This window comes from Salmo salar, unplaced genomic scaffold, assembly GCF_965601325.2.
Source record: "Salmo salar unplaced genomic scaffold, fSalSal1 ptg000408l, whole genome shotgun sequence".
Taxonomy (NCBI): domain Eukaryota; kingdom Metazoa; phylum Chordata; class Actinopteri; order Salmoniformes; family Salmonidae; genus Salmo; species Salmo salar.
The window spans coordinates 1,241,091-1,313,179 of record NW_027675377.1 but is presented as its reverse complement, the minus strand read 5'-3'; the positions used below and the strand labels follow the sequence as shown (position 1 = coordinate 1,313,179).

At 41.6% G+C, this 72,089-nt stretch overlaps 1 protein-coding gene and 1 long non-coding RNA gene across 2 annotated transcripts; both read right to left on the bottom strand.

The window, feature by feature from the left end:
- Positions 1 to 5,677: 5,677 nt before the first annotated feature.
- LOC123741778 (uncharacterized) lies at positions 5,678 to 15,291 on the bottom strand. The gene is made up of 2 exons (XR_006769360.2): positions 14,141 to 15,291; positions 5,678 to 6,456 (listed from the first exon to the last, which is right to left on the bottom strand). It is a non-coding gene; the product is annotated as an uncharacterized LOC123741778 (long non-coding RNA).
- A 2,841-nt stretch (positions 15,292 to 18,132) lies between these two features.
- LOC145875969 (NLR family CARD domain-containing protein 3-like) lies at positions 18,133 to 53,230 on the bottom strand. The gene is made up of 12 exons (XM_082971739.1): positions 53,094 to 53,230; positions 51,819 to 51,962; positions 44,440 to 44,556; positions 42,702 to 42,755; positions 30,817 to 31,052; positions 28,877 to 30,665; positions 28,502 to 28,675; positions 26,625 to 26,798; positions 20,373 to 20,546; positions 19,122 to 19,295; positions 18,745 to 18,791; positions 18,133 to 18,356 (listed from the first exon to the last, which is right to left on the bottom strand). Exons 2-12 carry the CDS (start codon positions 51,944 to 51,946, stop codon positions 18,133 to 18,135), a joined length of 3,291 nt encoding a protein of 1,096 aa, XP_082827865.1. The 5' UTR covers positions 51,947 to 51,962; positions 53,094 to 53,230.
- Positions 53,231 to 72,089: the final 18,859 nt, after the last annotated feature.

The window sequence follows — 72,089 nt, the reverse complement described above, 5'->3', positions numbered from 1 at the left end:
CATTTCCCTTGGCGTGTGTACCTACTACGTACACAGGCGCACACGTGCAATGGAAGACCTAATGAGGTCTTATACTAGGATCACCCGTGGGACGGAAGCGATCCCGATTTTTGGAAAGTTGGCAATGGACCCGGAAACCCTCTTACAGGGCCCAGTCCCAGCCTCCTCTCCCGAACTCGCTAGGTCAGCCCAGTAATGTCCCTGATGTAAGCTTTGGCCTTCAGGGGCCAAGTTTTTCCAAGTGCCTTAACTACCCACCTGCAAGTAGGATCACCCTAGACATGACATTAGAGACAATGCCATGATAGAGCTATTTAGCCTAGACCTTGGACATATATAGAACATAGTCCATATTAGATGATTAAGGTGTGGTAGACATATTTTGTATACTTTTATGTTTTTATTCCAATTTTTCGTTTCATTACCTTTGACACTTAGGAAGCCTTAGAGCCAAGACGCCGCTCGTTTGGGGAGGAAATGTAATGATGTATTGCCTGAGTGTTGTGCATTATTAACGTCTGCCAAGTTACTGCCTAGGTCCACTAGCCGGGATAACCGGACGACGGGCCGGAACACAGAGCCACTGCCAGACCTCCTGGGTCCATTCTGGTGGTGATCCACAGCTTGCGGAAAGCCTACCAGGGTGAACCACCAAAGGGGGGGGGGGCTGCTCTGATGATCCACAGACCAGGACATCCGATGGTCATTCTTATGGTGGGTTGCAACATGCAGAATCATTCCAAGTTGAACCTACCAGAGGGGGACTGTCATGACTGTCCTGATCAGGTCAGGGTACAGGAGACCACCACCCTACAGATTATCTCCCAAACCCCCAACAGAGGAGGAGAGATCTAGGGGTCTGAAGATGTGGGGGTTTTATGACCCCTCACGCCCATAATAAACCTTAGGCCACAGAGAAATTCCTTTGTCCTCACAATGGAAAACTGGCCTCAGAACATTAAACATGCAATAAAGGGACTTTGGAACAATGGTTTCCGTCAGCCACAATGGTGGTCAGGACGAGAGGTGCAATATGAAAATGTATGTAACTTTTGTATTGTTATTAAAGGTTAAGAGATTACGTTATTATGAAAACATTGTACCTTTAAGAGTTTTCCCAGTATATGCCTGATGTTTATACATTGTACGTTGTGTGGAAAATATCCAAAACAAAGAGAATGTTTTGGTAAAGATGAGATGTGAAGGTAGTGTCTAAAATAGGATTTTAGTCAAATCTAGGCCTTGCCCCTTAACTTGGTCCGCCCAGAGAATTGCCCTAAAGGCGGTTACGCCCACTTCTGACCTGAGGGTATAAGACAGGAGAGTGAAGAATTAACATATCAGACTAATTGACCCCAAGCTGCAGCGAAGGTCTAACAAAGTCAACGAACCCCAAAACGAAACACAAGGTTGAAGACAAAGAAATCTTTTCTACACGAGCTACGGACGAGTAGCTGTGTCTAAGCGGGTGAATTCAAGCCGAACCACCCAGCCTCCACTCTCCATTGAATCGTGGTATCTACACCGTTCGAGTCCGAAGTTGTGAGCTCTGAGCTACAGAGCTGTCTGTCCTCAGAAGACCCCTTTCAGATCAAGGGCGAGGGATCAGACCACTTAGCCAAGAAGGACACTGACATCGTGAGGACAACCAGAGAGTTGCGCCGGAGAAGTGCGTCATTGAGAAGCCTAAACGACACACGCGGAGCTTCCCACCTGAGACCTCCAACACGTAATTACATCATTATATTCTGACCCATAAGAGCGGCAGTTCGGGGCAAGGCTAGGTTTAAATAAGCATAGCTGACAAATGAACCCAAATGTATATTTCTCTCGTGTACTTCCTTTGTTTCTCTCTCTTTTAAATCCCCATTTTGGGTAACACGCGCCATAGTGTGTTGGCCCGTTATACTAAGTCCTAATCAATAGCTAGACTGTGTTTTGTGTATGTGTATTTTTATCATCATTTTAGCTTGCTAGTAAATAAATAATCAACTAAGATTGGTGTGGTAAACTCATTGGTGAAGCCCGGGTCCGTGCAGATTCCCGGATTATGCGACGTTCAGAATGAGACTGTAGAGGAAATTGATTAATTTAGCGACTGTTGTAAAATCGATATTCTGATATCCTTTGAGTTAATTTGGGAAATAGAAACTCAATCAAAATAATTTTCCCATGGTGCCCCAGGTTGATGAGTTAATAATTGCTTGATTCATTGCTTAATTCATTTAATCACGCAATTATGAACCGTTAATCATTCGATGAGCAACAGTCGTCACATTAACTAATACAACGTCACGACACCTGTCTTACTTTCTGTCATGTTGAGATTGGTTTCCCTGTCTTACTTTCTGTCATGTTGAGATGGGTTAGTTCTTCTTGAGAGAACTAACCCAAAATTAGTCCAACTAACCCAAAATTAGTCGAAAGGCTAAGGGATTCTCTAAATAGCTCAGTCTTATCACTCAATATGAGTCAAAATCTGTCACTTCCAGGAGTGCTCATTTTGTCAAAAATGAAAAAACGAAAAAAATAACAACTCACAGCTGTGTTAACCTGTTGGGGCTAGGGGGCAGTATTTGCACGGCTGGATAAAAAAATGTACCCGATTTAATCTGGTTACTAATCCTACCCAGTAACTAGAATATGCATATACTTATTATATATGGATAGAAAACACCCTAAAGTTTCTAAAACTGTTTGAATGGTGTCTGTGAGTATAACATAACTCATTTGGCAGGCAAAACCCTGAGACATTTTCTGACAGGAAGTGGATACCTGATGTGTTGTATTACCTTTAAACCTATGCCATTGAAAAACACAGGGGCTGAGGAATATTTTGGCACTTCCTATTGCTTCCACTAGATGTCACCAGCCTTTACAAAGTGTTTTGAGTCTTCTGGAGGGAGATCTGACCGAACAAGAGCCATGGAACGATGATGGCCCATTAGACACCTGGCGTGCGAGTTCATGTTGGGTACCCTCGTTCCAATACGTTATAAAAGAGAATGCATTCGTCCACCTTGAATATTATTCATGTTCTGGTTAAAAAAGGCCCTAATGATTTATGCTATACAACGTTTGACATGTTTGAACGAACGTAAATATATTTTTCCCCCTCGTTCATGAAGTGAAGTCCGGCGGGCTTAGATCATGTGCTAACAAGACGGAGATTTTTGGACATAAATGATGAGCTTTTTTGAACAAAACTACATTCGTTATGGACCTGTGATACCTGGAAGTGACATCTGATGAAGAGAATCAAAGGTAATGGATTATTTACATAGTATTTTCGATTTTAGATCTCCCCAACATGGCGGCTAGTCTGTATCGCAACGCTTATTTTTCTGGGCGCAGTGCTCAGATTATTGCAAAGTGTGATTTCCCAGTAAGGTTATTTTTAAATCTGGAGAGTTGATTGCGTTCAAGAGATGTAAATCTATAATTCTTTAAATGACAATATAATATTTTACCAATGTTTTCTAATTTTAATTATTTAATTTGTGGTGCTGACTTGAATGCCGGTTATTGGAGGGAAACGATTTCCTGAACATCAACGCCACAGTAAAACGCTGTTTTTGGATATAAATATGAACTTGATAGAACTAAAAATGCATGCATTGTCTAACACAATGTCCTAGGAGTGTCATCTGTTGGAGATTGTAAAAGGTTAGTGCATAATTTTAGCTGATTTATGGTTTTGGTGACGCCTGTCTTTGAATTGGCACAACATTACACACAACTCTTGTAAATGTACTGTCCTAACATACTCTAAATTTATGCTTTCGCCGTAAAACCTTTTTGAAATCGTAAAACGTGGTTAGATTAAGGAGATGTTTATCTTTCAAAGGGTGTAAAATAGTTGTATGTTTGAAAAATTTGAATTTTGACATTTATTTGGATTCAAATTTGCCGCTCTTGAAATGCACCTGCTGTTGATGGAGTGCACCACGGGTGGCACGCTAGCGTCCCACCTAGCCCATAGAGGTTAATGGAGCCAAAGGTCTAACGTTAAATTATAAACCTGATGAACTGGGAACCAGATCTCTCTGATCTGATTAACTGTCTGTTAATGAAGCCTAAGGTCTAACGTTAACTTACACAGCGACTCAACTTCCATAAAAGTTGTTCAGGAAAACTAAACCTGATGCTAAACCTGAAAACTTACTTGGACATGGACTGTTTCCTCACCTTATTCTCCTTGTGGTTATCCATGGTTGTTGGTTATTTACCAGGTAACAACAAGTGAAAATGAAACAAGGACTGAAGCACTCCTTATTTTAGTCAACTAGCGACTGAATAAAAATGGTGTTTCTTTGAAAAGATGGGCGTGTCTGATATGAAACATACATACAAGGGGAAAGAATCCACAGAGTCTGATATGAAACATACATACAAGGGTAAAGGATCCACAGACACAGAGTCTGATATGAAACATACATACAAGGGGAAAGGATCCACAGACACAGAGTCTGATATGAAACATACATACAAGGGGAAAGGATCCACAGAGTCTGATATGAAACATACATACAAGGGGAAAGGATCCACAGAGGCTGATATGAAACATACATACAAGGGGAAAGGATCCACAGACACAGAGGCTGATATGAAACATACATACAAGGGGAAAGGATCCACAGAGTCTGATATGAAACATACATACAAGGGGAAAGAATCCACAGACACAGAGTCTGATATGAAACATACAAGGGGAAAGGATCCACAGAGTCTGATATGAAACATACATACAAGGGGAAAGGATCCACAGAGGCTGATATGAAACATACATACAAGGGGAAAGGATCCACAGAGGCTGATATGAAACATACATACAAGGGGAAAGAATCCACAGACACAGAGTCTGATATGAAACATACAAGGGGAAAGGATCCACAGAGTCTGATATGAAACATACATACAAGGGGAAAGGATCCACAGAGGCTGATATGAAACATACATACAAGGGGAAAGGATCCACAGAGGCTGATATGAAACATACATACAAGGGGAAAGAATCCACAGACACAGAGTCTGATATGAAACATACAAGGGGAAAGGATCCACAGAGTCTGATATGAAACATACAAGGGGAAAGGATCCACAGACACAGAGTCTGATATGAAACATACAAGGGGAAAGGATCCACAGAGGCTGATATGAAACATACAAGGGGAAAGAATCCACAGACACAGAGTCTGATATGAAACATACAAGGGGAAAGGATCCACAGACACAGAGTCTGATTATCTTTCTGCACATCTCTTAATTTACAATGCTGGTTGCCATGGTTAACACAAACACAGGACATTAAATTCTACCTGAATTGACTCAGAATAGTAACATAAGTGTAGTCCTACAGTGAGGTCACAGAGAGGTCAAACAGGTGTGTGTGTTAGTCAGATTACCCAGTGTCCACAGCAACACTATTGATGATTCTCTACTCCCAGTGTAGTGGTGTACTATGGTCTTAGTCCTCCCCTCATTACCATTATTTACCATTACGTCTCTATGAAAAGTCATCTGACCATAGAGTCTTGAAGTGTTAATACTTTCTGGGTCTTGTCAGAGCCTGCTGGACATTAAAACTGGTTCTTCCCTTATTGAAATGGTGAATAAAGAAACATACAGCTTTCATTTTGTCACGGCTGTCTGAAGGATTGGACCAAAATGCAGCGTGTTCGAAGTTCCACATATTTATTTATTCCGTATAACTAAATGCTATACACTAAATACTAGAAATACAACAAACAAAAAAAAACTTGACGCAGAGAGGAAAACACACTACTCAAAATGAATCACCCACAAAAACAGGTGGGACAAACATCAACTTAAATATGACCTCCAATTAGAGGTAGCGAGGATCAGCTGTCTCCAATTGGAGATCAACCCAAACAACACCAACATAGAAATACAAAACTAGAAACTGAACATAGAAATACAAAAACAGACAAACACCCCCTGTCATGTCCTGACCTACTCTACCATAGAAAATAACAACTTACTATGGTCAGGACGTGACACATTTTCAATGAAGACAAAATGAAGAAAAGTTAAGAGAGTTAATGTACGATTTAAGACGGCCTGTATCTCTGTATTACAGCAAGTCAAATAAAGATGAGTGGAAACAGGAAGTGTGACTTCTTTCCCTAATGTGGACATTGGAGACATGCCTCTGATCATTCTCCTGTATAGATACTGTTCCTGTTATAGTGGAGACACGACCCTGATCATTCTCCTGTATAGATACTGTTCCTGTAATAGTGGAGACATGACTCTGATCATTCTGCTGTATAGATACTGTTCCTGTAATAGTGGAGACATGACTCTGATCATTCTCCTGTATACATACTGTTCCTGTAATAGTGGAGACATGACTCTGATCATTCTACTGTATAGATACTGTTACTGTAATAGTGGAGACATGACTCTGATCATTCTCCTGTATAGATACTGTTCCTGTTGTCACGTCCTGACCAGTATAAGGGTTAATTGTTATGGTAGTTTGGTCAGGACGTGGCAGAGGGTATTTGTTTTATGTGGTTCGGGGTGGTGTTTTTGTAGAAGGGCGTTTGACTTATTATTTCCGGGTTTTGGTTTATGTTCTATGTTTATGTATTTCTATGTTTAGTCTAGTGAGTGTATTTCTATGTTAGGTTAATGGGGGTTTGGGACTCTCAATTGGAGGCAGGTGCTTCCTCGTTGCCTCTGATTGAGAGTCCTATATATGGGTAATTGTTTGGTGTAGGTTTTGTGGGAGATTGTTTCTTGTCTAACGTGTGTGAGCCTGAGAAGACTGTTCGTTGATTGTGAGTTCGTTTTGTTATTTTGGTGTTCATTTTGAGTCTAATAAAAGTTCAAGATGAGCAACCACATACCTGCTGCATTTTGGTCCTCCTTTCCCGACGAGAACTGTGACAGAATCTCCCACCAAATATAGACCAAGCAGCAGAGTAAGGAGCAAGGGGAATTCAATTTGGACTGGCGGGAGAAATGGAGGTGGTCGGAGATGAAGATGTGCATTTCCAGGGCTATGGAGGGGTTAACCTCTATGGGCTAGGTGGGACGCTAGCGTGCCACCCGTGGTGCACTCCATCAACAGCAGGTGCATTTCAAGAGCGGCAAATTTGAATCCAAATAAATGTCAAAATTCAAATTTTTCAAACATACAACTATTTTACACCCTTTGAAAGATAAACATCTCCTTAACCTGTTAGGGCTAGGGGGCAGCATTTGCACGTCTGGATAAAAAAAATGTACCCGATTTAATCTGGTTACTAATCCTACCCAGTAACTAGAATATGCATATACTTATTATATATGGATAGAAAACACTCTAAAGTTTCTAAAACTGTTTGAATGGTGTCTGTGAGTATAACAGAACTCATTTGGCAGGCAAAACCCTGAGACATTTTCTGACAGGAAGTGGAGACCTGATGTGTTGTATTGACTTTAAACCTATCCCATTGAAAAACACAGGGGCTGAGGAATATTTTGGCACTTCCTATTGCTTCCACTAGATGTCACCAGCCTTTACAAAGTGTTTTGAGTCTTCTGGAGGGAGATCTGACCGAACAAGAGCCATGGAACGATGATGTCCCATTAGACACCTGGCGCGCGAGTTCATGTTGGGTACCCTCGTTCCAATACGTTATAAAAGAGTATGCATTCGTCCACCTTGAATATTATTCATGTTCTGGTTAACCTCTTGGGGCTAGGTGGGACGCTAGCGTGCCACCCGTGGTGCACTCCATCAACAGCAGGTGCATTTCAAGAGCGGCAAATTTGAATCCAAATAAATGTCAAAATTCAAATTTTTCAAAAATACAACTATGTTACACCATTTGAAAGATAAACATCTCCTTAATCTAACCACGTTTTACGATTTCAAAAAGGTTTTACGGTGAAAGCATAAATTTAGAGTATGTTAGGACAGTACATTTACAAGAGTTGTGTGTAATGTTTTGTCAAGTCAAAGACAGGGTCACCAAAACCATAAAACCAGCTAAAATGATGCACTAACCTTTTACAATCTCCATCAGATGACACTCCTAGGACATTATGTTAGACAATGCATGCATTTTTAGTTCTATCAAGTTCATATTTATATACAAAAACAGCGTTTTACTATGGCATTGATGTTGAGGAAATCGTTTCCCTCCAATAACCGGCAGTCAAGTCAGCGTCAGAAATTAAATAATTAAAATTAGAAAACATTGGTAAAATATTATATTGTCATTTAAAGAATTATAGATTTACATCTCTTGAACGCAATCAACTTGCCAGATTTAAAAATAACCTTACTGGGAAATCACACTTTGCAATAATCTGAGCACTGCGCCCAGAAAAATACGCGTTGCGATACAGACTAGACGTCATGTTGGGGAGATCTAAAATCGAAAATACTATGTAAATAATCCATTACCTTTGATTCTCTTCATCAGATGTCACTTCCAGGTATCACAGGTCCATAACGAATGTAGTTTTGTTCAAAAAAGCTCATCATTTATGTCCAAAAATCTCCGTCTCGTTAGCACATGATGTAAGCCAGCCGGACTTCTCGTCATGAACGAGGGGAAAAAATATATTTCCGTTCGTTCAAACATGTCAAACGTTGTATAGCATAAATCATTAGGGCCTTTTTTAACCAGAACATGAATAATATTCAAGGTGGACGAATGCATACTCTTTTATAACGTATTGGAACGAGGGTACCCAACATGAAGTAGCGCGCCAGGTGTCTAATGGGACATCACCGTTCCATGGCTCTTGTTCGGTCAGATCTCCCTCCAGAAGACTCAAAACACTTTGTAAAGGCTGGTGACATCTAGTGGAAGCAATAGGAAGTGCCAAAATATTCCTAAACCCCTGTGTTTTTCAATGGGATAGGTTTAAAGTCAATACAACACATCAGGTATCCACTTCCTGTCAGAAAATGTCTCAGGGTTTTGCCTGCCAAATGAGTTCTGTTATACTCACAGACACCATTCAAACAGTTTTGGAAACTTTAGAGTGTTTTCTATCCATATATAATAAGTATATGCATATTCTAGTTACTGGGTAGGATTAGTAACCAGATTAAATCGGGTACATTTTTTTTATCCAGACGTGCAAATGCTGCCCCCTAGACCCAACAGGTTAAAAAAGGCCCTAATGATTTATGCTATACAACGTTTGACATGTTTGAACGAACGTAAATATATTTTTTCCCCTCGTTCATGACGAGAAGTCCGGCTGGCTTAGATCATGTGCTAACAAGACGGAGATTTTTGGACATAAATGATGAGCTTTTTTGAACAAAACTACATTCGTTATGGACCTGTGATACCTGGAAGTGACATCTGATGAAGAGAATCAAAGGTAATGGATTATTTACATAGTATTTTCGATTTTAGATCTCCCCAACATGACGTCTAGTCTGTATCGCAACGCGTATTTTTCTGGGCGCAGTGCTCAGATTATTGCAAAGTGTGATTTCCCAGTAAGGTTATTTTTAAATCTGGCAAGTTGATTGCGTTCAAGAGATGTAAATCTATAATTCTTTAAATGACAATATAATATTTTACCAATGTTTTCTAATTTTAATTATTTAATTTGTGACGCTGACTTGACTGCCGGTTATTGGAGGGAAACGATTTCCTCAACATCAATGCCATAGTAAAACGCTGTTTTTGGATATAAATATGAACTTGATAGAACTAAAAATGCATGCATTGTCTAACATAATGTCCTAGGAGTGTCCTCTGATGGAGATTGTAAAAGGTTAGTGCATCATTTTAGCTGGTTTTATGGTTTTGGTGACCCTGTCTTTGACTTGACAAAACATTACACACAACTCTTGTAAATGTACTGTCCTAACATACTCTAAATTTATGCTTTCGCCGTAAAACCTTTTTGAAATCGTAAAACGTGGTTAGATTAAGGAGATGTTTATCTTTCAAATGGTGTAAAATAGTTGTATTTTTGAAAAATTAGAATTTTGACATTTATTTGGATTCAAATTTGCCGCTCTTGAAATGCACCTGCTGTTGATGGAGTGCACCACGGGTGGCACGCTAGCGTCCCACCTAGCCCATAGAGGTTAATCTAACCACGTTTTACGATTTCAAAAAGGTTTTACGGCGAAAGCATAAATTTAGAGTATGTTAGGACAGTACATTTACAAGAGTTGTGTGTAATGTTTTGTCAAGTCAAAGACAGGGTCACCAAAACCATAAAACCAGCTAAAATGATGCACTAACCTTTTACAATCTCCATCAGATGACACTCCTAGGACATTATGTTAGACAATGCATGCATTTTTAGTTCTATCAAGTTCATATTTATATCCAAAAACAGCGTTTTACTATGGCATTGATGTTGAGGAAATCGTTTCCCTCCAATAACCGGCAGTCAAGTCAGCGTCACAAATTAAATAATTAAAATTAGAAAACATTGGTAAAATATTATATTGTCATTTAAAGAATTATAGATTTACATCTCTTGAACGCAATCAACTTGCCAGATTTAAAAATAACCTTACTGGGAAATCACACTTTGCAATAATCTGAGCACTGCGCCCAGAAAAATACGCGTTGCGATACAGACTAGACGTCATGTTGGGGAGATCTAAAATCGAAAATACTATGTAAATAATCCATTACCTTTGATTCTCTTCATCAGATGTCACTTCCAGGTATCACAGGTCCATAACGAATGTAGTTTTGTTCAAAAAAGCTCATCATTTATGTCCAAAAATCTCCGACTTGTTAGCACATGATCTAAGCCAGCCGGACTTCTCGTCATGAACGAGGGGAAAAAATATATTTACGTTCGTTCAAACATGTCAAACGTTGTATAGCATAAATCATTAGGGCCTTTTTTAACCAGAACATGAATAATATTCAAGGTGGACGAATGCATACTCTTTTATAACGTATTGGAACGAGGGTACCCAACATGAACTCGCGCGCCAGGTGTCTAATGGGACATCATCGTTCCATGGCTCTTGTTCGGTCAGATCTCCCTCCAGAAGACTCAAAACACTTTGTAAAGGCTGGTGACATCTAGTGGAAGCAATAGGAAGTGCCAAAATATTCCTCAGCCCCTGTGTTTTTCAATGGGATAGGTTTAAAGTCAATACAACACATCAGGTATCCACTTCCTGTCAGAAAATGTCTCAGGGTTTTGCCTGCCAAATGAGTTCTGTTATACTCACAGACACCATTCAAACAGTTTTAGAAATGTAGGGTGTTTTCTATCCATATGTAATAAGTATATGCATATTCTAGTTACTGGGTAGGATTAGTAACCAGATTAAATCGGGTACATTTTTTTATCCAGACGTGCAAATGCTGCCCCCTAGCCCTAACAGGTTAAGTAAACCCGAGAGGCAGCCCCAATAATTTTTTTGGGGGGGGCACAAGGGCAGTTTTTCGGGGCGAGGATGGAGCCCCAGGCCAGCTCTCCGCACTAGCCTGGAGGTGCGTGTTCCCAGTCTGGCACGTCCAGTACCAGCACCACGCACCAGGTTTCCAGTGCGTCAGCCCAGTCCGACGTCGCCAGAGCTGCCCGTCAGTCTGGCGTCGCCAGAGCTGCCCGTCAGTCAGGCGTCGCCAGAGCTGCCCGTCAGTCAGGCGTCGCCAGAGCTGCCCGTCAGTCAGGAGTCGCCAGAGCTGCCCGTCAGTCAGGAGTCGCCAGAGCTGCTCGTCAGTCAGGAGTCGCCAGAGCTGCCCGTCAGTCAGGAGTCGCCAGAGCGGCCCGACTGCCCGGAGATGCCAGAGCGGCCCGACTGCTCGGAGATGCCAGAGCGGCCCGACTGCCCGGAGATGCCAGGGCGGCCCGACTGCCCGGAGATGCCAGTGGCCCATCGGCCAGGATCAGCCAGAGTGGCCCATCTGCCCAGAGTCTGCCGATGACCAAAAACCAAGGGAGTCTAGCAGCAACCCTGAACTGAGTAAGCCTGACAATTCAGAACTTAAAGTGATTAACTGTTTAATTAATGAGTCTGCCTACAGGGTGGAGAGGAAGAGGTCTGCCCATGATCTGGAACAGGGGGAGTCTGCCTACGGCCCGAGGCTGATCGGGTCGGTGTGCATTTTGGAGGACAGTAGGCCGGAGCCTGAACCACCACCTGCTTAGGTGGGTTGGGGAGGGGGGGTGTAGCACAAGTGCCGTCGGTGACGGCAGCCACCCTCCCTTCCCTCCCTTTAGTTTAGGGGGATTTTTTTGTTGTTGTTGGGGTTTTGTTTATTCACGAGGTGCTTCCGGGGTCTGCACCTTTAGGGGGGGGTACTGTCACGTCCTGACCAGTATAAGGGTTAATTGTTATGGTAGTTTGGTCAGGACGTGGCAGAGGGTATTTGTTTTATGTGGTTCGGGGTGATGTTTTTGTAGAAGGGCGTTTGATTTATTATTTCCGGGTTTTGGTTTATGTTCTATATTTATGTATTTCTATGTTTAGTCTAGTGAGTGTATTTCTATGTTAGTTTAATGGGGGTTTGGGACTCTCAATTGGAGGCAGGTGCTTCCTCGTTGCCTCTGATTGAGAGTCCTATATCCTGTTAGGGCTAGGGGGCAGTATTGACACGGCTGGATAAAAAACATACCCGATTTAATCTGGTTACCACTCCTACCCAGTAACTAGAATATGCATATACTTATTACATATGGATAGAAAACACCCTAAATTTTCTAAAACTGTTTGAATGGTGTCTGTGAGTGTAACAGAACTCAAATGGCAGGTCAAAACCTGAGAGATTCCTTTACAGGAAGTGGCCTGTCTGACCATTTCTTGAACTTCTTTTCCATCTCTATCATTTACTAAGGATCTCTGCTCTAACGTGACACTTCCCACGTCGTCCATAGGCGCTCAGAGCCCGGGAAAAAAACAGAATGTCGTCATTCCAGCCCCAGGCTGAAACACATTATCGCCTTTCTCAAGTGGCCGATCAAGGGACCACTGGGCTTATATTACACTGGAATATTATCGCTTTTCTACGAGAAAAATGTCGTAAAAATTGATTTTAAACAGCGGTTGACATGCTTCGAAGTACGGTAATGGAATATTTAGAATTTTATTGTCACGAATTGCGCCATGCGCGCGACACTTCTTTACTATTTCGGATAGTGTCTGGAACGCACGAACAAAACGCCGCTATTCGGATATAACGATGGATTATTTTGGACCAAACCAACATTTGTTATTGAAGTAGCAGTCCTGGGTGTGCATTCTGACGAAGACAACAAAAGGTAATCAAACTTTTATAATAGTAAATATGATTATGGTGAGTGCTAAACTTGCCGGGTGGTCTAAATAGCGAGCCCGTGATGCCTGGGCTATGTACTTAGAATATTGCAAAATGTGCTTTCACCAAAAAGCTATTTTAAAATCGGACATATCGAGTGCATAGAGGAGGTCTGTATCTATAATTCTTAAAATAATTGTTGTGCTTTTTGTGAACGTTTATCGTGAGTAATTTAGTAAAATGTTAGCGAATTCCCCGGAAGTTTGCTGGGGGTATGCTAGTTCTGAACGTCACATGCTAATGTAAAAAGCTGGTTTTTTGATATAAATATGAACTTGATTGAACAAAACATGCATGTATTGTATAACATAATGTCCTAGGGTTGTCATCTGATGAAGATCATCAAAGGTGAGTGCTGCATTTAGCTGTCTTCTGGGTTTTGGTGACATTATATGCTGGCTTGAAAAATGGGTGTCTGATTATTTCTGGCTTGGTACTCTGCTGACATAATCTAATGTTTTGCTTTCGTTGTAAAGCCTTTTTGAAATCGGACAGTGTGGTTAGATTAACGAGAGTCTTGTCTTTAAATAGCTGTAAAATAGTCATATGTTTGAGAAATTGAAGTAATAGGATTTTTAACGTTTTGAAAATCGCGCCACAGGCTGCCAGTGGCTGTTACGTAGGTGGGACGAATTCGTCCCGCCTAGCCCAGAGAGGTTAAATGGGTAATTGTTTGGTGTAGGTTTTGTGGGAGATTGTTTCTTGTCTAACGTGTGTGAGCCTGAGAAGACTGTTCGTTGATCGTGAGTTCGTTTTGTTATTTTGGTGTTCATTTTGAGTCTAATAAAAGCTTCAAAGATGAGCAACCACATACCTGCTGCATTTTTGTCCTCCTTTCCCAACGACAACCGTGACACCTGTAATAGTGGAGACATGACTCTGATCATTCTCCTGTATGAAACTAATTCCTCCAGTCTATGGGTCTGGTCCCCTGGCCAGGATGGAAACTAATACCTCCAGTCTATGGGTCTGGTCCCCTGGCCAGGATGTAAACCAATACCTCCAGTCTATGGGTCTGGTCCCCTGGCCAGGATGGAAACTAATACCTCCAGTCTATGGGTCTGGTCCCCTGGCCAGGATGGAAACTAATACCTCCAGTCTATGGGTCTGGTCCCCTGGCCAGGATGGAAACTAATACCTCCAGTCTATGGGTCTGGTCCCCTGGCCAGGATGGAAACTAATACCTCCAGTCTATGGGTCTGGTCCCCTGGCCAGGATGGAAACTAATACCTCCAGTCTATGGGTCTGGTCCCCTGGCCAGGATGGAAACTAATACCCTCCAGTCTATGGGTCTGGTCCCCTGGCCAGGATGGAAACTAATACCTCCAGTCTATGGGTCTGGTCCCCTGGCCAGGATGGAAACTAATACCTCCAGTCTATGGGTCTGGTCCCCTGGACAGGATGGAAACTAATACCTCCAGTCTATGGGTCTGGTCCCCTGGCCAGAATGGAAACTAATACCTCCAGTCTATGGGTCTGGTCCACTGGCCAGGATGGAAACCAATACCTCCACTCTTTCAGGTTTTTGATGAGGTCACATGAAGAAGTACATGGTCCTAGCCTGCAAAGAGGACATCATCCAAGAGGTATTAGAAGTCTGTGATCAGAGTCATAGAAAAAAGAGGACAACATCCCAGAGGTATTAGAAGTAACTGTATTTATGATATATTTATTTATGGATCCCCATTAGCTACTGCAGGAGCTACTCTTCCTAGGGTTTGGCAACATTTTAAAACATTACAATACCTTCACAACATATTTCACAACACACAATGTGTGCCCTCAGGCCTCTACTCCACTACCACATACAGTTGAAGTCGGAAGTTTGCATACACTTCGGTTGGAGTCATTAAAACTCGTTTTTCAACCACTCCACAAATTTCTTGTTAACAAACTATAGTTTTGGCAAGTCGGTTAGGACATCTACTTTGTACATGACACAAGTCATTTTTCCAACAATTGTTTACAGACAGATTATTTCACTTATAATTCATTGTATCACAATTCCAGTGGGGTCAGAAGTTTACATACACTAAGTTGACTGTGCCTTTAAACAGCTTGGAAAACTCCAGAAAATGATGTCATGGCTATAGAAGCTTCTGATAGGCTAATTGACATAATTTGAGTCAAATGGAGGTGTATCTGTGGATATATTTCAAGGCCTACCTTCAAACTCAGTGCCTCTTTGCTTGACATCATGGGAAAATCAAAAGAAATCAGCCAAGACCTCAGAAAAAAATTGTAGACCTCCACAAGTCTGGTTCATCCTTGGGAGCAATTTCCAAACACTCTGAAGGTACCACGTTCATCTGTACAAACAATAGTATGCAAGTATAAACACCATGGGACCACGCAGCCATCATACCGCTCAGGAAGGAGACACGTTCTGTCTCCTAGAGATGAACGTACTTTGGTGCAAAAAGTGCAAATCAATCCCAGAACAACAGCAAAGGACATTGTGAAGATGCTGGAGGAAACAGGTACAAAAGTATCTATATCCACAGTAAAATGAGTCTAATATCGACATAACCTGAAAGGCCGCTCAGCAAGGAAGAAGCCACTCAGCAAGGAAGAAGCTCTAAAATTACCATAAAAAAGCCAGAGTACGGATTGCAACTGCACATGGGGACAAAGATCATACTTTTTGGAAAAATGTCCTCTGGTTTGATGAAACAAAGGACCATCATTATGTTTGGAGGAAAAAGGGCAAGGCTTGCAAGCCAAAGAACACCATCCCCAACCGTGAAGCACGGGGGTGGCAGCATCATGTTGTGGGGTGCTTTGCAGGAGGGACTGGTGCACTTCACAAAATAGATGGCATCATGAGGCAGGAAAATTATGTGGATATATTGAAGCAACATCTCAAGACATCAGTCAGGAAGTTAAAGCTTGGTCGCAAATGGGTCTTCCAAATGGACAATGACCCCAAGCATACTTCCAAAGTTTGACAACAAAGTCAAGGTATTGGAGCGACCCATCACAAAGCACTGACCTCAATTCTATAGAAAATTTGTGGTCAGAACTGAAAAAGTGTGTGCGAGCAAGGAGGCCTACAAACCTGACTCAGTTACACCAACTCTGTCAGGAGGAATGGGCCAAAATTCACCCAACTTATTGTGGGAAGCTTGATGAAGGCTACCCAAAATGTTTGACCCAAGTTAAAAATTTAAAGGCAATTCTACCAAATACTAATTGAGTGTATGTAAACTTCTGACCCACTGGGAATGTGATGAAAGAAATAAAAGCTTAAATAAATCCTTCTCTCTACCATTATTCTGACATTTCACATTCTTAAAATAAAGTGGTGATCCTAACTGACCTAAGACTAGGATTAAATGTGAGGAATTGTGAAAAGCTGAGTTTAAATGTATTTGGCTAAGGTGTATGTAAACTTCTGACTTCAACTGTATCTACAACACTAAATCCATGGGGTACGTGTGTGTTTACAGCATCATACAGTAGAAAAAACAGAATAATTAGTGAGTGTGTGTACAGCATCATACAGTAGTAGAAACAGAATAATTAGTGAGTGTGTGTACAGCATCATACAGTAGTAGTAACAGAATGATTAGTGAGTGTGTTTACAGCATCATACAGTAGTAGAAACAGAATAATTAGTGAGTGTGTGTACAGCATCATACAGTAGTAGTAACAGAATGATTAGTGAGTGTGTTTACAGCATCATACAGTAGTAGAAACAGAATTATTAGTGAGTGTGTGTGAGATAAAAGCTTCCTCCTTAACTGAATACGACCCATTTCTATGTACTGAACACAACCCCTATTACTGTACTGTCATATTGTGATCAGTATTAAAACATGTCCACCTCTCTTCTTCCATCTATTACTGTACTGTCATATTGTGATCAGTATTAAAACATGTCCACCTCTCTTCTTCCATCTATTACTGTACTGTCATATTGTGATCAGTATTAAAACATGTCCACCTCTCTTCTTCCATCTGGTTGATGACCCTTTATTAGTCACATCTGTCACATCATTTCATTCAGTTGAATTAAGTTTATACACAACCCAGATTGTTGTGTCAAGAATTTGACAAATAAACATTCTACAATATTTACAAACACTAAGAAGCAAAATAACAACCAGATCAGTGATGTGTAAATGAAACCAGTTTAACAACACAGTGGGGTGATTGATTATATTAACCTGTCTGGGAACCTGGGGACGCTACAATATTTACAAACCCAATAACAACCAGATCAGTGATGTGTAAATGAAACCAGTTTAACAACACAGTGGGGTGATTGATTATATTAACCTGTCTGGGAACCTGGGACGCTACAATATTTACAAACCCAATAATAACAACCAGATCAGTGATGTGTAAATGAAACCAGTTTAACAACACAGTGGGGTAATTCATTCTATTAATGACTATTCACTTAGGTGGTGTATAATCATGAATATTTAGATATAATAATAACCATTTTATCTCATGACTAGAGAGATATTCTACATTGTTGCTCCAGTGTGTCTTACTGAACATGACCCTGATTAGAGTGAAACATCATGTTGTGTTTGACACAGAGACACTGAGGTGTCATACCAAAAGCCTAAACCCTGGGTAGAGGGGCTCAGTGAATGTGGAGGTGAATGTGTATAGATGGGTCAGTGTGTCAGAGCGAGGGCTCTATAGAAGGACAGAGTGCCGGCTGGCCAGTCCAGATACACTCCTACTCTGTGGGAGCTGGAGGAGGGGACGTCTATGGTAGTGGGATTATTATTGTGCCAAACCGTGTAACTGTTGTCAGAGCAGTCCAGACTCCAGGACTTGTCATTGTATCCAAGACAACAGTCATTTAACCCCTCCTCTCCTGCTGATTCCTTTATATGTCACTCCTATGTAAGCCCCTCTCCCACTTCCACTCTACCTCCCAGTAACAGCGCCCAGTCAGACCCTCTCTACACAGCACCTGTTCACAGTCCTCAAATCTCTCTGGGTGATCAGGATACGGCTGCTCCTCTCTCCTACATGTCACCTTTCTGTTCTCCTCAGACAGAAAGAGGAGTCTGTTTACTGTGTTTGGGTCCAGTGTGAGATCACAGACATCTGATGGATGAAACCAGGTATATCACAAATCATCGTCATACTACATCAGAATGTTAATGTTTCTAGGTATTAAAAGAACAAAGGAAAGGTTATCTAAGATGGTTATCTAGATGAAGCCATATATTATACAGTATAGTATATGGAGCCATACATTATATAGTAAATGGAGCCATATATTATACAGTATATAATAGGGGTTAATGACTGTTGTCTTGGATAAAACACAAACACACAGCAACAATATAACCACAAACAGAGCGAAGTCTAATTAGTGTAACCACACATACATAGATCACTTAACAAGCTCTGAAAAATGATCTTTCTTTGAATCAACTTGAAATTAGACTGAGTAATAACAGGATAATTCTGAACATTAGTCAACACTCACATTTTCTAAGCCATGGTTTGATTGTTAACACTCCATCAGGTTTCACACTGTAAGGGGAGCAGGAGAACAGACAGTAAATGTACACACTGGTTCTCTCTCTCTCTCTCTCTTCTCTCTCTCTCTCTCTCTCTCTCTCTCTCTCTCTCTCTCTCTCTCTCACACACACACACACACACAGTCAGCATATCACATTTTCCATGTGGTGGTAAGTAAAATGTCTGGTTTACAGTACATTTAAATGAACATACAGTACCTAACCTGATAAACTATCAATTATGATACCTAACCTGTTAACTATAAATGATCATAACCAAACCCAAACGCAGAAAAATGTCTTACAGTATGTCACTCATCAACAGATCGACACATGTACATACTTGAGTTTCTCCAGTCTGCAGTGTGGATCCTCCAGTCCAGCAGAGAGCAGTCTGACTCCTGAGTCTCCTGGGTGATTGTAGCTCAGGTCCAGCTCTCTCAGGTGTGAGGGGTTTGACCTCAGAGCTGAGACCAGAGAAGCACAGCCTTCCTCTGTAACTAAACAGCCTGACAGCCTGCAAAGAGTACAATTATTTTGAAAAGAAAGAGTGGCAGCTGTATACTGTATATTTTGCAACTTTCAGAAATAGTTTCCTGTCCCCTGCCAAATCCATCCGTACATGGATTGATCTTCACAATATCTTATGTAGAGCTTGAGAACATTTTACACATTTTCAAAAAGTAAATGGCTTCATATACTACACTGTATAATGTATGGCTCCATACACTGTATAACGTATGGCTCCATATACTATACCGCTTAATGTATGGCTCCACTATACTATACTGTATAATGTATGTCTCCATATACTATATAATGTATGGGCTCCATATACTATACTGTATAATGTCTGGCTCCCATACACTATATAATGTATGGTTCCAATACACTATACTGTATAATGTATGGCTCCATATACTATATAATGTATGGCTCCATATAATATACTGTATAATGTATGGCTCCATATACTATACCTGTATTATGTATGGCTCCATATACTATATAATGTATGGCTTCATATACTATATAGTGTATGGCTCCATACACTATACTGTATAATGTATGGCTCCATATACTATACTATATAATGTATGGGCTCCATATAATATACTGTATAATGTATGGCTCCATATACTATACTGCATAATGTATGGCTCCATATACTATATAATGTATGGCTTCATATACTCTACTGAATAATGTATGGCTCCATATACTATATAATGTATGGCTTCATATACTCTACTGTATAATGTATGGCTCCATATACTATATAATGTATGGCTTCATATACTATACTGTATAATGTATGGCTCCATATACTATACTGCATAATGTATGGCTCCATATACTATACTGCATAATGTATGGCTCCATATACTATACTGCATAATGTATGGCTCCATATACTATACTGCATAATGTATGGCTCCATATACTTTACTGCATACTGTATGGCTCCATATACTGTCAGTCAAAGGTCAGATGGTGAGGTATCAAATTGTCATTGTATTGTGTATTTAGGCCCTTTCTTAACGTGGATCTGGTGAACAGTTATCACTTGTTGACCAACTACAGGAATACTGACCTCAGAGTCTTCAGTTTACAGTGGGGATTCCCCAGTCCAGCAGAGATCAGCTTCACTCCTGAATCCTTCAGGTCATTGTTACTCAGGTCCAGCTCTCTCAGGTGTGAGGGGTTTGACCTCAGAGCTGAGACCAGAGAAGCACAGCCTTCCTCTGTGACTCCACAGAGTGACAACCTGTAAAGAGTTTAACATGATATTAATCACACTGCAACTATTTGGCAGTGAATAGAGAGATTGGTAGCTATATATATTTATATTCAGTGGGGTCGTGAATTACTAATAAAGATGAGTAAAAAATACTATAAAATAAAAAACATACAAATACTGAACTACATAAACTACTTGACCAAAAGTATGTGGACACCTGCTCGTCAAACATCTCATTCTAAAGCATGGGCAATAATATGGAGTGCCCCCCCCCCCCCCTGCTGCTATAACAGCCTCCACTCTTCTGGGAAGGCTTTCCACTAGATGTTGGAACATGGCTGCGAGGACTTGCTTCCATTCAGCCACAAGAGCATTAGGGAGGTCGGGCACTGATGTTGGGTGATTAGGCCTGGCTCGCAGTTGACGTTCCAATTCATCCCAAAGGTGTTCAACGGGGTTGAGGTCAGGGCTCTGTGAAGGACAGTCAATTTCTTCCACACCAATCTCGACAAACAATTTCTGTGTGCACGGGGTCATTGTCGTACTGAAACAGGAAAGGGCCTTCCCCAAACTGTTGCCACAAAGTGGGAAGCACAGAATCGTCTAGAATGTCATTGTATACTTCAGCATTAAGATTTCCCTTCACTGGAACTAAGGGTCTAGCCTCAAACATGAAAAACAGTCCCAGACCATTGTTCCTCTTCCACCAAACTTTACAGATGTCATTGTCCATTCAGGGCGGGTAGCATTCTCCTGGCAACCACCAAAACCAGATTTGTCAGTCAGACTGCCAGATGGTGAAGCGTGATTCATCACTCCAGAGAATGCGTTTCCACTGCTCCAGAGTCCAATGCTGGCGAGCTTTACACCACTCCAGCCAACACGTGGCATTGTGCATGATGATCTTAGGCTTGTGTGCGGCTGCTTGGCCATGGAAACCCATTTCATAAAGCTCCTGACAAACAGTTCTTGTGCTGACGTTCCTTCCAGAGGAAGTTTGGAACTCGGTAGTGAGTGTTGCAACCGAGGACAGACGTTTTTAACATGCTATGCGCTTCAGCATTCGGCAGTTACGTTCTGTGAGCTTGTGTGGCCTACCACTTTGCGGCTGAGTCATTGTTGCATCTAGACGTTTCCACTTCACAACAACAGCACTTACAGTTGACCGGGGCAGCTTTCGCAGGGTAGAAATTTGACGAACGGACTTGTTGGAAAGGTGGCATCCTACGACGGTGCCATGTTGAAAATCACTGAGCTCTTCAGTAAGGCCATTCTACTGCCAATGTTTGTTTGTGGAGATTGCATGGCTGTGTGTTCGATTTTATACACCTGTCAGCAACGGGTGTGGCTGTAAAAGCCAAATCCACTAATTTGAAGTGGTGTCCATATACTTTTGTATATATAGTGTATATTGTATGCTACATATTTGTTTTACAAATGAGATTATTTTATACTAATACAGTTGCTCCGAGAAATATATTTAATTTAACAAGTAACAAAAAAAGATAGAGGTGAACGTTTTTGGATCCCCTGTTTTCATCCCACCAAAACAACTCTTACACTAAAAGGGCGTTATCATAATTTTAACAATTTCATCATTTCATTCCAACCTCATAGTGTGGAAATATATAGGAAATACAGGTAAATCATGTTTTTGACTGCATTGGGCCTTTAAAATGCATTCTCTCTACAAGCAATCTCTCATTCATATAAAATATTGTAATTGTCATGTAATCTAGTTTGTCTATATGTAAGAACAATCACAATGAACGGTTTAACTTAATAAAGGCATGTTTACTGCTAACTTGACATGGTTTCATATTACAAGAAACATATCAGAGAGGTGCCCACTGGCCCTCATTAGCATATGGCCAATCAGATAATGTTATGCAAATAACAAATAACACCAGAGTAATGATAATGAATACATGTACAGTGGAGCCCTGAATTATTGGATCCCTTGATAAAGACGAGCAAAAATTTTTACAAATAAATGATACAAATACTGAGCTTTTTAAAAATATATGTTACTTCATACTAATACAATTTGGTGTGATGGAGTTTTTCTTCCAAACGTCTCTGCCAATAACAGCTAGTTTTCAGTTTTTCCCTCCCCACTCAGACCACTCCCAGACAGTCCTAGCTAAATTATTCCTTGAGAAATTGCTCTTTGCGAACAAACAATTTTTTGTTTATTTTTACAATTTAAATTGAAAACAATCACAGTAAGGTACTTCTTACCCAGAGATTTGTATTTATTTATTTTTATTTAACCTGTGTTTAACTAGGTAAGTTAGTTAAGAACAAATTCTTATTTACAATGACGGCATAGGAACAGTGGGTTAACTGCCTTGTTCAGGGGCAGAACGGCAGATTTTTACCTTGTCAGCTCAGCGATTCGATCTATTGAGATAAAAATGGCTGCATTGGACCTTTAAAACGGTAGAGTTTAAGCACAGTCTACATATACTGAGGTGTCAGATTTACATTGTATTGAGTATAATACTGAGTTTGTTAACACTCAGATCAGGTGAACAGTTATCTCTTAATGACCAAACACAGGAACACTGATGTCATGACGTTGGCCTGTGGGTAAGGTTTATGACCCCCCCATAAATACCTTTCTCCCTTCCCTCTCTCTCTGACTCTACTGAAGGACTCTTGAATAGCCTTTGTTAAACATAGAGAGTCTGGGAACATCAAACAAGTGGGGAGAAAGGAACCATATTTCGACAATAGAACCAGTTGAAAATATGCGTTGGTACTTAACTTGTTATGGATAGGGGGCAGTATTTTCACGGCCGGATAAAAAAACGTACCCGATTTAATCTGGTTATTTCTCCTGCCCAGAAACTAGAATATGCATATAATTAGTAGCTTTGGATAGAAAACACTCCAAAGTTTCTAAAACTGTTTGAATGGTGTCTTTGAGTATAACAGAACTCAAATGGCAGGCCAAAACCTGAGAAGATTCTATACAGGAAGTACCCTGTCTGACCATTTCTTGGCCTTCTTTGTCATCTCTATCGAAAATAGAGGATCTCTGCTGTAACGTGACACTTTCTAAGGCTCCCATAGGCTCTCAGAAGGCACCAGAACGGGGAATGATGACTCTGCAGTCCCTGGGCGAAAACAGTAGCGCATTTGGATAGTGGTCGATCTGAGAACAATGAGACGGGTGCGCGTGCATGTGAAGAGTCCATTTTACATTTTCAGTGTTTGAACGAAAACAACGTCTCACGGTTGGAAAATTATCACTATTTTACTAGAAAAATCGCATAAAAATGTATTTTAAACAGCGTTTGACATGCTTCGAAGTACGGTAATGGAATATTTTAAAAAAAATTGTCACGATACGCGACGGCGCGTCACCCTTCAGATAGTGTCTTGAACGCAAGAACAAAACGCAGCTATTTGGATATAACTATGGATTATTTGCAACCAAAACAACATTTGTTGTTGAAGTAGAAGTCCTGGGAGTTCGTTCTGACAAAGAACAGCAAAGGTAATCCAATTTTTCTTATAGTAAATCTGAGTTTGGTGAGTGTCAAACTTGGTGGGTCTCAAAATAGCTAGCCTGTGATGGCCTGGCTATCTACTCAGAATATTGCAAAATGTGCTTTCACCGAAAAGCTATTTTAAAATGTGACATAGCGATTGCATAAAGGAGTTCTGTATATATAATTCTTTAAATAATTGTTATGTTTTTTGTGAACGTTTATCGTGAGTAATTTAGTAAATTCACCGGAAGTTTCGGTGGGTATGCTAGTTCTGAACGTCACATGCTAATGTAAAAAGCTGGTTTTTGATATAAATATGAACTTGATTGAACAAAACATGCATGTATTGTATAACATAATGTCCTAGGAGTGTCATCTGATGAAGATCATCAAAGGTTAGTGCTGCATTTAGCTGTGGTTTTGGTTTTTGTGACATTATATGCTAGCTTGAAAAATGGGTGTGTGATTATTTCTGGCTGGGTACTCCCCTGACATAATCTAATGTTTTGCTTTTGTTGTAAAGCCTTTTTGAAATCGGACAATGTGGTTAGATAAAGGAGAGTCTTGTCTTTAAAATGGTGTAAAATAGTCAGATATTCTAAGTACATAGCCCAGCCATCACGGGCTAGCTATTTAGACACCCAGCAAGTTTAGCCTTCACCAAAATCAGATTTACTATAACAAAAATGTTATTACCTTTGCTGTTCTTCGTCAGAATGCACTCCCAGGACTTCTACTTCAATAACAAATGTTGGTTTGGTCCCAAATAATCCATCGTTATATCCACACAGCGGCGTTTTGTTCGTGCGTTCTAGACACTATCCGAAATGGTAAATCAGGGTCGTGCGCATGGTGCATTTCGTGACAAAAAATGTCTAAATATTCCATTACCGTACTTCGAAGCATGTCAACCGCTATTTAAAATCAATTTTTATGCAATTTATCACGTAAAAAAGCGATAATATTCCGACCGGGAATCTGCGTTTCGGTAAATAGAGGGAAAAAAAGAAAGACGGGGGCGGCCAGTGCACGCGCCTAAGCCCACTGTCCCCTGATCGGCCGCTTGACAAAGGCGATAATGTGTTTCAGCCTGGGCCTGGAATGACGACATTCAGGTTTTTCCCGGGCTCTGAGAGCCTATGGGAGCCGTGGGAAGTGTCACGTTACCGCAGAGATCCTTTGTTTTGGAAAGAGATGTCAAAGAAAGCCAATAAATGGTCAGACAGGCCACTTCCTGTAAAGGAATCTCTCAGGTTTTTGCCTGCCATATGAGTTCTGTTATACTCACAGACACCATTCAAAGAGTTTTAGAAGTTTTAGGGTGTTTTCTATCCATATCTAATAAGTATATGCATATTCTAGTTACTTGGTAGGATTAGTAACCAGATTCAATCGGGTACGTTTTTTATCCGGCGGTGTAAATACTGCCCCCTAGCCCTAACAGGATAAACTGTATCTGGGAAAGTCTACACATTATAGATTCACATGGAATTGTTGTGCAATTTAAATTCATTTTAAATGAAACTATTTGTGAAAAGATTAAATGTAATTATAGCTTCCAAATGAGAGAATTGGGTTTTCATAAGGTTAGAGCCCTGCTCAATCAGTGGCCCGCCCCTGTGAAGAGACATGGATTATAAACTATGAAACACACCCTTCTCCCCCTCCACTATATAAGCCCTTGACGAAAATGTAACCTCCTGTTCCGAGGACGATAGGACGACGGTCCATACGTTAAAAAGGACTAACATGTCAACTACAGAACCAAGCCAACCTCAGCATGAGCTTTGGTTGTGAATGGTATGAACTTTGAACTCTTATTCACTAAATAAGTGAGACATCCTAGCCGTTGAGTCAGCAACAGCAGCTGTAAACGTGGGCTAGGAAAGGACGGACGACGTATCCATTCTAACACACAACGAAGATACTACAACGTATCCAATTTACCAAGAGACATTCCTCTGAGGACAGGAAGATCTCTGTTGGCCAACACGGCCAGCATCTACGACCAACCTACCGAAGCGCAGCTCAGAGTAAATGTTTATTGCATTTTCCTTTTCCAAATGGGCGGTAATTTAGAATGCATAAGATACTGTATTTACGATAGCATAGCTTCTCCCTTTGTTCCTCAGTCTTCCCGCTCTTTCATTCAAGCCCAATCCCCTCTCTTTGTGTAACCAGCCGTCATACAGGTTCCGTCCCCCAGGGAAGTTCTCTGTATGACATAATATGCATTCTGTGTATATGTAATTCTGTGTGATTAGTTAGGTATTTAGTAAATAAATAATTAAACCCAATTTTGTATTGCTGATTCAACTTGTTAGCCAGGGTTCGTGAAGATAACCAAGAATTTACAACTTTCAGATGAGACTGAAATAAGGTGACGATTAATATTGACTGCTATTGATGTAAAATATTACTAGGTCTTTAAGAGTTTATTCGGAAGATAACAGCTCTATAAACACTCTTTCGTGGTGCCCCAACTTTCTAGTTAATTACATTTACATGATTAGCTCAATCAGGTAATATTAATTGCAGAGAAAGGATTTTATAGAGTAGCATGTCATATCACTTAATCCGGCATAGCCAAAGACACGACACTGACCTGAGAGTCTCCAGTTTACAGTGGGGATTCCCTAGTCCTGCAGAGAGCAGCTCCACTCCTGAATCCTTCAGGTCATTGTTACTCAGATCCAGCTCTCTCAGATATGAGGAGTTTGAGCTGAGAACTGAGGCCAAAACTTCACAGGATGTGTCTGTGAGTTTACAACCAGTGAGTCTGCCAACACAGAGTTAATACCATGAGAGACAGGTTGTGTTATAATCCATGATGTAGTTGTAAAAAAGTGGTGGGTGTTGGGTAAACGCTGATTGCTGTTAACAGAGAATAAAGTAAAGCTGCCCATATACTTCAATACATTTTCCCACAAAAGATGCATAAATGCTCATGCAAAATGAAAAAGATGTGTAAACTGCATTTACTTGCGTTTACCCTCCACTGATTATAATGCTATGCTTAGCTTACACTATTACCCAGACACAACTAATGTGTACACTGTGCATACATGGCTCATTGTTTTCTCTAATTGTTTTTTATATAAACATTTCTTCAAGAGTTTTCAGCTGATAGAAAATCAAGTCAGCCAATAACCTTGTTTCTATCCAACCATTTGTATTCAAGTAAAGTACATTTCTGATAAAACAGTAATGAAATGCTAGATGGAAATAGCATCCCACTGGGTAAAAACTGATTGATCAATGGGATGACATTGAATCAACGTGGAAAACTGAATGGATTCGCAAAAAGTCATCAAAGTAAGGGCATTTTGTATTTTTTTAACCCAACGTTTAACCTAAATCCAATGACATGGTGACATTTGCTATTCATTTCATGTTGAATTTACGGTTAGTTGAGAATTCAGCTAAATGTAAATCAAAACTAGACATTGAACTGGCGCCAATGCCCAGTGGGATATTTGTCGTAAATTTTCCTAAATGTCGACAAAATAATTTACTCTAGACAGGGGTGGATAATGTTTGCCAGTAAAATAGCACATGGGACCAATGGCAGTGGACACGCTTTGTTGCGCAAATGTTGCTAGAATCAGGGGTGCAATTTTCACTGGGGACGGGGGGACATGTCCCACCCACATTCTGAAATTGCATTTTTGTACCCCCCCAGTTTTATCATTGGAATGGGGTTAAAAACGAGGCAACAGTGTGCTTTAGGACCATGTGGACGCCTCCGAGTTGTCGGGTAGGCTGTTTGGAGTGTTTATCCAACTGGATTATACCCCTCCCCCCACCACTTCCAAAACCAAAGTTGCGCCCCTGGCTAGAATAACCATCATGTCGAAATAAACTGCAGCCACATTAACTCACACTAGGACTTGGAAAATCATGCAGTTTATTAGGCTACAGATTAAATAAATTATGATTAACTTCACAGGTTTGTGAAAGTGCACAGTGATGAACTTGATCTTAAAAAATAATCTCATGAACCCTCTGCACTGTATCTGCCAGTCGTTGGCTAGAGTGCATGTGACCAGACAAGTGGGAAAATGTTCTGATATCGCTAGACTTTGTGGCAAAACCATCGACAGAATAAAACATTTCATAGAAACTCAAATAACTTCTGTTTTTTATTTGGTAAATGAAAAATTATAGGTGCATTTTTCTAGGGAAAGCAAATTGGTCGACTAGATTGTGAAGAAAATATTATTCCCAATAGTACCAAACTCTAAACTAAAGAGCTATCCCAGCAACCCCTGCTGTTTAAACCCAAAGCCACCTCACCCGCTATCCGCTAGTCATTAAATTAAGGTGACAAACTCTTATTAGAAACACATGGATTTGCTCACCAAATTAAAAACCGTAAGCTTCACTGTCTAAACACATATGGTGTGGACTATGTGTGCCTGGTAAACACATGTGGATCTGGTGAACAGTTATCACTTGTTGACCAACTACAGGAATACTGACCTCAGAGTCTCCAGTTTACAGTGGGGATTCCCCAGTCCAGCAGAGAGCAGCTTCACTCCTGAATCCTTCAGGTCATTGTTACTCAGATCCAGCTCTCTCAGATATGAGGAGTTTGAGCTGAGAACTATGGCCAAAACTTCACAGGTTGTGTCTGTGAGTTTACAGCCATTGAGTCTGTCAACATAGAATAAATACCATGAGAGACAGGTTGTAATAAAATGTTATGCTTAGCTTCCCCTGCTTACACTGTTACACCTGCCCGACTAATATGTCCCCAGTGCATTGCTTTCTGATCAGTTTGTATTATATTATGTTCAAGAGTTTCAGCTAATAAAAATACTGCTCTTCCCACATACAGTAAGTTTGAGTACTTACAGAGCCTTTCTGCGGCACCTCACAGCTGGGAGCAGTCTCCTACGACCCTCCTGTGTTGTCTTGTATTCTTTTAGGTCAAACACATCCATAACCTCCTCTGATATCTGCAGCATGTAGGCCAGCGCTGAACACTGAGCAAGTGTGAGGTTTATCGATCTTTTCTCTGACCTCAAGTACTCTTGGATTTCCTCCTGTACTGAATGGTCTTTCATCTCTATCAGACAGTGGAAGAGATTAATCCACCTCTCAGGGGAGATGTTCTTCCTCTGCATCACCTTAAGGGATCGGATTGTTTTCTGGACGCTCTCTGGACTGCTTTCTGTCTGTGTTACCAGACCTTGTAGGAGTTTCTGATTGGACTCCACTGACATGCCATGAAGGAAGCGAACAAAAAGGTCCAGGTGTCCATTCTTACTCTCCAAGGCTTTATCCACGGTACTCTTCAGCAGCTCATGCAAGGTTAGCTCTTCAGACTTTCTCTTGAAGAAGGGCTTCAGTGCATCCATGTTCTTGCTTGTGTAACAATGGTACATGTAGACAGCTGAGAGAAACTCCTGAATGCTTAGATGTACAAAGCAGTACACCACTCTCTGAAATAACACAGACTCTTCTTTAAAGATGTGTGTGCACACTCCTGAGTACAGTGATGCTTCTTTGACATCAATGCCGCAAATGTTCAGGTCTTCTTCATAGAACATGAGATTACCCTTCTCCAGATTTTCAAACGCCAGCCTCCCCAGCTTCAGAAGAATTTCCTTATCTGACTCCATGAGCTCCTCTTGTTCCATCTCATCTCTTCCATGATGCTTCTGGTTCTTCAGGCTGGTCTGAATGAGCACGAAGTGTGTGAACATCTCAGTCAGAGTCGTGGGCATCTCTATTCTTTTGTCTGTACTCAACATGTGTTCAAGGACTATTGCAGAAATCCAACAGAACACCGGCATGTGGCACATGATGTGGAGGCTCCTTGATGTCTTTATGTGTGAGATGATTCTGTTGGCCAGGTCCTCATCACTGAATCTCTTCCTGAAGTACTCCTCCTTCTGTGGGTCACTGAATCCTCGTACTTCTGTCACCTGGTCAACACACTGAGGGGGGATCTGATTGGTTGCTGCTGGTCGGGAGGTTATCCATAGGAGAGCAGAGGGAAGCAGATTCCCCTTGATGAGGTTTGTCAGCAGAACATCAACAGATGATGTCTGGGTGACATCAGACACCTTTTCATTGTGCTGGAAATCCAATGGAAGTCTGCTTTCATCCAAACCATCAAAGATGAACATAGCTTTACAGGCAGTGAGTTTCTTTGCATTGCCTATGTCTAGTTCTGTGTGGAAGTCATTTAAAAGTCTGAGAAGACTGTACTGACGATCTTTGATCAAGTTCAGCTCCCGGAAAGGAAGCACAAATATGATATCCACATCTTGGTTTGCCTTCCCTTCAGCCCAGTCTAGGATGAACTTCTGCACAGAGACTGTTTTTCCGATGCCAGCGATGCCCTTCGTCAGCACAGTTCTGATGCTTCTCTCTTGGCCAGGTAAGGGTTTAAAGATGTCATTGCAGTGGATTACTGTGTCATGTGAGGTTGGTGTCCTGGGTGCTGTCTCTAGCTGCCACACCTCATGTTCATTGTTAACCCCTTCACTCTCGCCTTCTGTGATGTAGAGCTCTGTGTAAATCCTGTTGAGGGGAGTTTGGTTCCCTGCTGTTTCGATGCCTTCTATTACACATTCATACCTCCTTATCAGACTGTCTTTATGATTTACTATAGCTTTCTGCAGGCTGTCATCCACTACAAGGGAAGAGGAAATAGGGTGTTATCAGACACATTCATTGACAGGATGAAATGTGGGCCTTCCACAACTACAGTAACTTATATTATTGTAGTTAACACTTAATCAAATTGAGGTATTGACTTAGCACAGGTCTGCAAGTGGTCTTACTTTTTTCAAAGCCTCTTGCATCATTGGGTTCCCTCAGGTGCTGTAGTACAGGAAGTGTTCTGGATCTCTTTCTACACTGAGGACAGTCATAGTCTCCTGAAGGAGCAGGTTTCTCCCAGTATCTGGTGATGCACTGTCTGCAGAACCTGTGTCCACAGGTGGTAGAGACTGGATCCCTCAGAACCTGCTGACACACTGCACACCTGGACTGATCCTCTAACATAGTAGACCATCCACTACAGAGATAAAGGAGAGAGTGTAGATGTTACTACTCATCCTCTAACAGAGTAGACCATCCCCTACAGAGATAAAGGAGAGAGAGATACTGATCCTCTAACAGAGTAGACCATCCACTACAGAGATAAAGGAGAGAGAGAGACTTCTAGATGTTACTACTGATCCTCTAACAGAGTAGACCATCCCCTACAGAGATAAAGGAGAGAGAGATACTGATCCTCTAACAGAGTAGACCATCCCCTACAGAGATAAAAGAGAGAGAGAGACTTCTAGATGTTACTACTGATCCTCTAACAGAGTAGACCATCCCCTACAGAGATAAAGGAGAGAGAGATACTGATCCTCTAACAGAGTAGACCATCCCCTACAGAGATAAAAGAGGGGGCAGTAATTCCTCTAATAAACTTAGTTCAAACAAACTACACATTACAAAACATATCTATATGACATCTTGAAGATTCTCCTCTTCACTATTAATATTATTCTGACTAGTGACAGGTCAAAGGTAACTGATCCACCACCATTGGAGTTGACAGGATGATCCATGGAGAAATCACTGTTCATAGACAGACAGACAGCTGGGAACAGTATACTGTGTTCATAGACAGACAGACAGCTGGGAACAGTATACTGTGTTCATAGACAGACAGCTGGGAACAGTATACTGTGTTCATAGACAGACAGCTGGGAACAGTATACTGTGTTCATAGACAGACAGCTGGGAACAGTATACTGTGTTCATAGACAGACAGACAGCTGGGAACAGTATACTGTGTTCATAGACAGACAGCTGGGAACAGTATACTGTGTTCATAGACAGACAGACAGCTGGGAACAGTATACTGTGTTCATAGACAGACAGCTGGGAACAGTATACTGTGTTCATAGACAGACAGCTGGGAACAGTATACTGTGTTCATAGACAGACAGACAGCTGGGAACAGTATACTGTGTTCATAGACAGACAGCTGGGAACAGTATACTGTGTTCATAGACAGACAGACAGCTGGGAACAGTATACTGTGTTCATAGACAGACAGCTGGGAACAGTATACTGTGTTCATAGACAGACAGACAGCTGGGAACAGTATACTCTGTTCATAGACAGACAGCTGGGAACAGTATACTGTGTTCATAGACAGACAGCTGGGAACAGTATACTGTGTTCATAGACAGACAGCTGGGAACAGTATACTGTGTTCATAGACAGACAGACAGCTGGGAACAGTATACTCTGTTCATAGACAGACAGACAGCTGGGAACAGTATACTGTGTTCATAGACAGACAGACAGCTGGGAACAGTATACTGTGTTCATAGACAGACAGCTGGGAACAGTATACTGTGTTCATAGACAGACAGCTGGGAACAGTATACTGTGTTCATAGACAGACAGCTGGGAACAGTATACTGTGTTCATAGACAGACAGACAGCTGGGAACAGTATACTGTGTTCATAGACAGACAGCTGGGAACAGTATACTGTGTTCATAGACAGACAGACAGCTGGGAACAGTATACTGTGTTCATAGACAGACAGACAGCTGGGAACAGTATACTGTGTTCATAGACAGACAGCTGGGAACAGTATACTCTGTTCATAGACAGACAGACAGCTGGGAACAGTATACTGTGTTCATAGACAGACAGCTGGGAACAGTATACTGTGTTCATAGACAGACAGACAGCTGGGAACAGTATACTGTGTTCATAGACAGACAGCTGGGAACAGTATACTGTGTTCATAGACAGACAGCTGGGAACAGTATACTGTGTTCATAGACAGACAGACAGCTGGGAACAGTATACTGTGTTCATAGACAGACAGACAGCTGGGAACAGTATACTGTGTTCATAGACAGACAGCTGGGAACAGTATACTGTGTTCATAGACAGACAGCTGGGAACAGTATACTGTGTTCATAGACAGACAGACAGCTGGGAACAGTATACTGTGTTCATAGACAGACAGACAGCTGGGAACAGTATACTGTGTTCATAGACAGACAGCTGGGAACAGTATACTGTGTTCATAGACAGACAGACAGCTGGGAACAGTATACTGTGTTCATAGACAGACAGCTGGGAACAGTATACTGTGTTCATAGACAGACAGACAGCTGGGAACAGTATACTGTGTTCATAGACAGACAGCTGGGAACAGTATACTGTGTTCATAGACAGACAGCTGGGAACAGTATACTGTGTTCATAGACAGACAGCTGGGAACAGTATACTGTGTTCATAGACAGACAGACAGCTGGGAACAGTATACTGTGTTCATAGACAGACAGACAGCTGGGAACAGTATACTGTGTTCATAGACAGACAGCTGGGAACAGTATACTGTGTTCATAGACAGACAGCTGGGAACAGTATACTGTGTTCATAGACAGACAGACAGCTGGGAACAGTATACTGTGTTCATAGACAGACAGCTGGGAACAGTATACTGTGTTCATAGACAGACAGACAGCTGGGAACAGTATACTGTGTTCATAGACAGACAGCTGGGAACAGTATACTGTGTTCATAGACAGACAGACAGCTGGGAACAGTATACTGTGTTCATAGACAGACAGCTGGGAACAGTATACTGTGTTCATAGACAGACAGACAGCTGGGAACAGTATACTGTGTTCATAGACAGACAGCTGGGAACAGTATACTGTGTTCATAGACAGACAGCTGGGAACAGTATACTGTGTTCATAGACAGACAGACAGCTGGGAACAGTATACTGTGTTCATAGACAGACAGCTGGGAACAGTATACTGTGTTCATAGACAGACAGACAGCTGGGAACAGTATACTGTGTTCATAGACAGACAGCTGGGAACAGTATACTGTGTTCATAGACAGACAGACAGCTGGGAACAGTATACTGTGTTCATAGACAGACAGACAGCTGGGAACAGTATACTGTGTTCATAGACAGACAGACAGCTGGGAACAGTATACTGTGTTCATAGACAGACAGACAGCTGGGAACAGTATACTGTGTTCATAGACAGACAGACAGCTGGGAACAGTATACTGTGTTCATAGACAGACAGCTGGGAACAGTATACTGTGTTCATAGACAGACAGCTGGGAACAGTATACTGTGTTCATAGACAGACAGACAGCTGGGAACAGTATACTGTGTTCATAGACAGACAGCTGGGAACAGTATACTGTGTTCATAGACAGACAGCTGGGAACAGTATACTGTGTTCATAGACAGACAGCTGGGAACAGTATACTGTGTTCATAGACAGACAGACAGCTGGGAACAGTATACTGTGTTCATAGACAGACAGACAGCTGGGAACAGTATACTGTGTTCATAGACAGACAGACAGCTGGGAACAGTATACTGTGTTCATAGACAGACAGACAGCTGGGAACAGTATACTGTGTTCATAGACAGACAGACAGCTGGGAACAGTATACTGTGTTCATAGACAGACAGCTGGGAACAGTATACTGTGTTCATAGACAGACAGCTGGGAACAGTATACTGTGTTCATAGACAGACAGACAGCTGGGAACAGTATACTGTGTTCATAGACAGACAGCTGGGAACAGTATACTGTGTTCATAGACAGACAGCTGGGAACAGTATACTGTGTTCATAGACAGACAGCTGGGAACAGTATACTGTGTTCATAGACAGACAGACAGCTGGGAACAGTATACTGTGTTCATAGACAGACAGCTGGGAACAGTATACTGTGTTCATAGACAGACAGACAGCTGGGAACAGTATACTGTGTTCATAGACAGACAGCTGGGAACAGTATACTGTGTTCATAGACAGACAGACAGCTGGGAACAGTATACTGTGTTCATAGACAGACAGCTGGGAACAGTATACTGTGTTCATAGACAGACAGCTGGGAACAGTATACTGTGTTCATAGACAGACAGACAGCTGGGAACAGTATACTGTGTTCATAGACAGACAGCTGGGAACAGTATACTGTGTTCATAGACAGACAGCTGGGAACAGTATACTGTGTTCATAGACAGACAGCTGGGAACAGTATACTGTGTTCATAGACAGACAGACAGCTGGGAACAGTATACTGTGTTCATAGACAGACAGCTGGGAACAGTATACTGTGTTCATAGACAGACAGACAGCTGGGAACAGTATACTGTGTTCATAGACAGACAGACAGCTGGGAACAGTATACTGTGTTCATAGACAGACAGCTGGGAACAGTATACTGTGTTCATAGACAGACAGCTGGGAACAGTATACTGTGTTCATAGACAGACAGCTGGGAACAGTATACTGTGTTCATAGACAGACAGACAGCTGGGAACAGTATACTGTGTTCATAGACAGACAGACAGCTGGGAACAGTATACTGTGTTCATAGACAGACAGCTGGGAACAGTATACTGTGTTCATAGACAGACAGCTGGGAACAGTATACTGTGTTCATAGACAGACAGCTGGGAACAGTATACTGTGTTCATAGACAGACAGCTGGGAACAGTATACTGTGTTCATAGACAGACAGCTGGGAACAGTATACTGTGTTCATAGACAGACAGCTGGGAACAGTATACTGTGTTCATAGACAGACAGCTGGGAACAGTATACTGTGTTCATAGACAGACAGACAGCTGGGAACAGTATACTCTGTTCATAGACAGACAGACAGCTGGGAACAGTATACTGTGTTCATAGACAGACAGCTGGGAACAGTATACTGTGTTCATAGACAGACAGACAGCTGGGAACAGTATACTGTGTTCATAGACAGACAGCTGGGAACAGTATACTGTGTTCATAGACAGACAGACAGCTGGGAACAGTATACTGTGTTCATAGACAGACAGCTGGGAACAGTATACTCTGTTCATAGACAGACAGACAGCTGGGAACAGTATACTGTGTTCATAGACAGACAGCTGGGAACAGTATACTGTGTTCATAGACAGACAGACAGCTGGGAACAGTATACTGTGTTCATAGACAGACAGCTGGGAACAGTATACTGTGTTCATAGACAGACAGCTGGGAACAGTATACTGTGTTCATAGACAGACAGCTGGGAACAGTATACTGTGTTCATAGACAGACAGACAGCTGGGAACAGTATACTGTGTTCATAGACAGACAGACAGCTGGGAACAGTATACTCTGTTCATAGACAGACAGACAGCTGGGAACAGTATACTGTGTTCATAGACAGACAGCTGGGAACAGTATACTGTGTTCATAGACAGACAGACAGCTGGGAACAGTATACTGTGTTCATAGACAGACAGACAGCTGGGAACAGTATACTGTGTTCATAGACAGACAGCTGGGAACAGTATACTGTGTTCATAGACAGACAGCTGGGAACAGTATACTGTGTTCATAGACAGACAGCTGGGAACAGTATACTGTGTTCATAGACAGACAGACAGCTGGGAACAGTATACTGTGTTCATAGACAGACAGACAGCTGGGAACAGTATACTGTGTTCATAGACAGACAGCTGGGAACAGTATACTGTGTTCATAGACAGACAGCTGGGAACAGTATACTGTGTTCATAGACAGACAGCTGGGAACAGTATACTGTGTTCATAGACAGACAGCTGGGAACAGTATACTGTGTTCATAGACAGACAGCTGGGAACAGTATACTGTGTTCATAGACAGACAGCTGGGAACAGTATACTGTGTTCATAGACAGACAGCTGGGAACAGTATACTGTGTTCATAGACAGACAGACAGCTGGGAACAGTATACTGTGTTCATAGACAGACAGACAGCTGGGAACAGTATACTGTGTTCATAGACAGACAGCTGGGAACAGTATACTGTGTTCATAGACAGACAGACAGCTGGGAACAGTATACTGTGTTCATAGACAGACAGCTGGGAACAGTATACTGTGTTCATAGACAGACAGACAGCTGGGAACAGTATACTGTGTTCATAGACAGACAGCTGGGAACAGTATACTGTGTTCATAGACAGACAGACAGCTGGGAACAGTATACTGTGTTCATAGACAGACAGCTGGGAACAGTATACTGTGTTCATAGACAGACAGACAGCTGGGAACAGTATACTGTGTTCATAGACAGACAGCTGGGAACAGTATACTGTGTTCATAGACAGACAGCTGGGAACAGTATACTGTGTTCATAGACAGACAGCTGGGAACAGTATACTGTGTTCATAGACAGACAGACAGCTGGGAACAGTATACTGTGTTCATAGACAGACAGACAGCTGGGAACAGTATACTGTGTTCATAGACAGACAGACAGCTGGGAACAGTATACTGTGTTCATAGACAGACAGCTGGGAACAGTATACTGTGTTCATAGACAGACAGCTGGGAACAGTATACTGTGTTCATAGACAGACAGCTGGGAACAGTATACTGTGTTCATAGACAGACAGACAGCTGGGAACAGTATACTGTGTTCATAGACAGACAGCTGGGAACAGTATACTGTGTTCATAGACAGACAGACAGCTGGGAACAGTATACTCTGTTCATAGACAGACAGACAGCTGGGAACAGTATACTGTGTTCATAGACAGACAGCTGGGAACAGTATACTGTGTTCATAGACAGACAGACAGCTGGGAACAGTATACTGTGTTCATAGACAGACAGCTGGGAACAGTATACTGTGTTCATAGACAGACAGACAGCTGGGAACAGTATACTGTGTTCATAGACAGACAGCTGGGAACAGTATACTGTGTTCATAGACAGACAGCTGGGAACAGTATACTGTGTTCATAGACAGACAGACAGCTGGGAACAGTATACTGTGTTCATAGACAGACAGACAGCTGGGAACAGTATACTGTGTTCATAGACAGACAGCTGGGAACAGTATACTGTGTTCATAGACAGACAGACAGCTGGGAACAGTATACTGTGTTCATAGACAGACAGCTGGGAACAGTATACTGTGTTCATAGACAGACAGACAGCTGGGAACAGTATACTGTGTTCATAGACAGACAGACAGCTGGGAACAGTATACTGTGTTCATAGACAGACAGACAGCTGGGAACAGTATACTGTGTTCATAGACAGACAGACAGCTGGGAACAGTATACTGTGTTCATAGACAGACAGCTGGGAACAGTATACTGTGTTCATAGACAGACAGCTGGGAACAGTATACTGTGTTCATAGACAGACAGCTGGGAACAGTATACTCTGTTCATAGACAGACAGACAGCTGGGAACAGTATACTGTGTTCATAGACAGACAGCTGGGAACAGTATACTGTGTTCATAGACAGACAGACAGCTGGGAACAGTATACTCTGTTCATAGACAGACAGACAGCTGGGAACAGTATACTGTGTTCATAGACAGACAGCTGGGAACAGTATACTGTGTTCATAGACAGACAGACAGCTGGGAACAGTATACTGTGTTCATAGACAGACAGCTGGGAACAGTATACTGTGTTCATAGACAGACAGACAGCTGGGAACAGTATACTGTGTTCATAGACAGACAGCTGGGAACAGTATACTGTGTTCATAGACAGACAGCTGGGAACAGTATACTGTGTTCATAGACAGACAGACAGCTGGGAACAGTATACTGTGTTCATAGACAGACAGACAGCTGGGAACAGTATACTGTGTTCATAGACAGACAGCTGGGAACAGTATACTGTGTTCATAGACAGACAGACAGCTGGGAACAGTATACTGTGTTCATAGACAGACAGCTGGGAACAGTATACTGTGTTCATAGACAGACAGACAGCTGGGAACAGTATACTGTGTTCATAGACAGACAGCTGGGAACAGTATACTGTGTTCATAGACAGACAGCTGGGAACAGTATACTGTGTTCATAGACAGACAGCTGGGAACAGTATACTGTGTTCATAGACAGACAGACAGCTGGGAACAGTATACTGTGTTCATAGACAGACAGACAGCTGGGAACAGTATACTGTGTTCATAGACAGACAGCTGGGAACAGTATACTGTGTTCATAGACAGACAGCTGGGAACAGTATACTGTGTTCATAGACAGACAGACAGCTGGGAACAGTATACTGTGTTCATAGACAGACAGCTGGGAACAGTATACTGTGTTCATAGACAGACAGACAGCTGGGAACAGTATACTGTGTTCATAGACAGACAGCTGGGAACAGTATACTGTGTTCATAGACAGACAGACAGCTGGGAACAGTATACTGTGTTCATAGACAGACAGCTGGGAACAGTATACTGTGTTCATAGACAGACAGACAGCTGGGAACAGTATACTGTGTTCATAGACAGACAGCTGGGAACAGTATACTGTGTTCATAGACAGACAGCTGGGAACAGTATACTGTGTTCATAGACAGACAGACAGCTGGGAACAGTATACTGTGTTCATAGACAGACAGCTGGGAACAGTATACTGTGTTCATAGACAGACAGACAGCTGGGAACAGTATACTGTGTTCATAGACAGACAGCTGGGAACAGTATACTGTGTTCATAGACAGACAGACAGCTGGGAACAGTATACTGTGTTCATAGACAGACAGACAGCTGGGAACAGTATACTGTGTTCATAGACAGACAGACAGCTGGGAACAGTATACTGTGTTCATAGACAGACAGACAGCTGGGAACAGTATACTGTGTTCATAGACAGACAGACAGCTGGGAACAGTATACTGTGTTCATAGACAGACAGCTGGGAACAGTATACTGTGTTCATAGACAGACAGCTGGGAACAGTATACTGTGTTCATAGACAGACAGACAGCTGGGAACAGTATACTGTGTTCATAGACAGACAGCTGGGAACAGTATACTGTGTTCATAGACAGACAGCTGGGAACAGTATACTGTGTTCATAGACAGACAGCTGGGAACAGTATACTGTGTTCATAGACAGACAGACAGCTGGGAACAGTATACTGTGTTCATAGACAGACAGACAGCTGGGAACAGTATACTGTGTTCATAGACAGACAGACAGCTGGGAACAGTATACTGTGTTCATAGACAGACAGACAGCTGGGAACAGTATACTGTGTTCATAGACAGACAGACAGCTGGGAACAGTATACTGTGTTCATAGACAGACAGCTGGGAACAGTATACTGTGTTCATAGACAGACAGCTGGGAACAGTATACTGTGTTCATAGACAGACAGACAGCTGGGAACAGTATACTCTGTTCATAGACAGACAGCTGGGAACAGTATACTGTGTTCATAGACAGACAGCTGGGAACAGTATACTGTGTTCATAGACAGACAGACAGCTGGGAACAGTATACTGTGTTCATAGACAGACAGCTGGGAACAGTATACTGTGTTCATAGACAGACAGCTGGGAACAGTATACTGTGTTCATAGACAGACAGACAGCTGGGAACAGTATACTGTGTTCATAGACAGACAGCTGGGAACAGTATACTGTGTTCATAGACAGAGTTTTGATGAAATCTATGGACAAAAAAATACCTCTATCTGATAATCACACTCTGCTATTTATTGCTGCCCAGAAGATATAACTAATGTGCATTGTGTACGAATAATGAAGCTCTGAGTAATAAACCTATTTGACACAGTTGGCTGGAAAGCCTCAATGCTTCAGGAAGTGTCACGACTTCTGCCGAAGTCGATGCCTCTCCTTGTTCGGCGGTCGACGTCGCCGGTCTTCTAGCCATCGCCGATCCATTTTTCATTTGTTTTGTCTCGTTTTCCCACACACCTGGTTCTCATTTCCCTCATTATGTGTTGTGTATTTAACCCTCTGTTTCCCCCATGTCTTTGTGTGGTATTGTTTATCTGTTCATGTACGTGCACGTTAGGCTGGTTGCGCTGGGTTATGTTCAACCCATATTTGTATTTTCCTGTTCGTTTGTGCCGTGTGCTTTTGGTTCGCCAAATAAAAGGCTCCGTTTTGCCACCAACTATCTGCTCTCCTGCGCCTGACTTCCTACAGCCCTTCACGCATACCTTGACAGGAAGCTTTGTTTCAACATCACTGCAGTGACCCCCAGCAGTTTGAGAGCTAGCACATCTGATTCATCTCGTCACGGCAGGTAGCCTAGAGTTAAGAGCATTGGGGCAGTAACTGAAAGGTCGCTGGTTTAAATCCCCGAGCTGACTAGATGACAAATCTTTTGATGTGCCCTTGAGCAATGCACTTAACCCTAGTTGCTATGGATCAGAGTGTCTGCTAAATGACTAAAATGTTACATTTAAACACGATAATAACACCTATGGAATGTTAACAATATATTATGGCTAACCAGAATGCAAAACAAATGTCAGGTTCTTCAAAATAATCTATAAAGAACCTTTGAGATTGACCTCCATAAAGGTTCTATAAAGAACCATAACAAAGGGATGTTTATAGAACTATCCTCCATAAAGGTTCTATAAAGAACCATAACAAAGGGATGTTTATAGAACTATCCTCCATAAAGGTTCTATAAAGAACCATAACAAAGGGATGTTTATAGAACTATCCTCCATAAAGGTTCTATAAAGAACCATAACAAAGGGATGTTTATAGAACTATCCTCCATAAAGGTTCTATAAAGAACCATAACAAAGGGATGTTTATAGAACTATCCTCCATAAAGGTTCTATAAAGAACCATAACAAAGGGATGTTTATAGAACTATCCTCCATAAAGGTTCTATAAAGAACCATAACAAAGGGATGTTTATAGCCACAAAAAGGGTTGTAACTTTAATTGTGTGATTGCAGTAATTACATTTATTGTGTAATTGCTGTATTCATTTTATTGTGTGATTGCTGTAATTACTTTTGTGTAACTGCTGTAATTACTTGTACTGTGTAATTGCTGTAAGTACTTTTATTGTCTAGAAGCTGATCCTTCATCAGTATTGTGAAATAATTATAATGTTAAGTAAAGATTTGAATGGAGAAAACTGATCTGAGAGCAGCGCTCCCTTTCTTTCCATCCTATCAGAATTGATACATGCTCCACCAGACGTGATACCTTGTAGTGCTGCTGATCCAGTTTCTACTGGTCTGACTGAGGATATGAACTCTGACCTGTCCACCAGACATGATAACTTGTAGTGCTGCTGATCCAGTTTCTACTGGTCTGACTGAGGATATGAACTCTGACCTGTTCACCAGATGTGATACCTTGTAGTGCTGCTGATCCAGTTTCTACTGGTCTGACTGAGGATATGAACTCTGACCTGTTCACCAGACGTGATACCTTGTTGTGCTGCTGATCCAGTTTCTACTGGTCTGACTGAGGATATGAACTCTGACTGAGGTTATCAGTATCGACACATGCTCCAACGACGCACATAGCGACCATTCTCTGTTTTAGGAAACTCATGTTATTTCTTCGGCCATTGTAGGAAAGATACATCTTTAAAACACCTGTAAGCCTAAATGCCATCACTTTCAGGAAACCGTCCCCAGAGAGACTTACAGTAAAGTTGCCGTATATTAATTTGATAATCTATTGTGTCAGAAATGTTCCTGCACAGCAGAAAATGCAAAATGGTAGTGTATTTGAGGTTTAAAAAGGCTTCTAAAGTTTGTAATTTCCAGGTTAAAATGTCACACTTGATATTGAAAAAACACAAATGTGATAAAAATTGTGGAAATATTGGAAATAAACGTAATACATTCTGAAACAGTATTGTTGTCTCACCTCTTAGCTTTGGTCTCATGTTCCCCAGAGAGACTCATTTTAGAACACTGACCCCTAAACAGAGATCCAGCATGTTGGTTGTGGTTAACACAGTGACAACTAAACAGAGATCCAGCATGTTGGTTGTGGTTAACACAGTAACAACTAAACAGAGATCCAGCATGTTGGTTGTGGTTAACACAGTGACAACTAAACAGAGATCCAGCATGTTGGTTAACACAGTGACAACTAAACAGAGATCCAGCATGTTGGTTGTGGTTAACACAGTGACAACTAAACAGAGATCCAACATGTTGGTTGTGGTCAACACAGTGACAACTAAACAGAGATCCAGCATGTTGGTTGTGGTTAACACAGTGACAACTAAACAGAGATCCAGCATGTTGGTTAACACAGTGACAACTAAACAGAGATCCAGCATGTTGGTTAACACAGTGACAACTAAACAGAGATCCAGCATGTTGGTTGTGGTTAACACAGTGACAACTAAACAGAGATCCAGCATGTTGGTTGTGGTTAACACAGTGACAACTAAACAGAGATCCAGCATGTTGGTTGTGGTTAACACAGTGACAACTAAACAGAGATCCAGCATGTTGGTTGTGGTTAACACAGTGACAACTAAACAGAGATCCAGCATGTTGGTTGTGGTTAACACAGTGACAACTAAACAGAGATCCAGCATGTTGGTTGTGGTTTACACAGTGACAACTAAACAGAGATCCAGCATGTTGGTTGTGGTTAACACAGTGACAACTAAACAGAGATCTAACATGTTGGTTGTGGTTAACACAGTGACAACTAAACATTGATCTAACATGTTGGTTGTGGTTAACACAGTAACAACTAAACAGAGATCCAGCATGTTGGTTGTGGTTAACACAGTGACAACTAAACAGAGATCCAGCATGTTGGTTGTGGTTAACACAGTGACAACTAAACAGCGATCCAGCATGTTGGTTGTGGTTAACACAGTGACAACTAAACAGAGATCCAGCATGTTGGTTGTGGTCAACACAGTGACAACTAAACAGAGATCCAGCATGTTGGTTGTGGTCAACACAGTGACAACTAAACAGAGATCCAGCATGTTGGTTGTGGTTAACACAGTGACAACTAAACAGAGATCCAGCATGTTGGTTGGGGTTAACACAGTGACAACTAAACAGAGATCCAGCATGTTGGTTGTGGTTAACACAGTGACAACTAAACAGAGATCCAGCATGTTGGTTGTGGTCAACACAGTGACAACTAAACAGAGATCCAGCATATTGGTTGTGGTTAACACAGTAACAACTAAACAGAGATCCAGCATGTTGGTTGTGGTTAACACAGTGACAACTAAACAGAGATCCAGCATGTTGGTTGTGGTTAACACAGTAATTCTTTAATGTCAATTGTTCTCATGTGTTCATTATCTCTTTGAGAAATAAAATATTTACTAACAGACATAGAAACTGTCAGGTGATTTAATGCATCACATGAACATGTAGTTGTGACATTTCATCTCCATGGTAACTGTCAATAATAATAATAATAAAATGTGTCACTGTTTGTCTCACACACACACACAGGGAGGGAATGTTGTGTTTGTTTAATATTGTTTTAGGACTATGAAAATGGACAAAAGGATTAGCCGATGGATTATGAAAACAACAAAAATAATGGGAGAAATGGGAGAAATGACTAGAGAGAGTGTTTTTTAACTCACTGACCATGACCCATGAGTTCTTCTTACCTTTGTTCAGTAGAAAAGTCTCCCTCTCTAAACGCTATAGGTTGCAGCATAGACCGGTCACTCTTCATGGACACACAGCTGGGTACAGGGGAGGCTGGTCTCTCCTGCTTGATTGGGCTTCAACACAACAGAGACAAACATCACATCTCTCATCTACTCTGAGCTCAGATGGGGAAACATAAGAAGAGGTTCATTCCAAAACGCTATATATCCATTTTCAGAAATGTTCTTTAATTAGCTTTTATTGTTTAAAGAAATTATGAAAGAGATTGGTGTGTTTTTTCACTATCTATGTCACGTCCTGACCAGCAGAGGGTGTTGTGTAGTTTTGGTTAGGACGTGGCAGAGTATGTCTGTGTATGTGTGTTCTGGGTGTTGTATTTCTATGTGGGTCTGTATGGCTCCCGATCAGGGACAGCTGGTGATCGTTGTTCCTGATTGGGAGTCATATAATTAGGAGTATGTTTGTCACTTGGGTTTGTGGGTGGTTGTGCTGACACTGCTAGTCTTTTGGGATGTACGTAGCATGTTATTAGTCATTCTGTTTATTGTTTTTTCCCCGTGGATACTTTGCTCTTATATATTAAAAAGATGAGTATCTACATTTCACTTACTGCAGTTTGGTCTCTTCAACATGGCTGTAATTATGACAGAACCACCCACCACAACAAGACCAAGCAGCGGAAAAGGGAGCAGGACGCTGAATATATGGACTATTCTGAGGAAATAGACTTCGACATGGACACTTGTGAGAAATGGACTTGGGAACAGATTCTGGCCGGAGAGGGCCCGTGGCGAAAGGCTGGTGAGGACCGGGAACGCTACCGGGGTACATGACTGGCGAGGAAGCCGGAGATGCACCCCCAATAATTTTTTTGGGGGGGGCACACGGGTAGTTTGGCTAGGCCTAGGAAGAGCCATAAGCCAGCTACCCGTGAGTACATGGAGGAGCGTATGGAGTGGAGGGCGCCGTGTTTCGCTGAGGTGCGCACTCTCTCGCCCATACGCACGCACAGTCCGGTGCGCGCCATTCCAGCCCCTCGCAGATGCCGTGCTAGAGTGGGCATCCAGCCTGGTAGGAGGATGCCTGCGCAGCGCGTCTGGTCGCCGGTACGCCTCCTAGGACCAGGCTACCCTACTCCCGCTCTATGCACGGCAACCATCAGGCCCCTGCACAGCCCAGTTCGCCCTGTACCAGCACCCCGCTCGTACAGGGCTGTTAGTTCCATCCAGCCAGGATGGGTTGTGCAGGTGGTGCGGTCACGGCCACCTGTGCGCCTCCATGGCCCAGTCTATCCGGTTCCTGCCTCTCGTGCTATCTCAGAAGTGAGTTCCTCCAGTCTGGCACAACCAGTACCAGCAACCCGGACCAAGCTTCCCATGAGTTGGCCTAGTCCTATTCAGCCTGTTCCCGCTCCTCGCACTAGCCCTAGGGTGCGTGTCTTCAGCCTGGTACCACCTCTACCAGCCCCACGCACCAGGCTTCCAGTGCGTCGGCCCAGCCTCAAGAGCCCGGCACCAGTGTGCAGTCCAGAGTATCCGGCACCAGTGTGCAGTCCAGAGTATCCGGCACCAGTGTGCAGTCCAGAGTATCCGGCACCAGTGTGCAGTCCAGAGTATCCGGCACCAGTGTGCAGTCCAGAGTATCCGGCACCAGTGTCTAGTCCGGAACCGAGGGAGACTGCCTGCGACCCGGAACCGAGGGAGTCTGCCTGCGACCCGGAACCGAGGGAGTCTGCCTGCGACCCGGAACCGAGGGAGTCTGCCTGCGACCCGGAACTGAAGGAGTCTACCTGCGACTCAGAACTGAATGTGACTAACTGTGTATTGAATGAGTCTGCCTACAGCGTGGAAATGAAGGAACCTGCCCACGATCCACAACGGATTGAGCCTGTCTACAACCCGGACCCCAATGAGTCTGCCTACAACCTGGAGGGCAGGAGGCCGGAACCAGAGCCACCTCCAGGATAGTTGGGGAGGGAGGGTGTAGCACAGTGCCGTTGTTGACGGCAGCCACCCTCCCTTCCCTCCCTTATTGTTTAGGGGGTATTTGTATTTGTTTTTCTTGTGGTTTTGGGGGATTTTGTGGTTTCTTTTTTTAGGTGCATTCGGGGTATGCACCTTTAGGGGGGGTACTGTCACGTCCTGACCAGCAGAGGGTGTTGTGTAGTTTTGGTCAGGACGTGGCAGAGTATGTCTGTATGTGTGTTCTGGGTGTTGTATTTCTATGTGGGTCTGTGTGGCTCCCGAACAGGGACAGCTGGTGATCATTGTTCCTGATTGGGAGTCATATAATTAGGAGTATGTTTGTCACTTGGGTTTGTGGGTGGTTGTGCTAACACCGCTAGTCTTTTGTTTGTATGTAGCCTGTTAGCCTGTAGTTAGTAGTTATTGTTTTTCCTGTGGATGCTTTGCTCGTATATATTAAAAAGATGAGTATCCACATTCCGTCTGCAGTTTGGTCCATTCAACACAGCAACAACCGTTACTAATATGCTGCTGTAAATAGGCATACTAGGTTATTGTACTTCATCAGCCAGTTAGCTTCAACAGGACACATGTCCTACCATCAGCCAGTAAGCTTCAACAGGACACATGTCCTACCATCAGCCAGTAAGCTTCAACAGGACACATGTCCTACCATCAGCCAGTAAGGTTCAACAGGACACATGTCCTACCATCAGCCAGTTAGCTTTAACAGGACACATGTCCTACCATCAGCCAGTTTACTTCAACAGGACACATGTCCTACCATCAGCCAGTAAGCTTCAACAGGACACATGTCCTACCATCAGCCAGTAAGCTTCAACAGGACACATGTCCTACCATCAGCCAGTTAGCTTCAACAGGACACATGTCCTACCATCAGCCAGTTAGCTTCAACAGGACACATGTCCTACCATTTGAAATGATGGTGTGAGGAACACTTCCCTGCTGAAATATATGGGTTGGTCAACAGTACATTCCACTCTGTATCAGATTTTCATTGATACACCGTTAACTGATTTAAAGTTAAACATAAAAACGAGTGATAGGTTACTGTTAGATAGTGATAGGCTCCTGTTAGATAGTGCTAGGCTACTGCTAGATAGTGATAGGCTCCTGTTAGATAGTGATAGGCTACTGCTAGATAGTGATAGGCTCCTGTTAGATAGTGATAGGCTCCTGTTAGATAGTGATAGGCTACTGCTAGATAGTGATAGGCTCCTGTTAGATAGTGATAGGCTCCTGTTAGATAGTGATAGGCTACTGCTAGATAGTGATAGGCTCCTGTTAGATAGTGATAGGCTCCTGTTAGATAGTGATAGGCTCCTGTTAGATAGTGATAGGCTACTGCTAGATAGTGATAGGCTACTGCTAGATAGTGATAGGCTACTGCTAGATAGTGATAGGCTACTGCTAGATAGTGATAGGCTCCTGTTAGATAGTGATAGGCTCCTGTTAGATAGTGATAGGCTCCTGTTAGATAGTGATAGGCTACTGTTAGATAGTGATAGGCTCCTGTTAGATAGTGATAGGCTCCTGTTAGATAGTGATAGGCTACTGCTAGATAGTGATAGGCTACTGTTAGATAGTGATAGTCTTTTGGTACGTAGCCTGTTAGTCGTTTGTTTTTGTTGTTGTTTATTGTTTTTTCCCGTGGATACTTTGCTCTTATATATTAAAAAGATGAGTATCTACATTTCACCTGCTGCAGTTTGGTCTCTTCAACACGGCTGTAATTATGACAATCTAATCATGGCATGGGGTTGTTCAATGACAGACATGTATTTGTTTAAAATCTATCACTTGATGGTTTCATTTCAGAGACAAATAATCATGTTTTTTTTCTAAATGCTACATACACAGTAATAATATATCTCTGCCTCACTGTCAGAGAAATCAGTAGTACTGCTAGGTTTTACAGTCAAATGTGACCGACCGTCTCAATTCGGTCGTATGTAGCAACATTTGAAATAGTGTTTTTTACATTAGATAATTTTACCTTTATTTAACTAGGCAAGTCAGTTAAGAACAAATTCTTATTTACAATGATGGCCTAGGAACAGTGGGTTAACTGCCTTGTTCAGTGGCAGAAAGACAGATTTTTTTTTTCCTTGTCAGCTCAGGGATTCAATCTACCAACCTTTCCTTTCGGTTACAAGTCCAGCGCTCTAACCTGCGGTAGCCTAGAAAAGTAGAGATTCTCAGCCCCGCCAAAAAGCTTGTGTCAGCACTACGCCTTCTTGTGGATGGAATGAACTACTTACTAGGGACATAAGGTAATGTTATGAAATTGGGCTCCATGTAATTAACTAGTTTTCATCAGAAAAAAAACATTGTTAAAAATGGAATATGTCCAGCCTACTTGAGGCGCCCTGAAAATAATATTCAAAAGTTTGGTCCTGGACACAGAGGGGTTAAACATTAAAGTTACCATCCATCTAGTGAAGAGAGGAGAACCGGACAGAGGTAGCCAGCATCAGTCAACGAGAGAGGGAGGATAGGATAACTGGGATGCTGCTGGTAGAGTAGCTAGCTAGCTAGCTTACCGAGCTGTACCGACTAGCTAGGATAACTAGGATGCTGCTGGTAGAATAGCTAGCTAGCTTACCGAGCTGTACCGACTAGCTTGGATAACTAGGATGCTGCTGGTAGAGTAGCTAGCTAACTTACCTAGCTGTAAAGACTAGCTACGATAACTAGGATGCTGCAGGTAGAGTATCTAGCTAGCTTACCTAGCTGTACCGACTAGCTAGGATAACTAGGATGCTGCTGGTAGAGTAGCTAGCTAGCTTACCTAGCTGTACCGACTAGCTAGGATGCTGCTGGTAGAGTATCTAGCTAGCTTACCTAGCTGTACCGACTAGCTAGGATAACTAGGATGCTACTGGTAGAGTAGCTAGCTAGCTTACCTAGCTGTACCGACTAGCTAGGATAACTAGGATGCTGCTGGTAGAGTAGCTAGCTAGCTTACCTAGCTAGGATAACTAGGATGCTGCTGGTAGAGTAGCTAGCTAGCTTACCTAGCTGTACCGACTAGATAGGATAACTAGGATGCTGCTGGTAGAGTATCTAGCTAGCTTACCTAGCTGTACCGACTAGCTAGGATAACTAGGATGCTGCTGGTAGAGTAGCTAGCTAGCTTACCTAGCTGTACCGACTAGCTAGGATGCTGCTGGTAGAGTATCTAGCTAGCTTACCAAGCTGTACCGACTAGCTAGGATAACTAGGATGCTGCTGGTAGAGTAGCTAGCTAGCTTACCTAGCTGTACCGACTAGCTAGGATAACTAGGATGCTACTGGTAGAGTAGCTAGCTAGCTTACCTAGCTGTACCGACTAGCTAGGATAACTAGGATGCTGCTGGTAGAGTAGCTAGCTAGCTTACCTAGCTAGGATAACTAGGATGCTGCTGGTAGAGTAGCTAGCTAGCTTACCTAGCTGTACCGACTAGATAGGATAACTAGGATGCTGCTGGTAGAGTATCTAGCTAGCTTACCTAGCTGTACCGACTAGCTAGGATAACTAGGATGCTGCTGGTAGAGTAGCTAGCTAGCTGTACCTAACTGTACCAACAAGCTAGGATAACTAGGATCCTGCTGGTAGAGTAGCTAGCTAGCTTACCTAGCTGTACCGACTAGCTTGGCTAGCTAGCAGGACGTTCGTCTGTCCCTCATCTCGATGATGACGACGAATCCAGTGAACCACAAAATGAAACAAGGATAGCAAGTGAAAAGGATCTGGCTACACTCATACGGTCCCTGACCGTAAAGCAAAAAGGAAATTGAACAATAAAACTTCGGCGTTTCAACACTGTAACAAACTCTGTCGTTATTCCCCAAGATCACCTCAGCCCACTCTGCGCGTAACCGGACAATATGCTTGGCGCCACACCGTACGTGGACGCGGACAGATCTGTTTCTGTACAGGGATGCGGGCAGTTTCAGAACGTGGACATGAGCAGTGCAACACAATCAACTAAACCCAATGTTTACAGTGGGTTAAATTAGTAATATTCATTTTTTATTATTATGTTAAACAAACATTCTACGTTTTTTTATAACAATATTTTCAGATCTAGGCCCATGTCCACAAAGCGTCTCAGAGTAGAAAATTGGTCGTATAAGTACTGAGAATAAAGACATTTTACACTTATGGGTATAAATTAAAGCTATGCATGAAGTCTCTAGTCCCACCTAGTCGGCAGATATTTAGAACACCTCGTGAGCTGTCCTAAGTAGTTAAGAGTTAACAGCAGGTGTCTTGATAATACAATAGAATAATGCAGCGAGTCAGTGGTTCCTGAGCCACATGTAATTGCTTTGCAGTAGTTAAAAATAATGTTTTATATCTCTATATGGTCAAACCATAAATAATATATGTCTTGTGCTTTTGGCAATGATTTATGTATAATACTTATGTATAACAAGTGATACCATGTATGTCTCCAAAGCATTTTGTCTTCATTTTGGCAGATTAATTTATGCTAATTTCCCAAGATTAACTCAGGTTTTCGTCCAGCGGCTAAGGAGTTGGAGCTGTGGCAGGAGTTGGACCTGTGGTCCAAAGGTGGCTGGTTTATATCCCGGGCCGGGCACTGGAAAAAACGTGAGGAATTGATCTGACCCCTGGAGGTCTGCTGGGTTCACATCCTCAAAACGTTCACCTTTCGTTGATCAGAACTCTAGAGGTTCTTCTTCACTGAACCCAAAAATATATATAACTTTTAGTGGTTCCATATATTAAGGAAGTGATAGAAGCCTTTTTGGTTCAATAAGGAACCTTCTTTTCTAAGAGTGTAAAATTAACACGTTTATCTTTTGATTATTTAATTATCTACATCATGTTATTTCAAGTTATCCCTTTGGAGCGCAACATCACGTTGTTAAAAAACAATCTTAAATTGGGCATGGCTATAAATTAGGCAAATTGAAGGCATCTCGGGCGTAATCTGTGTTCGATGAAAATGAACATTGTATGCAACGTTGTAGGCAACATTATTAACAAGGGACTTGATGCCTACTACGCCAAATATATTTGTAGTTGTTAAACGTTGTGTGAAGAGTGTGTTGATATAATGGTTATATTGTCAAAATTCTGCTTGTAACAACGATCAGAATTGGTAAAAAAAAAAATATGCATTCCATTATATTAGGCAATAATTAAGAGTAGGCAAAGTGGTCGTGTCATGTGAAAATTCTATCAAATGTCTTACATTGCAACGAGTACAGTCAGGGTGCCGTGGAGCCCCTGCAGTACCTCCACAGACCCCGGATTGAGAACCCCTGATTTAGCAGATGCTCTTATCCAGAGAGATTTACAGTAAGTGCATTCATCTAAAATAGCTATTTATTTTCAAAATAAACTTAATAAATTATTCATAAAATTGTCATCTTACCTCTTAGCATTGGTGTCATGTCCCCCAGAGAGATGCATTTTAGAGGTAGGGTCCCCCTCCTCTCTCTCCCCAGAGAGATGCATTTTAGAGGCGGGGCCCCCCTCCTCTCTCTTCCCAGAGAGACTCATTTTAGAGCACTGACCCCTAAACAGAGATCCAGCATGTTGGTTAACACAGTGACAACTAAACAGAGATCCAGCATATTGGTTGTGGTTAACACAGTGACAACTAAACAGAGATCCAGCATGTTGGTTGTGGTCAACACAGTGACAACTAAACAGAGATCCAGCATGTTGGTTGTGGTCAACACAGTAACAACTAAACAGAGATCCAGCATGTTGGTTGTGGTTAACACAGTGACAACTAAACAGAGATCCAGCATGTTGGTTGTGGTCAACACAGTAACAACTAAACAGAGATCCAGCATGTTGGTTGTGGTTAACACAGTAACAACTAAACAGAGATCCAGCATGTTGGTTGTGGTTAACACAGTGACAACTAAACAGAGATCCAGCATGTTGGTTGTGGTTAACACAGTGACAACTAAACAGAGATCCAGCATGTTGGTTGTGGTTAACACAGTGACCCCTAAACAGAGATCCAGCATGTTGGTTGTGGTCTCAGAGCGAGTGACGTCACCCGATTGAAACGCTATTTGCGCGCACCACCGCTAACTAACTAGCCATTTCACATCGGTTACACAAACAGTCAGGTGATTTAATGCATCACATGAACATGTAGTCGTGACTGATATTTTCACCTTTTCTCCATGTAGTGGAACTAATAATAATAATAATAATGTCTAACTTTCTCTTTTAATAATTTCTCTCATTCTAGTGTGTTGCTTTGTTCAACAGGTATGATATTATTATGCTGTTACTGAATTCAGTTCATAATAACAATGTTAAGAAAAGTATGTTCAGTGGTTTCAAACCAAATTACACAGGAAGTAGGAGTTCATTGTAGTTTAGAAAACAACAAATGTTCTGATATTCTGAAAGATGATTTACAACTATGATACTTGAAAAAATTTTACAAATGGTAAAATAATCCCGATATATGAATCATATAATACGATATATGAACATTATGTTATTGAATTTGACTTGCCTACGCCCAGTTAGCGCCATTTTGTATGATTGAACTGTCACGTAGCTGTCCCGGGTGAAATGGACTTTTAGATCTGAGTGTTTTACTGTCAGTCACTATACTAAAATAACACCATACATTTAATTTCTCTACACACTTTACAATAATCACTGGGAAGATTCTTACCTTGTAGCCTGAATTCACAACCAGAACATGTCAAGTCATTGAGATATTTTCCGTTGTGCTGAGAGAGCAGCTTCCTGATAACAAGTGGCTCTGTATCTATGTTCTAGGTACAGTTGATCTTTGGATGCAATAATATCTGGTCAAAGTCTAGTGACACAACACCATAGTATATCATAAACATAACAGCAGTTGGCCAGTAAAGGCCATGACATACTATAACATGTAGAATCATTATGATGGATCCAGGTTCATACTATAACATGTAGAATCATTATGATGGATCCAGGTTCATACTATAACATGTAGAATCATTATTATGGATCCAGGTTCATACTATAAAATGTAGAATCATTATGATGGATCCAGGTTCATACTATAACATGTAGAATCATTATGATGGATCCAGGTTCATACTATAACATGTAGAATCATTATGATGGATCCAGGTTCATATTATAACATGTAGAATCATTATGATGGATCCAGGTTCATACTATAACATGTAGAATCATTATGATGGATCCAGGTTCATACTATAACATGTAGAATCATTATGATGGATCCAGGTTCATACTATAACATGTAGAATCATTATGATGGATCCAGGTTCATACTATAACATGTAGAATCATTATGATGGATCCAGGTTCATACTATAACATGTAGAATCATTATGATGGATCCAGGTTCATACTATAACATGGAGAATCATTATGATGGATCCAGGTTCATACTATAACATGTAGAATCATTATGATGGATCCAGGTTTATACTATAACATGTAGAATCATTATGATGGATCCAGGTTCATACTATAACATGTAGAATCATTATGATGGATCCAGGTTTATACTATAACATGTAGAATCATTATGATGGATCCAGGTTCATACTATAACATGTAGAATCATTATGATGGATCCAGGTTCATACTATAACATGTAGAATCATTATGATGGATCCAGGTTCATACTATAACATGTAGAATCATTATGATGGATCCAGGTTCATACTATAACATGTAGAATCATTATTATGGATCCAGGTTCATACTATAACATGTAGAATCATTATGATGGATCCAGGTTCATACTATAACATGTAGAATCATTATGATGGATCCAGGTTCATACTATAACATGTAGAATCATTATGATGGATCCAGGTTCATACTATAACATGTAGAATCATTATGATGGATCCAGATTCATACTATAACATGTAGAATCATTATGATGGATCCAGGTTCATACTATAACATGTAGAATCATTATGATGGATCCAGGTTCATACTATAACATGTAGAATCATTATGATGGATCCAGGTTCATACTATAACATGTAGAATCATTATGATGGATCCAGGTTCATACTATAACATGTAGAATCATTATGATGGATCCAGGTTTATACTATAACATGTAGAATCATTATGATGGATCCAGGTTCATACTATAACATGGAGAATCATTATGATGGATCCAGGTTCATACTATAACATGTAGAATCATTATGATGGATCCAGGTTCATACTATAACATGTAGAATCATTATGATGGATCCAGGTTCATACTATAACATGTAGAATCATTATGATGGATCCAGGTTCATACTATAACATGTAGAATCATTATGATGGATCCAGATTCATACTATAACATGTAGAATCATTATGATGGATCCAGGTTCATACTATAACATGTAGAATCATTATGATGGATCCAGGTTCATACTATAACATGTAGAATCATTATGATGGATCCAGGTTCATACTATAACATGTAGAATCATTATGATGGATCCAGGTTCATACTATAACATGTAGAATCATTATGATGGATCCAGGTTCATACTATAACATGTAGAATCATTATGATGGATCCAGGTTCATACTATAACATGTAGAATCATTATGATGGATCCAGGTTCATACTATAACATGTAGAATCATTATGATGGATCCATTTTCAGCCTTTAACCATTGCCCTTCATTCTCTAGACTTCCAGGTAATACATAGATCTCCACCAGGTGAATCTCCTCGCTGGATTCATGTTGAAACAGCTATGAACAGGTGATCTTGGTTGGCCACTTGTATATTACTCTAAATTATAAAGCCTGTCTTGTTGTTCTTCTTCTCTGCTGCAGATATAATGTCCAGCTTCTTGGACTTCTGAGACACGTGTGCTGTACAATGTATCACTGTGGCTTTAAATGCCATAAAATCCACTTTCTACACAAAGAGTGTATCCCAGTGCCGGAATTATAACATATATTGGGGGGACACATCCAATATTGAAATATGCTCAAAATATCCCCCAAATATATTGATATAAATAATATAAATAAATAAAAGATTTGCTGTGCTATTTCATTACTTTCAAATGTATTAAAAAGTGTAAAACTAGAATGTAATATGAGTGTTACGTAGGCTATATCACTGTCGATTGTGATGTTTTAACGTCAACGTCAATACGTCATTTTGCGCTGGAACTGTAATTGTGGAAATAAATAATATTTTGCTAAAAAGTGTCAGTAATTGCATGGAGTGGAAACAAAAGTTTTTGGTGAAAATGGACCGATTTGCGAGTGCTAATCAATCAACCATCACTAAAGTTACCTGGAACGTTAATTAGCCACACATTCACCCAGCGACCAACAATGGTGCTCACGGACGTATTCAACTAACGTTAATGTCTTTATTACGTTCTATTGGTCAGAAAGCCCAGGTGAAGTCTGAGTAAAGTGTCAATCATTTATGTTGTGCTGCATCTGTAATTTATGTAGACAGTAGTAGCTTTAATTTATTACATATTCCTATAGTATACTGTATAGCTGTTCTGTATAACTGTACTGTATAGGATACTGTATAGCTGTACTGTATAACTGTACTCTATAGTATACTGTATAGCTGTTCTGTATAACTGTACTGTATAGTATACTGTATAGTGTACTGTATAGCTGTACTGTATAACTGTACTCTATAGTATACTGTATAACTGTACTGTATAGTATACTGTATAGCTGTACTTCCTTATGATAAATAGCATTATTAGTGTTTGTTTGATTAAAGTGAAAACAGTTTTATTACAGTCAGCTTTCATTCACAGTGATGTCATCATGAGGAAGAGGAAGGGTGGCAGTGACCTTCATCAGTTTTATTACAGTCAGCTTTAATTTACAGTGATGTCATCATGAGGAAGAGGAAGGGTGGCAGTGACATTCATCAGATTTTTGAGCCTCAGAAAATAAGAAAAGTCAGTTGAGAGAAAATGAGAACCAATCAGATGATAGAAGTCTACAGTAGAACAAGAGATGAGTCAATGTTTCTATAATAATCACCAGTCAGATTCACGTCATTTAGCAGACGCTCTTATCCAGAGCGACTTATAGTAGTGAATGCATATATTTCATAATTTTTTTTCTCTGTACTGGTCCCCCGTGGGAATCGAACCCACAACCCTGGCGTTGCAAACACCATGCTCTACCAACTGAGCAACAAGGGACAGATGATAGAAGTCCACAGTAGAACAAGAGATGAGTCAATGTTTCTATAATAATAATCATTGCCGTTCAGATTAGAAATGGTTAGTAATCCATTCCTGAACGTCAGGGCAAGAAACACCACTTGTTTACTGATAATATTTATTTCATTTTCACTCTGGTGCGTTCAGAGTAAAGAGAGAGAGGGAGAGAGAGAGCATGAGGATGGTGACAGGACAGGAAGAGAGAGAGCATGAGGATGGTGACAGGACAGGGAGAGAGAGAGCACGAGGATGGTGACAGGACAGGGAGAGAGAGAGAGCATGAGGATGGTGACAGGGCAGGGAGAGAGAGAGCATGAGGATGGTGACAGGACAGGGAGAGAGAGAGCATGAGGATGGTGACGGGGCAGGGAGAGAGAGAGAGAGAGCATGAGGATGGTGACAGGACAGGGAGAGAGAGAGCATGAGGATGGTGACGGGGCAGGGAGAGAGAGAGCATGAGGATGGTGACAGGACAGGGATAGAGAGAGCATGAGGATGGTGACAGGACAGGGATAGAGAGAGAGAGAGCATGAGGATGGTGACAGGGCAGGGAGAGAGAGAGCATGAGGATGGTGACAGGGCAGGGAGAGAGAGAGCATGAGGATGGTGACAGGACAGGGAGAGAGAGAGCATGAGGATGGTGACAGGACAGGGATAGAGAGAGCATGATGATGGTGACAGGACAGGGAGAGAGAGCATGAGGATGGTGACAGGACAGGGAGAGAGAGAGAGCATGAGGATGGTGACAGGACAGGGAGAGAGAGAGCATGAGGATGGTGACAGGACAGGGAGAGAGAGAGAGCATGAGGATGGTGACAGGACAGGGAGAGAGAGAGCATGAGGATGGTGACAGGACAGGGAGAGAGAGAGAGCATGAGGATGGTGACAGGACAGGGAGAGAGAGAGAGAGAGCATGAGGATGGTGACAGGACAGGGAGAGAGAGAGCATGAGGATGGTGACAGGACAGGGAGAGAGAGAGCATGAGGATGGTGACAGGACAGGGAGAGAGAGAGCATGAGGATGGTGACAGGACAGGGAGAGAGAGAGAGCATGAGGATGGTGACAGGACAGGGAGAGAGAGCATGAGGATGGTGACAGGACAGGGCAGAGAGAGAGCATGAGGATGGTGACAGGACAGGGAGAGAGAGAGCATGAGGATGGTGACAGAACAGGGAGAGAGAGAGCATGAGGATGGTGACAGGACAGGGAGAGAGAGAGCATGAGGATGGTGACAGGGCAGGGAGAGAGAGAGCATGAGGATGGTGACAGGGCAGGGAGAGAGAGAGCATGAGGATGGTGACAGGGCAGAGAGAGAGAGAGCATGAGGATGGTGACGAGAGAGAGAGAGAGAGAGAGAGAGAGAGAGAGAGAGAGAGAGAGATGTGAATGTCATACCTAGTCCAACCCTGTCAAATAGGACTCTACTTTCAGGAGTAATGGTATTAAGATTATACTGGGCTCCATTACAACCCCTCCTTAAAGGGGCTCCTCTGTGTCACAAACTAGCTGTGATGACTTAGATTCAGGAGCCAAAGCCTGTTAATGTGCAACTTTCACATGAGCTGGAAAGACAGCAGCAACAAGCGAGGAGAAATCTGATGAAGATTGTTGGGGGTGTGAAGTCAGGCTTTTCGAGGCGTTGATAAGGAGAGTGGGAATTTCAGCCAGCTTCTAAAGTACAAGGCAGAGGGCGATGCAGAGCTGACCACCTGGCTGAAAGGTCACTTTGATTTCACCAGTCCCCAAAGGCAAAACTACATTTTGAAGCTGGTGGGCAATACAATCGTCAAAGAAATTGTGTCGGAAACAACATCAATGCCAGTGTTCCAGTTCGCACGTATCATTGATGGAACCCAGGATATACCAGGAGTTGATCAGGAGTCAATATGTTTGAATCCACACAGGATATATCAGGAGTTGATCAGGAGTCAATATGTTTGAATCCACCCAGGATACATCAGGAGTTGATCAGGAGTCAATATGTTTGAATCCACCCAGGATACATCAGGAGTTGAACAGGAGTCAATATGTTTGAATCCACCCAGGATATGTCAGGAGTTGATCTGGAGTCAATATGTTTGAATCCACCCAGGATACATCAGGAGTTGATCTGGAGTCAATATGTTTGACTCTTTGTAGATGCAGATCTACAACCAAAGGAAGAATTCCTGGGACTCTACGAAGTGTCATCAACGACAGGGCAAAATATAGCCCAGATGGCATGTGATGTGATGATGCGTCTAGGCCTTCCTCTGTCCCAACTTCCAGGACAAACCTATGAGGGTGACACAAACATAGCTGGATGATTGCAGGGGGTGCAAGACATTTAAAGGAAAGAACAACCGCTGGCTATGTATTGTCACTGTGGTCCACACTGAGTTAACTTAGTTACGCATGCTGCCTGTGTAGCCTCTCCACTAGGAAGAGATTCAATGGGTCTGGTGCATGAATTGGGGGGCTTCTTTAATGACTGTCTCATCTCTGTACTCCACACATACAATTATCTGTAAGGTCCCTCAGTCGAGCAGTGAACACAGATGCGATCACAAAGACCAGGGAGGTTTTCCAATGCCTCGCATAAAAGGGCACCTACTGGTAGATGAAAAAAAGGGTGAAAAAAGACATTGAATATCCCTTTGAGCATGGTTATTACACTTTGGATGCTGTATCAATACACACAGTCACTACAAAGATACAGGCGTCCTTCCTAACTCAGTTGCCGGAAAGGAAGGAAACCGCTCAGGGATGTCACCATGAGGCCAATGGTGACATTAAAGCAGTTACAAAGTGTAATGGCTGTGATAGGAGAAAGCTGAGGATGAATCAACATCATTGCAGTAACTCCACAGAGTGAAAAGAAGGAAGCCTGTACATAATACAAATATTCCAAAACATGCATCCTGTTTTCAACAAGGCACTGAAGTAATACTGCAAAAACTGGGGCAAAGCAATTCAAATTGTCCTGAATTCAAAATATGTTTGGGGCAAATTCAACACAAAACCTTAACGGGTACCGCTCTCCATATTTTCAAGCATAGTGGTGGGTGGATCATGTTATGGGTATGCTTATAATCCTTAATGATTGGGGAGTTTTCCAGGATAAAAAGAAATGGAATGAAGCTAAGCAAAGGAAAAATCCAGCGTTCTACCAGACGCTGGGAGATGAATTCACCTATCAGCAGACAATAATCTAAAACACAAGGCCAAATCTACACTGGAGTTGATTACCAAGAAGACAGTGAATGTTCCTGAGTTGCAGAGTTACAGTTTTGACTTAACCTCTCTGGGCTAGGTGGCACCAAATCGTCCCACCTACGTAACAGCCAGCTGTGGCGCGATTTTCAAATACCTTAGAAATGCTATTACTTCAATTTCTCAAACATATGACTATTTTACAGCTATTTAAAGACAAGACTCTCGTTAATCTAACCACACTGTCCGATTTCAAAAAGGCTTTACAACGAAAGCAAAACATTAGATTATGTCAGCAGAGTACCCAGCCAGAAATAATCAGACACCCATTTTTCAAGCTAGCTTATAATGTCACATAAACCCAAACCACAGCTAAATGCAGCACTAACCTTTGATGATCTTCATCAGATGACAACCTAGGACATTATGTTATACAATAAATGCATGTTTTGTTCAATCAAGTTCATATTTATATCAAAAAACAGCTTTTTACATTAGCATGTGACGTTCAGAACTAGCATACCCCCCGCAAACTTCCGGGGAATTTACTAACAATTTACTAAATTACTCACAATAAACGTTCACAAAAAGCATAACAATTATTTTAAGAATTATAGATACAGAACTCCTCTATGCACTCGATATGTCCGATTTTAAAATAGCTTTTTGGTGAAAGCACATTTTGCAATATTCTAAGTACATAGCCCAGCCATCACGGGCTAGCTATTTAGACACCCAGCAAGTTTAGCCTTCACCAAAATCAGATTTACTATAACAAAAATGTTATTACCTTTGGTGTTCTTCGTCAGAATGCACTCCCAGGACTTCTACTTCAATAACAAATGTTGGTTTGTTCCCAAATAATCCATCGTTATATCCAAACAGCGGCGTTTTGTTCGTGCGTTCTAGACACTATCCGAAATGGTAAATCAGGGTTACGAGCATGGCGCATTTCGTGACAAAAAAATTCTAAATATTCCATTACCGTACTTCGAAGCATGTCAACCGCTGTTTAAAATCAATTTTTATGCAATTTATCTCGTAAAAAAGCGATAATATTCCGACCGGGAATCTGCGTTTCGGTAAATAGAGGGAAAAAAAGAAAGACGGGGGCGACCAGTGCACGCGCCTAAGCCCACTGTCCCCTGATCGGCCACTTGACAAAGGCGATAATGTTTTTCAGCCTGGGGCTGGAATGACGACATTCAGCTTTTTCCCGGGCTCTGAGAGCCTATGGGAGCCGTGGGAAGTGTCACGTTACCGCAGAGATCCTTTGTTTTGGAAAGAGATGTCAAAGAAAGCCAACAAATGGTCAGACAGGCCACTTCCTGTAAAGGAATCTCTCAGGTTTTTGCCTGCCATATGAGTTCTGTTATACTCACAGACACCATTCAAACAGTTTTAGAAACTTTAGGGTGTTTTCTATCCATATCTAATAAGTATATGCATATTCTAGTTACTGGGTAGGAGTAGTAACCAGATTAAATCGGGTACGTTTTTTATCCGGCGGTGTAAATACTGCCCCCTAGCCCTAAGAGGTTAAATCTACTTGAACATCTATGGAAAAACCTGAAAATGGTTGTCTAGCAATGGTCAACAACCAATTTGACAGAGCTTAAAGAACTTTGAAAAGAATAATGTACAAATGGTGGACAATCCAGGTGTGGAAAGACTCACAGTTGTAAGGTCCTTCTACAAAGTATTAACTCAGGGGTGTGAATACTTATGGAAATTACATTTCTAAAAATGATTTCACTTTGTCACTGTGGGGCACTGTGTGGGTGAGAGAAAAATAAATTCAATCCATTTTCAATTCAGGCTGTAAGTATAAATACTTTCACTGTCCTCGCCGCCTTCGCAATACACATTGGAGAATACAAGCCTTGAATACACCTTTACATACTGGGGTCATAATAGTTTGTAGGCCACACCGTTTGGACTCTACAGACGTTTTCATGGGAAGACCGATTTTCGAGATGTCTCATGGTCTGACAAACAATGCTTTAGCTCTGCCACCTTCCACCACAGATGTGGAAGGCTGACATAGGCAGATGTGGTGGATGAGACGCAGTCAATGTAAAAGCTGATATCTTTCAATTTCACCATTGGATTTTGATGTTTTTTTTTAAATGATGTTCCTTAATTTGATGCAACCGGTGCATAAATAGACTCTCAGGCTTTCTGTCTGTCACGCAGCATAATTTGGAGGTACCTGGCTTCTGGGACTGAGTTAAACCCATTGATGAATGTCTGTTGTGACAGAAAACAACATTGTTAATACAAAGTCTCCACTGTCATTATCTCTCTCTCGCCCTCTCTCTCGCTCTCTCTCTCGCTCTCTCTCTCGCTCTCTCTCTCGCTCTCTCTCTCGCTCTCTCTCTCGCTCTCTCAATGGGCGATGAAGCCACCTAGTGGTTAAAGTGAGAGATGAACTCACCATAGAGGTAAAATAGTGGTATTACAGACATGCCCATGGGCTTTTCTCAATTCATCCTTCCTTGATTCCTCCTTGCATCCTCTTGGTCTCTTCGCTTCCTTCTCAAAACGCATTGGATAATATTGGCCAATGGGAAGGACCGTGGACTTTTTACTCTAATAGGGAGATGGGAGTAGAAGAGACAGGAGGAGAGGAGACAGGAGACAGTTGGAGAGGAGGGGAGAATAGGAGACAGGAGACGGGAGAAGAGGAGATGGGAAGAGAGGAGATGGGAGAAGAGGAGATGGGAAGAGAGGAGACGGGAGAAGAGGAGATGGGAAGAGAGGAGATGGGAGAAGAGGAGATGGGAAGAGAGGAGACGGGAGAAGAGGAGAGGAGACAGGAGGCGGGAGAAGAGGAGATGGGAAGAGAGGAGATGAGAGAAGAGGAGATGGGAAGAGAGGAGGCGGGAGAAGAGGAGATGGGAGAAGAGGAGACGGGAGAAGAGGAGAATGGAAGAGAGGAGATGGGAAGAGAGGAGATGGGAGAAGAGGAGATGGGAAGAGAGGAGATGGGAGAAGAGGAGATGGGAGAAGAGGAGATGGGAAGAGAGGAGACGGGAGAAGAGGAGATGGGAAGAGAGGAGACGGGAGAAGAGGAGATGGGAGAAGAGGAGATGGGAAGAGAGGAGATGGGAAGAGAGGAGATGGGAGAAGAGGAGATGGGAAGAGAGGAGATGAGAGAAGAGGAGATGGGAAGAGAGGAGGCGGGAGAAGAGGAGATGGGAGAAGAGGAGACGGGAGAAGAGGAGAATGGAAGAGAGGAGATGGGAAGAGAGGAGATGGGAGAAGAGGAGATGGGAAGAGAGGAGATGGGAGAAGAGGAGATGGGAAGAGAGGAGATGGGAGAAGAGGAGATGGGAAGAGAGGAGATGGGAGAAGAGGAGATGGGAAGAGAGGAGACGGGAGAAGAGGAGATGGGAAGAGAGGAGACGGGAGAAGAGGAGATGGGAAGAGAGGAGATGGGAAGAGAGGAGATGGGAAGAGAGGAGACGGGAGAAGAGGAGATGGGAAGAGAGGAGATGGGAGAAGAGGAGAAAGGAGCCTTAGTGTCAGAGAGAGACAGAGGAGGAAGAAGAAAATTACAAGAATATCAGAAGAGATAAAAAACAAGACACATAATTGTTGTGTTTAGATTTAGAGGAGAGTATGTAGACATACTGAACTCTATAAAATGATTATTTATTATTTTATTAGAAACATGTCATATGATTTGCCATAGGCTTACGCTTGGTAAAAAAATAAATAGGTGGGACCAATTATTAACCACTTCAATAATAAGAATAACAAAGTCACAGATTAATAAATAAAGGAACAATGTCCTTTAACAAGGTCGACCAGCTTCCTGATTGAATGTGATTAGATACTTAAAATAGTGTCACCTGTAGTTGGACACAGAAAGGGCAGAGCAGAACTGACACACACACACACACACACACACACACACACACACACACACACACACACACACACACACACACACACACACATGTAAAGTTCCCCTTTTAAACCTCTGATAAAGATGCAGACATAGATTTCCCCCACCACCTCTGAATAACTCTTCACACTGATGTCACAGAAAGACTGCATAGATAGAAAGAAAGGACCTTACATGGCCATCGATGGCCGGTCACAGAGTACAAGCCATAACGTGACTTCCTTATGAATGATACCCCAAACAGGCCTTATAAAGGGATAGGCTGAAAGGCTGCACTCATCACGACTTGTTGTCATGCAGCTATCATGTTATATCCCTGTGTTTAGATTATCCTGCCAGGTCTACCAACTTCCTGCTTGAAGGTGATTGGATACTCAAAACATTCTATCAACTGTAGTGGACAACAGAGAGGTACCCAGTGGAGACACATATCAGAGCAACTACTCAGCTACTTGTCAGTGAAGTTAGATATTACCATTAGGAGTCAGAAAGGTACTCCTACAGTAGATATTACCATTAGGAGTCAGAAAGGTACTCCTACAGTAGATATTACCATTAGGATACAGAAAGGTATTCCTACAGTAGATATTACCATTAGGAGTCAGTCAGAAAGGTACTCCTACAGTAGATATTACCATTAGGAGACAGAAAGGTATTCCTACAGTAGATATTACCATTAGGAGACAGAAAGGTATTCCTACAGTAGATATTATCATTAGGAGACAGAAAGGTACTCCTACAGTAGATATTACCATTAGGAGTCAGAAAGGTATTCCTACAGTAGATATTACCATTAGGAGTCAGAAAGGTATTCCCACAGTAGATATTACCATTAGGAGACAGAAAGTTACTCCTACAGTAGATATTACCATTAGGAGACAGAAAGGTATTCCTACAGTAGATATTACCATTAGGAGACAGAAAGGTACTCCTACAGTAGATATTACCATTAGGATACAGAAAGGTATTCCTACAGTAGATATTACCATTAGGAGACAGAAAGGTATTAATACAGTAGATATTACCATTAGGGGTCAGTCAGAAAGGTATTCCTACAGTAGATATTACCATTAGGAGTCAGTCAGAAAGGTACTCCTACAGTAGATATTACCATTAGGATACAGAAAGGTATTCCTACAGTAGATATTACCATTAGGATACAGAAAGGTATTCCTACAGTAGATATTACAATTAGGAGACAGAAAGGTACTCCTACAGTAGATATTACCATTAGGATACAGAAAGGTACTCCTACAGTAGATATTACCATTAGGAGACAGAAAGGTACTCCTACAGTAGATATTACCATTAGGATACAGAAAGGTACTCCTACAGTAGATATTACCATTAGGATACAGAAAGGTACTCCTACAGTAGATATTACCATTAGGATACAGAAAGGTACTCCTACAGTAGATATTACCATTAGGAGACAGAAAGGTATTGATACAGTAGATATTACCATTAGGAGACAGAAAGGTATTCCTACAGTAGATATTACCATTAGGATACAGAAAGGTTCTCCTACAGTAGATATTACCATTAGGAGACAGAAAGGTACTCCTAGAGTAGATATTACCATTAGGAGACAGAAAGGTGTTCCTACAGTAGATATTACCATTAGGAGACAGAAAGGTATTCCTACAGTAGATATTACCATTAGGAGTCAGTCAGAAAGGTACTCCTACAGTAGATATTACCATTAGGATACAGAAAGGTTCTCCTACAGTAGATATTACCATTAGGAGACAGAAAGGTACTCCTAGAGTAGATATTACCATTAGGAGACAGAAAGGTGTTCCTACAGTAGATATTACCATTAGGAGACAGAAAGGTATTCCTACAGTAGATATTACCATTAGGAGTCAGTCAGAAAGGTACTCCTACAGTAGATATTACCATTAGGAGTCAGTCAGAAAGGTATTCCTACAGGAGATATTACCATTAGGAGACAGAAAGGTATTCCTACAGTAGATATTACCATTAGGAGACAGAAAGGTATTCCTACAGTAGATATTACCATTAGGATACAGAAAGGTACTCCTACAGTAGATATTACCATTAGGAGACAGAAAGGTATTCATACAGTAGATATTACCATTAGGATACAGAAAGGTATTCATACAGTAGATATTACCATTAGGATACAGTAAGATATTCCTACAGTAGATATTACCATTAGGAGACAGAAAGGTACTCCTACAGTAGATATTACCATTAGGAGTCAGAAAGGTACTCCTACAGCAGATATTACCATTAGGAGACAGAAAGGTTCTCCTACAGTAGATTTTACCATTAGGAGTCAGTCAGAAAGGTACTCCTACAGTAGATATTACCATTAGGAGACAGAAAGGTTCTCCTACAGTAGATTTTACCATTAGGATACAGAAAGGTATTCCTACAGTAGATATTACCATTAGGAGACAGTTAGAAAGGTACTCATACAGTAGATATTACCATTAGGAGACAGAAAGGTCCTCCTACAGTAGATATTACCATTAGGAGACAGAAAGGTATTCCTACAGTAGATATTACCATTAGGAGTCAGTCAGAAAGGTACTCCTACAGTAGATATTACCATTAGGAGACAGACAGAAAGGTACTCCTACAGTAGATATTACCATTAGGAGTCAGAAAGGTTCTCCTACAGTAGATATTACCATTAGGAGTCAGAAAGGTTCTCCTACAGTAGATATTACCATTAGGAGACAGAACGGTACTCCTACAGTAGATATTACCATTAGGAGTCAGTCAGAAAGGTACTCCTCCAGTAGATATTACCATTAGGAGTCAGTCAGAAAGGTATTCCTACAGTAGATATTACCATTAGGATACAGAAAGGTACTCCTACAGTAGATATTACCGTTAGGAGTCAGAAAGGTATTCCTACAGTATATATTACCATTAGGAGACAGAAAGGTACTCCTACAGTAGATATTACCATTAGGAGACAGAAAGGTTCTCCTACAGTAGATTTTACCATTAGGATACAGAAAGGTTCTCCTACAGTAGATTTTACTATTAGGATACAGAAAGGTTCTCCTACAGTAGATATTACCATTAGGATACAGAAAGGTATTCCTACAGTAGATATTACCATTAGGATACAGAAAGGTATTCCTACAGTAGATATTACCATTAGGAGTGTCATGACGTTGGCCTGTGGGTAAGGTTTATGACCCCCCCCCATAAATACCTTTCTCTCTTCCTCTCTTCCTGACCCTACTGAAGGACTGCTGTCCTGTTAAATATAGAGAGTCTGGGAACATCAAACAAATGTGGAAAGGTATCACATATTTTGTTAATAAAACCAGTTGGAAATATGCTTGGGAACGTAATGAGTATGTATGTCAGTTCGGTTGTCATCTGAGACATTATGACTGATGACAGGACGACATAAATTGTATCTGAGAAAGTATACGCCCTCTAGTTATCAGAGTCACATGGAATTGTTATGCAATTGAAATGTTTGATATTGAAAATGTTTGTTAGGAGATGAAATGTAATTTTAGCTTCCGAATGAGAGATTTGGGTTTTCATAAGGAAAGTGTCCTGCTCGATCAGTGGCCAACCCTGTGAAGAGACACGGGTTATAAACGATGAAACACCTCCCTCCCCCTCTCCACTATATAATCCTTTGACGAAAAGATAACCAGTAGTTCCAGTACGGGAGGCCTGCAGCCTCTACGTTAGAAGGACACACATGTCAACTAAGCCAACCTCGGCGTGAGCTATGGTATGAACTTTGAGCTTATTCACTACAGAAGTGCTACTTCCTAGCCGTTGAGTTAGCAGCGGCCGCTGTAACGTGGGCTAGGAAAGGACGGACGACGGATCCAGTCTAACAGACGGACGAAGATACCACCACGTATCCAATTGACCACCAGAGATATTCTTCCGAGTAACAGGAAGATCTGTTGGCCAACCCGGCCAGCATCTACGACCAATCTACCGAAGCGCAGCTCAGAGGAAATATTTATTGCATTTTCCTTTTCCAAATGGGCGGTAATTTAGAATGCATAAGATAATGTATTTACGATAGCATAGCTGCTGTTTCTGTGTTCCTAAATCTTCCCGCTCTTTCATTCAAGCCCAACCCCCTTTCCTTTGTGTAACCAGCCGTCATATCTGTTCCGTCCACCGGGACGTTTTCTGTATGACGACATTGTATTCTGTGTATTTGTAATTCTGTGTGATTAGTTAGGTATTTAGTAAATAAATAATTAAACCCAATTTTGTATTGCTGATTCAACTTGTTAGCCAGGGTTCGTGAAGATAGCCAAGAATTTACAACTTTCATTATGAGACTGAAAATAAGACAAGGGTTAATATTGACTGCTATCGAGGTAAAATATTACTAAGTATTTTAAGAGTTTATTCGGAAGATAACAGCTCTATAAACGTTCTTCCGTGGTGCCCCGACTTTCTAGTTAATTACATTTACATGATTAGCTTAATCAGGTAATATTAATTACAGAGAAATCATTTTATAAGTTAGCATGTCATATCACTTAATCCGGCATAGCCAAAGACACGACAGGAGACAGAAAGGTACTCCTACAGTAGATATTACCATTAGGAGACAGTTAGAAAGGTACTCCTACAGTAGATATTACCATTAGGAGACAGAAAGGTACTCCTACAGTAGATATTACCATTAGGAGTCAGTCAGAAAGGTACTCCTACAGTAGATATTACCATTAGGATACAGAAAGTTACTCCTACAGTAGATATTACCATTAGGAGACAGTTAGATAGGTACTCCTACAGTAGATATTACCATTAGGAGTCAGTCAGAAAGGTACTCCTACAGTAGATATTACCATTAGGATACAGAAAGGTATTCCTACAGTAGATATTACCATTAGGAGACAGAAAGGTATTCATACAGTAGATATTACCGTTAGGAGACAGTTAGATAGGTACTCCTACAGTAGATATTACCATTAGGATACAGAAAGGTACTCCTACAGTAGATATTACCATTAGGAGACAGAAAGGTACTCCTACAGTAGATATTACCATTAGGAGTCAGAAAGGTACTCCTACAGTAGATATTACCATTAGGAGACAGTTAGAAAGGTATTCCTACAGTAGATATTACCATTAGGAGTCAGAAAGGTACTCCTACAGTAGATATTACCATTAGGATACAGAAAGGTTCTCCTACAGTAGATATTACCATTAGGAGACAGAAAGGTACTCCTACAGTAGATATTACCATTAGGATACAGAAAGGTACTCCTACAGTAGATATTACCATTAGGAGTGTCATGACGTTGGCCTGTGGGTAAGGTTTATGACCCCCCCCCATAAATACCTTTCTCTCTTCCTCTCTTACTGACCCTACTGAAGGACTGCTGTCCTGTTAAATATAGAGAGTCTGGGAACATCAAACAAATGTGGAAAGGTATCACATATTTTGTTAATAAAACCAGTTGGAAATATGCTTGGGAACGTAATGAGTATGTATGTCAGTTCGGTTGTCATCTGAGACATTATGACTGATGACAGGACGACATAAATTGTATCTGAGAAAGTATACGCCCTCTAGTTATCAGAGTCACATGGAATTGTTATGCAATTGAAATGTTTGATATTGAAAATGTTTGTTAGGAGATGAAATGTAATTTTAGCTTCCGAATGAGAGATTTGGGTTTTCATAAGGAAAGTGTCCTGCTCGATCAGTGGCCAACCCTGTGAAGAGACACGGGTTATAAACGATGAAACACCTCCCTCCCCCTCTCCACTATATAATCCTTTGACGAAAAGATAACCAGTAGTTCCAGTACGGGAGGCCTGCAGCCTCTACGTTAGAAGGACACACATGTCAACTAAGCCAACCTCGGCGTGAGCTATGGTATGAACTTTGAGCTTATTCACTACAGAAGTGCTACTTCCTAGCCGTTGAGTTAGCAGCGGCCGCTGTAACGTGGGCTAGGAAAGGACGGACGACGGATCCAGTCTAACAGACGGACGAAGATACCACCACGTATCCAATTGACCACCAGAGATATTCTTCCGAGTAACAGGAAGATCTGTTGGCCAACCCGGCCAGCATCTACGACCAATCTACCGAAGCGCAGCTCAGAGGAAATATTTATTGCATTTTCCTTTTCCAAATGGGCGGTAATTTAGAATGCATAAGATAATGTATTTACGATAGCATAGCTGCTGTTTCTGTGTTCCTAAATCTTCCCGCTCTTTCATTCAAGCCCAACCCCCTTTCCTTTGTGTAACCAGCCGTCATATCTGTTCCGTCCACCGGGACGTTTTCTGTATGACGACATTGTATTCTGTGTATTTGTAATTCTGTGTGATTAGTTAGGTATTTAGTAAATAAATAATTAAACCCAATTTTGTATTGCTGATTCAACTTGTTAGCCAGGGTTCGTGAAGATAGCCAAGAATTTACAACTTTCATTATGAGACTGAAAATAAGACAAGGGTTAATATTGACTGCTATCGAGGTAAAATATTACTAAGTATTTTAAGAGTTTATTCGGAAGATAACAGCTCTATAAACGTTCTTCCGTGGTGCCCCGACTTTCTAGTTAATTACATTTACATGATTAGCTTAATCAGGTAATATTAATTACAGAGAAATCATTTTATAAGTTAGCATGTCATATCACTTAATCCGGCATAGCCAAAGACACGACAGGAGACAGAAAGGTACTCCTACAGTAGATATTACCATTAGGAGACAGTTAGAAAGGTATTCCTACAGTAGATATTACCATTAGGAGACAGAAAGGTACTCCTACAGTAGATATTACCATTAGGAGTCAGTCAGAAAGGTACTCCTACAGTAGATATTACCATTAGGATACAGAAAGTTACTCCTACAGTAGATATTACCATTAGGAGACAGTTAGATAGGTACTCCTACAGTAGATATTACCATTAGGAGTCAGTCAGAAAGGTACTCCTACAGTAGATATTACCATTAGGATACAGAAAGGTATTCCTACAGTAGATATTACCATTAGGAGACAGAAAGGTATTCATACAGTAGATATTACCGTTAGGAGACAGTTAGATAGGTACTCCTACAGTAGATATTACCATTAGGATACAGAAAGGTACTCCTACAGTAGATATTACCATTAGGAGACAGAAAGGTACTCCTACAGTAGATATTACCATTAGGAGTCAGAAAGGTACTCCTACAGTAGATATTACCATTAGGAGACAGTTAGAAAGGTATTCCTACAGTAGATATTACCATTAGGAGTCAGAAAGGTACTCCTACAGTAGATATTACCATTAGGATACAGAAAGGTATTCCTACAGTAGATATTACCATTAGGATACAGAAAGGTTCTCCTACAGTAGATATTACCATTAGGAGACAGAAAGGTACTCCTACAGTAGATATTACCATTAGGATACAGAAAGGTACTCCTACAGTAGATATTACCATTAGGAGTCAGTCAGAAAGGTATTCCTACAGTAGATATTACCATTAGGAGTCAGTCAGAAAGGTACTCCTACAGTAGATATTACCATTAGGAGACAGAAAGGTATTCCTACAGTAGATATTACCATTAGGATACAGAAAGGTACTCCTACAGTAGATATTACCATTAGGAGACAGAAAGGTACTCCTACAGTAGATATTACCATTAGGAGACAGTTAGAAAGGTACTCCTACAGTAGATATTACCATTAGGAGTCAGAAAGGTAATCCTACAGTAGATATTACCATTAGGATACAGAAAGGTACTCCTACAGTAGATATTACCATTAGGAGTCAGAAAGGTAATCCTACAGTTAGTTAAGATGGATGACTACGTCAACCAACAGGTTATTGAAAACTTGAACAGAGCAACGAGGAGAGTGAAGACTGAGACCAATCGCTCAGGTAAGAACCAAGATAACTATGACACACAGACACACACAGACAAAGACACATGAACAAAAACACTGAGAAATGCCAACTGATAGCAAATTATATTTTTAACCAATGTTTCGAGGCTATACATAGTTTGTTTACAATATTGTTAACATAACAATTACAAAGAAAATATTTTATTTTAGATTCTGATGGGGATCGACTGTTGAACTAAGTTAATGAGGAATTTATAAGGGATCATCTTTAAGAATGGATTGGTAGACTTTATATCATAAAACTGCTGTTTGAAACAGTCCTACTGTGGCTGATTATGTCACATCCCCCCCTCTTATACGCGCTCGTGTGTGTGTGTATACTTGTGTGTATGTATGCTTGTGTGTATGTATGCTTGTGCACGCGTGTGTTTGTGGGTATATGTGTGTGTGTTCTCACATCGGTGTGTATCTCCTCAGGACCTGAGGATTCAGGGAGAACACTCTATAGGATGGTTGCTGTGAGCTTTGGGA

What these genes read in the sequence shown, in the direction of transcription:
- LOC145875969 (XM_082971739.1), bottom strand. Translation starts at nt 51,946, where the DNA reads ATGAGTCTCTCTGGGAAGAGAGAGGAGGGGGGCCCCGCCTCTAAAATG. An exon ending in CATGAGACCAAAGCTAAGAG is followed by an intron (nt 31,053 to 42,701) that starts GTGAGACAACAA and finishes TTATCTCTGTAG; the next exon opens with TGGATGGTCTACTATGTTAG. An exon ending in AGGTGCCGCAGAAAGGCTCT is followed by an intron (nt 28,676 to 28,876) that starts GTAAGTACTCAA and finishes CTATGTTGACAG; the next exon opens with ACTCAATGGCTGTAAACTCA.